Consider the following 64,046-nt stretch of genomic DNA (forward strand, 5'->3'; position numbering starts at 1 on the left):
GTTGCTTCAATTTGTTCGCTTTCCCAAACCATCTGCTCCTGACTCCACCCCAGCTCCTACATGTCCTTTTCCTTGTCTCCCTCCCAATCTCACTCACTGGCTCGGTCTCCAGCTGCATTCCCATTTCGTGCCAGCCACTGTCGGCTCTCTTAACCCAGAAAAATAAACCAGCTGAACCTCACCCTGTCCCCTCACATTCCCCACCCTTCCCCCTCTTTCCCGTCAGTCTGGAAGCCAAATCCGGCTTTAATCCGCTGGATTCCCGGTGTGTAAAACCCCTTCTCCCTTCCCCACCGGCACTGCGCCCTCACTCAGCCCTTCCAGTGGATCCGGTGCTCACTTTATTCACTTTCTGTATCCATCTCCCAATTCATTATTGATCATTGTGTTTAAAAACATCTCTCTGCCCGAAAGCGCTGCCCAGGTCAATCAATCACTTTCCACCATTCGATGCAGAAACAAAGCTGGAAATTTCACCCCAGATCCTCTCAATCTGCTGCTTTGGCTCCAGGTCTGATCAATAATTTCTCTGCTTCCTTTTCTCTCTCTTACAGTTAACTTGGTGGCGATTGTGATCCTGTCCAGAGGAAAGTGCGGTCTCTCCAAATGTATCAGTGCCTACCTGGTGGGAATGGCAGTGGCCGATCTCATGGTCGTTATCATTGGTGTGATATTGAATTGGATTGGTATGATTTATTTCAGAGATTCATTCCTGCTCATTACTCCCGTGTGTAGTTTTATTGCCTCCTTGAGTAATGCAGCCACGGGGGTTTCTGTCTGGTTCACAGTCGCTTTCACCTTTGATCGATTTGTGGCCATTTGTTGTGAGAAGCTGAAAACTAAATATTGCACCGAGAGAACGGCAGCTGTGGTTCTGGGAACAGTGAGTGTGCTGGGCTGTTTGGTGAGTTTCCCAGTTTACTTTACATTTGAACCTTACAATATAATCGATAATGTTCCCTGGTTTTGTGAGGTTAAACCGAGCTTCCGTACTTCCCCGGCATGGACCGCATTTGACATGTTTCACGTCATTTTAACCCCTTGCCTCCCGTTCTGTCTGATTTTGCTGCTCAATGTTCTGACAGTCAGGTGTATTTTAGTGTCCAGTCGAGTCCGCAGGGGACTCCGGGGCCGCAGCAATGGAGAGAATCAGAGTGATCCAGAGATGGAGAACCGAAAGAAATCCATTATTTTACTCTTCAGTATATCGGGCAGTTTTATACTGTTGTGGCTGACAAAGGTTGCATTGAACATTTATGTGCGAATTGCAGACATTCGGTTTTATTACTCCTTCACCGACCCTGTTTATCTCACAGATCAAACAGCAAAGATGCTGCAGCTCCTCAGTTCCTGCACAAATACGTGTATTTATGTCCTGACTCAGACTAAATTCAGAGAGGAACTGAAGAACGCGGTGAAATACCCACTCAATCTAATTGTTAAATTAGTGAAATCATAGAAAGAGCTGAAGGTTTTCAAGCACTAGAAATAAATCCCATTTCATACTCCATCCCCTACACTTCCCGGGGGACGGAAAATACATTTTATATTAGCAGCACAGAGCCATTAAATGATCTGAAATATGCTTCTAATATTATATTTTATTAAAATCTGACCATTTGAGGCAGGATTTATTCTGCAGACTACACATGCATTTTTGCTCGAACTGACGGCACTAATGAGATCAGCTGGACTTGAAATAAATTACAAAGCTTGGAATAAAAGTAGCTGCAGTGGGCCTGATCACAATGGGCGACACTCCACATAAATGGAGAGGGAGAGAGATCGGGAGCGAGAACGGGAGAGAGAGGGAGGAAGAGAGAGAGAGAGAGAGAGAAAGACATAGAGATAGATAAAGAGGGAGCGACAGGGAAAGGAAGTGAGAGGGAGGGATGGTGATTTAGAGAGGGAGAGAAGCACACACACACACACACAGACATACACAGAGATAGAGAGTGAGAGAGAGCCAGATAGTGATACAGAGAGCGAGAATGAGACAGAGGGCGAGAAGCAGAGACAAAGAAAAAGAGAGAGACAGAGAGAGGAAGAGAGAGACCGGGAGAGAAACAACGACAGAGAAACAGACAAAGAGAGTGAGAAAGAGAGAAAGAGAGCGGCAGGAAAAGAGAGAAACGGGGCGACAACGGGAGAGAGAGACAGGGTGACAAATGCAATATAATGAATCAAAAGCGCAGAAAATTAAGAGAGATTCACATGAAAGCGAGAGAGATAGAAACAAAGAGAGGTAGAGACAGAGTTACTAGGAGAAGGAGAGAAATAAAGAGAGTTTGTAAGGCAGGAGATAAAAATAAAGAGCGATAAAAAGCGTGAAAGAAAGCATAATGAGAGAGAGCAAGCAGACGTGGATGCAACGGGAGAGAAAGACATTGACACAGAATCACAAATTGATAGAAGTAGAAGTGGAAATAACAAGATAGAAAAACGCACAGAATGTCAACAGAGTTAAACGATAAAAACAGAGAACAGACATAATGAAAGACGGACAAACATATATAGTGACAGGAAGGCAGAGACAAGAATGAGAATAGAACGCAGAAATCATTAAACAAACTGTGTAATCAGCCTGGAGTGTGTGAGAGTGCTGACCAGCAGAAGAGCAGCAGATGAAGCAGGCCAGAGAGTTCATGTTTGTTCTGGGGTAACACTCTTGTGGATTTAATTTTGACATTTCGATGGGTGATGCCTGCAGGCTGCACAATAAAGTCACTCAGTCTTGTGTACCTGACCCTGACCATTACTGACTGCAGGAGTTTCCCAGCTGCTCTGTGTAGTAAAAATTGAACTGATAACCGAAGGCCTGAGAATAAATCTGCTTCAGCATGTCTGAAGGAAAAGGACGATTAAAGGTTTGTTAGTGACACATTGCAAAAGATCAGACAGCGGAGGATAGATCACCATGGCAACAAGAACGATTCCAGGAGGGCTAGAAGTGGTTTGAACTCCTGGCGACTTAACTAGGTTACGTTGTGGACACTGAGAGAAAACAAGTGAAGTGTCAATCAATCGTGGGCTGTATTTGTCGGAACCTATTGTTGATAAGCCACCGTCCCAGAGGTGTGATTCTGCTTCAAAATTTATTTAAAAGCTGGGCAGAAGTTGAGTGGGGAGAGACACAGATCCACCACGACTGGTCCAATCTCACCTTTCACTTCCTGGAATCTTCATGACTGCTCGCGACCTCCCAGCTTGATGCCTCGATGCTGGTTTACAGATTGCCTGTGAAGTAGATGACCTGGATGCCAGAGAAAGTCACGCTACACTACAACGGTCTCCATCAAAATACCCGGAATCTTCCCGGCAAGATTGAGCCAACCATCAGTATAAAACGTTCGTTATGGGCTTAGTCTAAGATAGACACTGGATTTCCAAACGGTTATGCATGTTGGGAATTCAGAATGTGTTGTTTCATTGGTGTTAAAGCAATTCTAATTCGGGCATAAACCCAATGTGTTGTTTAAATTATAATCTCAAATGTTCTAGTATATTAATAATGATAAATGATTGTTTTCTTCATAACGCCATGGTTTGTGCCTGAAGTTTCTTCAGGAAAAAGAGCGCATTGAATTAATTATAAAATTAAACCTTGTGGAGATAAAAATCATTGCTCCAAATTGAAGTGTAAAATTACTTTGCACCTTTTCGCTCCTCCATCTGTACCATGTGTAACGTTCCTAGTGAGCTGCTGGATTCTGTGATAAATCACAGTGTACTCTTACCCCCTTTGCTGTGTTACTTGTGACAGGGTCCCGCAGTAATCTTCTGCTCTGTTACAGTTACAAATACTGTTATTGTTTCAGTTTAAATAATATTGGAGAAATAAACACAATCCCAGATCAGAACCACATTCACATTGAGTCCAATTTTAATCTGATTGATTTAATAGAAGCTAGAATTGCATTCTCTACACAAAATGGCTCATTGGACCTTTCGTACGATTGTCTGGTCTCTCCTTCGCCGTGAACATTACTTCAAAAACAAAACAAATGTTAATCCTTTTTTTTCAGCAGAAGTTCACGTTTTGGTGTTTAATTCCCTCACTGCACTACTGTCTTTGTGTTAAACACCAACTAGTGCCAGTCTCACTCAGATTGTATCTTTAACTATAGTGCAACAGTGATTTAACAGGAACAGCAAATGAACCCTCTCCGTCTCTCTCATCATAACAAGCTCCACCTTGCCCCTCAGTAAGATGGCTGCCTTCCTGGTGGTCATTTTGTTTCAGGATCAGGGCGGCCATTTTGTTTAAGTTTCATGGCGGCCAATTTGTATGACATTGCCCCCTTGCCCGCCGGTAACTTGGTTACCTTGCCCCTCAGTAAGATGGCCGCCTTGCCTCTCAGTAAGATAGCCGCTTTGCACCTCAGTAAGATGTCCAGTTTGTCCCTCAGTAAGATTGCTGCCATACTGGCTGCCATTCTTTTTCAGGTTTATGACGTTGAAGTTGTTGAAGTTGTTTTGTTCATAGTTTCATATTTTCATAGTAGGTACGGCACAAGAGAACGCCATTCTGCACACTGTGCCTGTGCCAGCTCTTTGAGAGGGCTATCCAATCAGTCCCTTTATTAACTCACACTTGTCCAAGTGGCTATTCATTTTGTCCCTGATTATTTTTTCTAAAATCTTCCCCACCACCGAGGTTAAACTGACTGGCCTGTAGTTGACGGGTTTATCCTTGCCCCCTTTTTTGAACAATGGTGTAACATTTGCAATTCTCCAGTCCGATGGCACCACCTCCATATCTAAGGGTGATTGGAAGATTATGGCCAGTACCTCAGCAATTGCCATCCTTACTTCCTTCCGCAACCTCGGATGCATCGCATCTGGACCGGGTGACTTATCTATTTTAAGCATAGCCAGCCTTTCTGGTACCTCTTCTTTGTCAATTTTTAGCCCATCCAATAGATGAACCAGCTCCCCATTTTACTGCGAGTTTGGCAGCATCTTCTTCCTTGGTAATGACAGACTCATTTAGTACCTCAGCCATGCCCTCTGCCACCATGCGTAGATCTCCTTTTTGGTCCCAAACCGGTCTCATCCCACTTTTTACGACCCGTTTAAATGATATGCCTGTCGAAGACTTTGGGATTCCCTTTTTGTGAGCTGCGCGTCTAGTCTCATATTATGTCTTTGCCCTTCTTATTTCCTTTTTCACTTCTCCTCTGAGATTTCGATATTCAGCCTGGTTCTCACTTGTATTATCAACCTGACATCTGTCATACGCCCCCTTTCTCTGATTCATCTTACCCTCTATCTCTTTTGTCATCCAGGGAGATCTGGCTTTAGTTGAACTACCTTTCCCCCTCGTGGGAGTGTACCTCGAACGTACCCTAACCATCTCGTCTTTGAAGACCACCTATTGTTCGATTACAGTTTTGCCTGCCAATCTTTGATTCCAATTTACTCGGGCCAGATCCGATCTCAACCCACTGAAATTGTCACTCCTGCAATGAATATATTTAGATTGCTCCTGTCCTTGTCCAGAACTAATCGAAAACTCATGATACTATGATTGCCGTTCCCTAACTGTTCCCCCATTGAAACTTGCTCCACTTGACCCCCTCATTCCCCAGAACAGCAGAACGGGAAGCCTCAGTAATCAGGAATGATGCTGAGATGAGGCCGAGTCTGCGGAAAAATCACTGTGAGCGCAATTTCCACACTGGCCGAGCAGATGCAGGACGTCCCGTCCAGCTGGACCATCGCCCACCACCCGTCCCAGGTGGAGAAGTTCATGATGAGGAAACCCTTTGATCACAAAGCCCCCAGACAGTGGTCGGCAGGGAAGGTTCTGTGTGTCCTACAAGGAAAGGACAGGCTGGATCCGATCGGGCAGTTCATCGACGGGACGGCCGATGACATTTGGCAGAACGTCTCATCGCCGGAACTGACCAACAGGCACCGGGATGTGGCCTGGATGGTGGTGAGAAAGGCCTTCCAGTGCAGTCCTTCCAACATGCCCGGAATCTCACACCACTCTGAGCTGCCCTCGAGGCTGCAGCATGGCGAGACCATCATCCACCTCCTGATGGATTGTCCCTTCAAGCGGGAAGTGTGGAGAGAGATGCGTTGGTATCTGTCCCGGTTCATTCCCACACCTCGGTGACACAGGACGCTGTGCTCCACGAGCTCTTCCCCGGGACACACACCAAGATAGATATCAACTGCTGATGGAAGACCATCAACTCGGTGAAGGAGGCCATTTGGTCCGCCTGAAACCTGCTGACCTTCCATCTAAAGGAGTTGTCCACGACCGAGTGTTGCTGACCTGCACACTCCAAGGTCCAGGAGTACGTGCTGCGGGACGCGAGGTGCCGCCTACACAAAGGCTCTCTGGGGAAAGGGAAACGTGTAAGGCCATCCCACCTTGTATTGGTCACCATGTATTGTGAAATATGTACTGCGGTTGAATTGTAATATTGGGATCATATTGGGTACGATCTGTTTTGTATTAGTTTGAATCTTATTGCTTTGAAATTGTGATATTTAATTTGAAATCTGTGGATTCTTACATTTTATGAAATAAGGTATATTTTGTGAAAAAAAAGTGTGCAGAAACCGTCGAGCCAGTTAGAAATCAAACCTATAATCTTCTGACCTGTAGTTAGACACGTTACCCATTGCTGCACTGGCCCAGGTAGTGGAGAGTAAGGAGCAGCTCACACTCCCACATACCTGTGGTATGAGCAGGTACCGAGTCAGTCTCGGTCATGCCCACGTGACTCCACGAGTCCGGAAGTGTCAAAAGGCTCACAGTGAACAATCCCCAAAGAGAGCAATCTTTGCTGCTTCCCTTCGATCGTTCAGCTGGTAGTGCAGAGGACTGTGGTCGAAAACAATGCAAAATCATCCTTAGGTTGCTGGTTTAATTCTGGCTTGAAGAAGACCGTGTGCTTTTGGAGTAAGCAGCAATTAGCTCAAGGCCGCTTTCTTAAATTTACAGGCAGCCGACAGCTTAACATGTTGGTGCTGAGGCACAGGAGAGCTCTTTTCCTTTCTCAAACCTGAAAGCTTTCTGCATCTGCCCGAACACGACAGTTTTGCTCCAGCATTTGCCTCTGCTCACCAGCAGGGCGTGCCTTTGAGTAGCATCACGTCAAACCGCACTCACTTTCAGGCAAAAAAGACTTCTCTCAGTCAGTCAGTCAGACAGACAGACAGGGCTCTCGCTGCTCCTCCAAGCTCGTGGCGGGGGTTGGGGTGCAGATGCTTTCCGGTGACCACATCTGCCTTCCGCAGGCTCAGGGCTCTTCTCGGCATCTTTCTCGATTACTGTGCCTTCCCGTTCTGCTGCTACTCACTTGCAAAAACTCGATACCGCGGATTGGAGCAAAGTATTGAATATATTCAGGGAGGGGGCAATTCGTGGCGCTGCCTGGAGGCGAGTGTGAAGCGACCATTGTGAAGGGCAATTTTACCACCGCAACTGGGGAATTAGCTCAAATGGTAGATCGCTTGCTTAGCATGCAAGAAATAGCGGAATCGATGCCCGCATTCTCCACTCACATTTTTACCTTGGGGAAATGTCCCGAAACAAAAATGGTGTCAGTTTTCAGCAAATCCAGAAACCACGTGAATCCGAAGCTTCGACAAAGAGAGGTCAAGGGGCAGTAAATCTTTTGGTGTGCTGCAGTAAGCAAAAGTGTTTAATTTTGGTGTTCAGCAAAGATGGAAAGATGAAGTGAGATATGGAAAAAAAGCTTCACAGGTCCTGATATCTTTTCTGTGGATTGAACTCAGGATTTACAAAGTTAATAAAACTAATGCACTCTCTGCTGTGTTAAAAGCGCACGAACGGTGGAGACTGCCAGGCAGCACTGCCAATTAGGTCAGTTTGAAAGCTTTCTAAAGTCATAAAGTAATGGGCAGTTTGCAAAAACTATCCAGTCAGGTAGGAGTAGATCAGACAATCTTCTGATTTGTCATTAGACACAATATCCACTGCTCCACTGGTCTCGGGTGTGCAGAGAAAGTAACAGCTCACATTCCCACAGCGCTGCGGCATGAGCAGGAACCGAGTCAGTCTCGGTCATGCACATGTGACTCCACGAGTCCGGGAGTGTCAAAAGGCGCACAGTGAATATTGACCAAAGAGAGCAATCTTTGCTGCTTCCCTTCGATCGTTCAGCTGGTACAGCGGAGGACTGCAATACAATTAACAGAGAAAAGTCATCCTTAGGTTTCTGGTTGGAACGAGCGAACGTGCTTTTGGAGTGAGCAGAAATTAGCTCAAGGACGTTTTCTTTACTTTACAGACAGCCAAAAGCTTAACATGTTGGCGCTGAGGCACAGGAGACCTCCTTTCCTTTCTGAAACCTGAAAGCTTTTTGTGCCTCCCCGAAAACGGCCGTTTTGCTCGAGCACTTGCTTCTGCTCACCAGCAGGGAGTGCCTTTGAATAACAACACGTCAAACCGCACTCACTTTCAGGCAAATAAGCCTTCCATCAGTCAGTCAGACAGAGCTCTCACTGTTTCCTCAAACTCGGGCGGCTGTTCTTTTCCGATGACCTCGTATGCCTTCCGCAGGCTCGGGCTCTTCTCAGCATCATTCACGATGACTGTGCCTTCCCGTTCTGCTGTTGCTCAATTGCGAACACTCGATACCGCGGATTGGAGCAAAGTATTGAATGCATTCAGGGAGGGGGCAATTCGCGTCGCTGCCTGGAGACGAATGTTAAGCGATTATTGTGAAGGGCAAAGTCACGGCCGCAATTGGGGAATTAGCTCAAATGGTAGAGTGCTCGCTTCGCATGCGAGAAGTAGCGGGATCGATGCCCGTATTCTCCATTCACTTTTTGACCTTGGGGAATTGTCCCGAAACAAAAAGGGTGTCAGTTTTCAGCAAATCCATAACCCACGTGAATCCTAAGCTTCGATAAAGAGAGGTCAAGGGGTAATAAATCTTTTGGTGTGCTGCAGTAAGCTAAAGTTTTTGATTTTCCTGTTTCGCAAAGATGGAAAGATGAAGTGAGACATGGAAAAAAGCTTCATGGGTCCTGGTATCTTTTTTGTGGATTGAACTCAGGATTCACAAAGTGAATAAACCTAATGCATTTCCTGCTGTGTTAAAAGCGCACGAACGGTGGAGACTGCCAGGCAGCACTTCCAATTAAGTCAGTTTGCAAGCTATCAAAAGTCATAAGGTAATGGACAGTTCGCAAAAACAATGCAGTCAGGTTGGAGTTGACCAGACAATCTTCTGATTTTTCATTAGACACGGTATCCACTGCTGCATTCGCCTCGGGTGTGCAGAGAAAGTAGCAGCTCACACTGCCACAACGATGCGCTATGAGCGGGAACCGAGTCAGTCTCGGTCATGCACATGTGACTCCACGAGTCCTGGAGTGTCGAAAGGCGCACAGTGAACATTTACCAAAGAGAGCAATCTTTGCTGCTTCCCTTCGATCGTTCAGCTGGTACAGCGGAGGACTGTAATAGTATTAACAGATAAAAGTCATCCTTAGCTTTCTGGTTGGAACGAGCGAACGTGCTTTTGGAGTAAGCAGAAATTAGCTCAAGGCCGTTTTCTTTATTTTACAGACAGCCTACAGCTTAACATGTTGGCGCTGAGGCACAGGAGACCTCCTTTCCTTTCTGAAACCAAAAGCTTTTTGTGTCTGCCAGAAAACGGCTGTTTTGCTCGAGCACTTGCCTCTGCTCACCAGCAGGGCGTATCTTTGAGTAACAACACGCCAAACCGCACTCACTTTCAGGCAAATCAGCCTTCCATCAGTCAGTCAGACCGACAGACAGACAGAGCTCTCGCTGTTTCCTCAAGCTCGGGCTGCTGTTCTTTTCCGATGACCTCGTCTGCGTTCCGCAGGCTCGGGCTCTTCTCAGCATCATTCACGATTACTGTGCCTTCCCGTTCTGCTGTTGCTCACTTGCGAATACTCGATACCGCGGATTGGAGCAAAGGATTGAAAAAATTCAGGGAGGTGGCAATTCGTGGCGCTGCTTGCAGGCGAGTGTGAAGCGACTATTGCGAAGGGCAATTGGACGCGTCAAGCAGGGGAATTAGCTCAAATGGTAGAGCGCTCACTTAGCATGTGAGAAGTATCGGGACCGATGCCCGCATTCTCCACTCATTTTTTTACCTTGGGGAATTGTCCCGAAACGAAAATGGTGTCAGTTTTCAGCAAATCCAGAACCCACGTCAATCCTCAGCTTCGATGAATGGAGGTCAAGGAGCAGCAAAGCTTTTGGTGTGCTGCATTGAGCAAAAGTTTTTGATTTTGGTTTTTAGCAAAGATGGAAAGATGAAGTGAGGCATGGAAAAAAGGTTCACAGGTCCTGATATCTTTTCTGTGGATTGAACTCAGGATTTACAAAGTTAATAAAACTAATGCACTCCCTGCTCTGTGAAAAGCGCATGAACGGTGGAGACGGCCAGGCAGCACTGCCGATTAGGTTAGTTTGCAAGCTAACTAAAGTCATAAAGTAATGGACAGTTGGCAAAAACAATCCAGTCAGGTAGGAGTTGTCCAGACAATCTTCTGATTTGTCATTAGACACGATATCCACTGCTCCACTGGTCTCGGGTGTGCAGAGAAAGTAGCAGCTCACACTGCCACAGCGCTGCGGTCTGAGCAGGAAATGAGTCAGTCTCGGTCATGCACACGTGACTCCACGAGTCCGGGAGTGTCAAAAAGCGCACAGTGAATATTGACCAAAGAGAGCAATCTTGGCTGCTTCCCTTCGATCGTTCAGCTGGTACAGCGGAGGACTGGAATACAATTAACAGATAAAAGTCATCCTTAGGTTTCTGGTTGGAACGAGCGAACGTGCTTTTGGAGGAAGCAGAAATTAGCTCAAGGCCGTTTTCTTTACTTTACAGACAGCCCACAGCTTAACATGTTGGCGCTGAGGCACAGGAGACCTCCTTTCCTTTCTTAAACCTGAAAGCTTTTTGAGTCTGCCCGAAAACGGCTGTTTTGCTCGAGCACTTGCCTCTGCTCAGCAGCAGGGAGTGTCTTTGAATAACAACACGTCAAACCGCACTCACTTTCAGGCAAATCAGCCTTCCATCAGTCAGTCAGACCGACAGACAGAGCTCTCGCTGTTTCCTCAAGCTCGGGCTGCTGTTCTTTTCCGATGACCTCGTCTGCGTTCCGCAGGCTCGGGCTCTTCTCGGCATCATTCACGATTACTGTGCCTTCCCGTTCTGCGGTTGCTCAATTGCGAACACTCGATACCGCGGATTGGAGCAAAGTATTGAAAAAATTCAGGGAGGTGGCAATTCGTGGCGCTGCTTGGAGGCGAGTGTGAAGCGACTATTGTGAAGGGCAATTGGTCTCCCGCAACTGGGGAATTAGCTCAAATGTTAGAACGAGAAGTCGCGGGATCGATGCCCGCATTCTCCACTCATTTTTTTACCTTGGGGAATTGACCCGAAACGAAAATGGTGTCAGTTCTCAGCAAATCCAGAACCCACGTCAATCCTCAGCTTCGATGAATGGAGGTCAAGGAGCAGCAAAGCTTTTGGTGTGCTGCATTGAGCAAAAGTTTTTGATTTTGGTTTTTAGCAAAGATGGAAAGATGAAGTGAGGCATGGAAAAAAGGTTCACAGGTCCTGATATCTTTTCTGTGGATTGAACTCAGGATTTACAAAGTTAATAAAACTAATGCACTCCCTGCTCTGTGAAAAGCGCATGAACGGTGGAGACGGCCAGGCAGCACTGCCGATTAGGTTAGTTTGCAAGCTAACTAAAGTCATAAAGTAATGGACAGTTGGCAAAAACAATCCAGTCAGGTAGGAGTTGTCCAGACAATCTTCTGATTTGTCATTAGACACGATATCCACTGCTCCACTGGTCTCGGGTGTGCAGAGAAAGTAGCAGCTCATACTACCACAGCGCTGCGGTCTGAGCAGGAAATGAGTCAGTCTCGGTCATGCACACGTGACTCCACGAGTCCGGGAGTGTCAAAAAGCGCACAGTGAATATTGACCAAAGAGAGCAATCTTGGCTGCTTCCCTTCGATCGTTCAGCTGGTACAGCGGAGGACTGCAATACAATTAACAGATAAAAGTCATCCTTAGGTTTTTGGTTGGAACGAGCGAACGTGCTTTTGGAGGAAGCAGAAATTAGCTCAAGGCCGTTTTCTTTACTTTACAGACAGCCCACAGCTTAACATGTTGGCGCTGAGGCACAGGAGACCTCCTTTCCTTTCTTAAACCTGAAAGCTTTTTGAGTCTGCCCGAAAACGGCTGTTTTGCTCGAGCACTTGCCTCTGCTCAGCAGCAGGGAGTGTCTTTGAATAACAACACGTCAAACCGCACTCACTTTCAGGCAAATCAGCCTTCCATCAGTCAGTCAGACCGACAGACAGAGCTCTCGCTGTTTCCTCAAGCTCGGGCTGCTGTTCTTTTCCGATGACCTCGTCTGCGTTCCGCAGGCTCGGGCTCTTCTCGGCATCATTCACGATTACTGTGCCTTCCCGTTCTGCGGTTGCTCAATTGCGAACACTCGATACCGCGGATTGGAGCAAAGTATTGAAAAAATTCAGGGAGGTGGCAATTCGTGGCGCTGCTTGGAGGCGAGTGTAAAGCGACTATTGTGAAGGGCAATTGGTCTCCCGCAACTGGGGAATTAGCTCAAATGTTAGAACGAGAAGTCGCGGGATCGTTGCCCGCATTCTCCACTCACTTTTTTACCTTGGGGAATTATCCCGAAACAAAAATGGTGTCAGTTTTCAGCAAATCCATCACCCACGTGAATCCGAAGCTTCGATAAAGAGAGGTCAAGGGGTAATAAATCTTTTGATGTGCTGCAGTAAGCAAAAGTTTTTGATTTTCGTGTTTCGCAAAGATGGAAAGATGAAGTGAGACATGCAAAAAAGCTTCACGGGTCCTGATATCTTTTCTGTGGATTGAACTCAGGGTTTCAAGGTGAATAAAACTAATGCACTCCCTGCTGTATTAAGAGCGCACGAACGGTGGAGACTGCCAGGCAGCACTACCAATTAGGTCGGTTTGCAAGCTATCAAAAGTCATAAAGTAATGGACAGTTTGCAAAAAAAATCCAGTCAGGTTGGAGTTGACCAGACAATCTTCTGATTTGTCATTAGACACGGTATCCACTGCTGCATTCGCCTCGGGTGTGCAGAGAAAGTAGCAGCTCACACTCCCACAACGATGCGCTATCAGCAGGAACCGAGTCAGTCTCGGTCATGCACATGTGACTCCACGAGTCCTGGAGTGTCAAAAGGCGCACAGTGAACATTTACCAAAGAGAGCAATCTTTGCTGCTTCCCTTCGATCGTTCAGCTGGTGCAGCGGAGGACTGCAATACAATTAACAGATAAAAGTCATCCTTAGGATTCTGGTTGGAACTAGCGAACGTGTTTTTGGAGTGAGCAGAAATTAGCTCAAGGCCGTTTTCTTTACTTTACAGACAGCCAAAAGCTCAACATGTTGGCGCTGAGGCACAGGAGACCTCCTTTCCTTTCTTCAACAGGAAAATTTTGCGTGTCTGCCCGAAAACGTCTGTTTTGCTCGAGCACTTGGCTCTGCTCACCAGCAGGGCAAGTGCACCTTTGAGTAACAACACGTCAAATCGCACTGACTTTGTATCGAACAGATGATAAACACACGTCTTCGTTCAAAAACCACCCTGCAGGTGGACACATAGTGAGATAAAAACAGGGCAGAGATGCAGACAGTATCCGGAAACATCGGGACGTAGACAAGAGAAATAGATTGAGCGCTTTGTTATCAGAAAATTGTCTGAACCTCCACGGTCAATGAAAGGGCTTTTGTTGGTCGGTTTCTCATTGAACCGGATAATTCGGGAGAACTTGGTCAATGGTTGGTTCGTATTCCCTTGTCCCCCACCAGCGGAAAAGGTTTGTCGATCCCACCCGACAACTCCTTTCAAAAGCCACTCTGTCCAAAGCCAATGTATCCTTCCAGATTAAAAGGGAATAAAACTTGAAATGAGCGTCACTGTGGATCAGTTTTCTCTCACTCAAAGTTATCTGTTTAATGAAGTAAAAGATGCAGCTTCCAAAGAATCAGGGAACAGCCACTGTCTCTCTTTTTGGTCGGAGAATAAACTCGATCTGGATGTTGATAGAGACCAAATTCCAACATAATGTTCCCACCCGCTATCAAATCAGGGACCTTTTGCGTGTAAAGCGAACCTGATAACCGCTACACTACGGAAACCGATGCCATGTAACTAAACATAATGGGCAACTGAATGGTGTCCTCTCTCTGCTCGCACTAGGAATGTGTTGTTCTGAGCACAGCAAGAGATACAGACAGTGGCTGCTCCCCCTTTTCTTTAAAAACTCTCAGGGTAGTGGGTTTGAGCCTCACGTTGGGCGAGTACCGTTTTAAACTTTTAAGCTGCTTCCACCGGTGAGCCCCAGCTCTGACACTTCCCCCCGCCCTCTTCCGTCTCATCGCGCACGATGGGGCCGCGCCCGGGCTGAATCTCTCCAATTCGGTTTCCGCCCCTGTCGCAGCATGAAATGGTCCTTACCAAAGTCACAAATGATACCCGACGTGACTACCAACATGATAAACTATTCCTCCTCTTCCTTCTCAAATACAATATCTCACCGTGCTATTATGGTGTTAGACTGGTCTCCTCTCTCTGCTCTTATTTGGAATGTGTTGCTTTTCCGTCTGATAACACTTAGTATCATCGTATTATGTTGGTCCACAAGAGGAGATCAATCGGCCCATCCTGCCTGTGCCGGGTCAAACACACGTATTCGTTCAAAATTCGTTCAGAGATAGATTGAGTGCCTTGTTATCAGAAAATTGCCTGAACCCCCACAGTCTGCAACTTTCCTCCTCGCTATCAACCACACGGCCTATTTTTGTGTCACCCGCAAATTTCTCATTCATGCCCCCTACTTTTGAGTCCAAATCGTTTATGTATACCAGAAAATGCAAAGGACCATGTACCGAGCCCTGCGGCACCCCACTGGAAACAGCCTTCCAGCCACAAAAACATCCGTTGACTATTACCCTTTGCTTTCTGTCACTGAGCCAATTCTGGATCCAACAAGCCACATTCCCTTGGATCCCACGGGCCTTTACTTTTTTGACCAATCTGCCATGTGGGAACTTTTCAAAAGCCTTGCGAAATCCATGCAGACAACATCAATTGCGCGACCCTCATCGATCCTCCTTGTCACCTCCTCGAAAAATTCAATCAGGTCAGTCAGACACGAACTCCCCTCAACAAATCCATGCTGACTGTCCTTGATTCGTCCGTGTCTTTCCAAGTGACAGTTTATCCTGTCCCTCAGAATTGATTCCAATAATTTGAAATGGAGTCTTTCTCCTGCTTGCTGCAATAACAGATAAGGCGGTTGAAAGCACTCAGGCCCGGCTAGCTCAGTCGGCAGCGCATGAGATTCTTAATCTCAGGATCGTGGGTTCGAACCCCACGTTGGGCGTGCACCCTTTTAAACTTTGATGCTGTTTTCACTGGCCAACAGTGCAGAAATGATGCAGAATCAAAAATAAATTCAGTAGTCTTGATGGCCGAGTGGTGTGAAGCGCTCCGTTGAGGACACGGTCTTTTCTCGAGGCGTGGGTTCGAATTCTCCTTCTGACAGTGCTTATTTATGCGACTTCGTGGAAATATTTTATTTGTGGATTGGGCTGCAGCTGATTTTTCTGCCAAGTTGATTTGCTCCTCCCACAAAAGCAACTGTCTTTGTCATGGATATGTGACTTGAGAAGTTTCGAACGGTGAAATGTTTGACATATTAATGACCTGGACAAAGAAATAGAATAGCTGTGGGAAACATTTAAAACGGTGATCAATAAAGTCCAGGAGAAATATATCCCACTAAAAAGCAAGAACAAACCAGCCAGAAATGACACACCAGGGATGAATAAAGAAATAAGGACAACATTGAAACTGAAGAAAAAGGCCCACACGAGACAATAAAGGAGAGAGGGGAATGTGAAAAGACTGGGAAAGAAGTCTAAAGAACTATTAGAAAGGCAAAAAAGGAATATCAAAAAAAGCAAAGTATTCGAGACACATCAACAGCCAAAGAAAGTTTAGGATAGGAATAGGGCCACTCAGGGATACACACGACAAACTCACAGGCAATGACAGCGAAATTGCAGAAATATTAAATAATCACTTTGCTTCAGTATTTACCAGGGAGACTGGTATTGTGGGCGTGACAGTAGAAGAAGAGATCAAAAAGATATGTAAAGACATTTAAGATCGAAAGGGAGGAGATAATTGATAAACTAATCAATCTTCGAGAGGAAATTTCCAGTTAGGAGCCTAACCAGAGTTTCAAACCGCTCAGCCACGCTAATTTCCGTATTACTGTTCAGGAGCTTATTTCACAGGGACACGATTACTGCGCTCCATTTAGGGAGGCTCAGTGAAAGGCGGAAATTGATCTATTAATAGAATCATAGAATAAGATAGCGCCATTCGGCCCATCGTGCCAGTGCCAGCTCTCTGAAAGAGCTGTCCAGTTAGTCCCACTCGCAAGCTGTTTCCCCATAACCCTGAAAATGTTTCCATCCAAGCGTTCATCCAATTCCCTTTTGAAAACTGTGAGTTAAGAAAAACAATATTGAAAGGGGTGCTGGGGCCTCTGCAGCGTCGATGTAGAGTGTGTGATGATTGAAGTTATCAAGATGGTTGCTTTACACATGGTATGTTGTGCAATCATCCTGAAATATCTTCAATATCCAATACAAATTGAATTGCAAACCTGACGGACCAACACTGGAAAACAAGTCACGAGTGAACGCAAATCATCTGGGACCCGTTTCAGCCTCACGGCACTTTAAATAAAGTGAAATAACTTTGCATTGAAAAGATTTGGAACTTGCATCTGTGCCTTTATCTGTTCCATTTCTTAAAGTTGCTGGCGTCTGATGATATACACGCCTCTGCTCCCTCGATTGAACAAGAAAGGAGGTGTTTGACGTTGACGGGACCTGTTGGTTATGAGCTCATCCTTCACATTGAGTGGGCTCGCGTCCGTTAAACGGCGTCAACTTTAGCCCAGCGGTGAACTTCGCAGCAAACAGGTTCATCACCGTCTCACCGCGGGCACTGACTGACACGTTTATCGTTATTTCTTTCAGACCGAAATAAATAGGAACCGTGATTTTAAATTTGCACTAAGTGATTTTTAGGTAGTCGCCTTTAAATGTTTCAACGGCGACTCCGAATTTATGATAGTCCGGCCATTTCACCAGCCGTGTTGAAAACAAAACATGTCTCTAACTTTCGCGTCTTTTTTCGAAAGGCAAAAAACATATTTCCCATGACCTCTGAAGGATGGACAAGTACATTTCAGAAATCAGAAGCAAGTTAACCAGCCTTTTAATCCGGAGTCAGACCTTTGCGCCACGCACTCTGAAGACATGATCCTGGATGTTATTACATTTTTTGAATGTTTCTCAAACACCGTTTCAGATATTGGTTGAACAGATCGGGCTGATCAATTCTCCGCCAGATCCCACCGGTAATGAGACAGCATTGGAAGCAGCCTTCACCCCCAATATCACGCTGGCATTCATCGCCTGCTCTCAGCGGACTGCATGAACAGGGCTGGGGGGAAATGGACTTTGTTCAGCAATGTGAATCGTTCAGTGTTTCATCACTTTTCATGGGGACAAGGTTTCAAAATATTTTCGCTCGGTTTCGAACCAGGAACTTTTCGCGTGTTCGGCGAACGTGATAACCACTGCACTACGGACACCTGACAGCTCCAGCCTCGTGTTAGGGATATAACCCCTCACCCTAACTAATTTCCGTATTACTGTCCAGGAGCTCATTTCACAGGGATCCATTTCCTGCGCTGTATTTCGGAAGGCTGCAGAGAAGGATCGGTGGCGATGGTCAGGCAGGGAATCCCAGAGCATCGCGCCGAAACAAACATTTCACTGTTTTTTTCATGTGCCTGATATCCGACCGCAGTGTAAATTATGGCGAATCAGGCATGCTCAGATGACATTGTTCACAGAGTGTTTTCTTGCAGCCAAATCACACATTAGAAAACTTGAAATGAGATGAAGAGATCGGAGCCATTTAAAGTGCTCCCATTTACTGCAGATCAGGAATCAAAACTTGGCACCGGCTTCAGGGCGATCAGAATGAGGCAATGAATCCAAAAGTGGGAAGAAAAAGGTGCAATTTTCGTCTCCGGGTGGGCTTGAACCACCAACCTTTCGGTTAACAGCCGAACGCGCTAACCAATTGCGCCACGGAGACCGTCTGGTCTGTTTTCTTGCAAGATACACTAAAGCAGCGTGTCACCTTGCCAAAGTTACATGTTGCAGCCACAGAAATGCAATTGTCCACTATCAGTGTTACTTTTCCAGAAACAAAGGATGGGACATTGTTTGTGGAAACATAGAAACGGTCTGGTCTCACTCACAGCATCGATGTCACCGCCAACCAGCTCTCCTGCAACCGGCGCGCCCACCGGTGCTTTGTCTGTTACTCAGTCGCACTGTGGGAGAACCTTCACCACACGGACTGCAGCGGTTCAAGAAGGCGGCACACCACCACCTTCTCAAGGGCAATTCGGGATGGGCAATAAATGCCGGCCTCGCCAGAGACGCCCACATCCTATGAACAAATAAAGAAAAAGTATTCTAAGCGTCCTGACGCTGATGTCAGGTTTTGATCCCTGATCTGCAGTAACTGGGAGCGCTTTAAATGGCTCCGAACTCATAATTTCATCCACAACATCAGAGTAACTGTTCCAGGGGGACATGCCGACTCAGCTGCGTCTTGGCCGCCTGTCTGGTCAGTCTTTTATTCGACTCCAATTCCGTTTCCTAAAGCGTATCTATAGATTCACAAAGCTGTTTGTCATTTCGGTTCCTTTCGATTTGTCCAGCTCCCGACTGGCAATAATTTGCAAACCTGGTTGCAAACCTCCGCCTTCCATCGTGTCCAGTGATGGGATATGTGGAGAGACTGGAGAAGCTGGGATTTTTCTCCTTCGAGCAAAATAAGGTTAAGGGGAGATTTAATAGAGGTATTCAAAATTATGAGGGGATTTTGATAGAATGGATTGGGAGAAGCTGTTTCCATTGGCAGGAGGTTCGATAACCAGAGGACACAGCCTGCATTTGTCGAGCGCCTTTAACGTAGTAAAACGTCACAAGGTGCTTCACGGGAGCGTTATTAAACAAAATTTGACAATAAGCCACATAAGGAGATATTGGGACAGGTGACCAAAAGCTTAGTCGAAGAGGTAGGTTTTAAGGTATGTGTTAAAGGAGAGAGAGTCGGAGAGGTTTGAGGAGGCATTTCCAGAGTTTAGGTTGCTGAAGGCACAGCCGCCAATGGTGGAGCGATTTAAATCGGGGATGCGCAAGAGGCCAGAATTGGAGGAGCACAGAGATTTTGTTTTATTCGTTCATGGGATGTGGGTGTCGCTGGCAAGGCCAGAATTTATTGCCCAAACCTAATTGCCCTTGAGAAGGTGGTGGTGAGCCGTCTTCTTGAACCGCTGCAGTCCGTGTGGTGAAGGTTCTCCCTCAGTGTTGTTAGGTAGGGAGTTCCAGGATCCAACGGCGATGAAGGAACGGCCGATATATTTCCAAGTCGGGATGGTGTGTGACTTGGAGGGGAACGTGCAGGTGGTGTTATTCCCATGTACTTGCTGCCTTTGTCCTTCTAGGTGGTTGAGGTCACGGGTTTGTGAGGTGCTGTGCAAGAAGGCAATCGAGTAACAAGTCGAGCAATGTATTCCGCTCAATCATTGATCATTCCATTCAGATCTTCTGCTTTTCAGCTGCACTTCCCCCCAAACATTGCAAATAATTTTGCTCAGTATTTGTTTCGCTTGTTTAATATTTTGTTCTCCGGCTTAGCTAGATTAATATTTCATTTCAATTATCAATGACAGGGAGCAATGAAAAATGAACTAGTGAGCAAAGTTTCGTTTATTATTAAAAAGCAGTGATTCCGAAATTATCCAGGCTGATATGAATGGTATAAGAAGTAGTGATTTCGACATGATTTAAATACGCAGCCTTCAGAATCCAGAGTCAGACGCGCTACCGTTTCACCACGAGGTCTACTGATGGCATAGATTATATATATATATATATATTATATATACTTATTATATACTTAAATATATATGTTTGATGCAGTGTTCCCTTGTGGTTGGGAATAGTTCATTGCACAAAAATAATTCAAGTCTGTGAGACATTTAATGTTTTTTTAATCGCCATTAATACGTTCTGTTGCACACTGAAGGAAATGTTAACTTGTTTGCCAAGTGACAATTAAAACGTCAATAAATCTTTGTGTTTTGTATGTCATGAACTTTTATCCCTTCCCGTTTTACATACTGTATTTTAGGAGTCTGCTTAAAAGTGTTTAGTGCTTATTATACCAGGAATCTGGTGTAGCCGTTGTTAAATTTAAAAAGGTTTGTAGCCCCTTTCACGCTTGAAGAAACTCGACCCTGGAGGTTTATGGGGAGCAAGTCCCAACAACATGCTTCCCTCCGAGGTTAAATCGGGGACTTTCTGCGTGTAACTGGTGAACATGATAACCGCTGCACTATGGAAATGAGAAACTTTTCGTTCTTAGCTCTGAAGGAAGTGTCTCGGGGAAACATGAACTGTTGACTCTCTTTGCACTGACTCTTTTCACGAATATTTCATCGATCGAAACTCTCCAAGTCACAGGGAAAAAATGTCAAAGTCATTAAACTCCCGAATTAGCCCCAAAATCTATCAATCTCAGTTTTGAAATTTTCAATTGACCCCCAGCCTCAACTGCTTTTTGAGGGAGAGTGTTCCAGAATTCCACTCCCCTTTGTGTGAAGAAGTGCTTCCTGACATCAACCCTGAACGGCCCAGCTCTAATTTTAAGGTTATGCCCCCTTGTTCTGGACTCTCCCCACCAGAGGAAATAGTCTCTATCTGCCCTGTCAAATCCTTTAATAATCCAAACACCTCAATTAGATCACCCCTTAATATTCTGCACTCAAGGGAATGCAAGTCTGGTCTTTGCAACCTGTCCTCATAATTGCTTATCAAGGATAGCCAACAAAAAGGGTTTTACGACGGCTGGCTCTTTAATGCGTTGGGTTTTGTCAACGGGCTCGTTGGTCTTGGGGTATGATTCTCGCTTCGGGGTTGTCTGTCCAAATATGTGAGAGGTCCCGGGTTCAAATCCCGGACGAGCCCTTATTTTACTCTTCAACTTCCAAAGACAGAAAAGTACCCAAATCACCCCACATGAGTGAAACAATTCCAATGTTTCATACTATTCCCAAACACAACTGCCCAACGTGGTTCTGATGAAAGGTCATTGACCTGAAACATTAACTCTGTTACTCTCTCCACAGATTCTGCCTGACCTGCTGAGGGTTTCCAGAATTTTCGATGTCATCAGAGTATCACTTCCCTCATCACCTAACTACACTCCTCCACTAGATGCAGCCTTGTGGTGCAAGCAGGCTCCTTCGGCACAGCCAGGTGTTCTGCTTTAGGCATTAATTATAACTATAACTTTGGAACTTGTTAGTTAAAACATATGGGCTTGCCCATTGACCAGAGAGCAGAATGGTGTTTGTCTCTCACCAGTGCAGCCCTTTCCCGCTGCATCAGCTTGGAATGATACGTAGCTATCATACATATCTCACACCTCTCCTGCTTCCCTGTGAAGCTGGTAAGACGAATAGCACACAATGCTGTCTGACACACATACACACCAGCTCTGAATGATTTAAAGGCCTTGTTATGATTGTCAGAGAATTGTTTATATCAAAAGGATAATTAAACTTATGAGTATTATGATATCAGCTCCGATCCAAGAGTTTCTGGACTTCAGAATCTACTCGTCTCTATATTAAACATATGGATGCATATAAAATGAAGCAAATCTGTCTTACGATTGTAGTTTCATTCTCCCAACAGAGATTTATACTTCCTTACTTAAGAGGCAAATGGTAAAGGTTAACATTAATTCAATATAAAGACTAACTCTTTCCTTACAATACAGATACCCCAAACTAATATAACACCTCAAACTGATAGAGCTTCTCAAATTAAAACAGTACCTCAAACTAATACGGTACCTCAAGCTAATACAGTACCTCAAACCGATACAGAACCTGAAACATAAATTAATACCTCAAACTAATACAGCATCTCAATCTAATACAGTATCTCAAAGCAATAAAGTACCTCAAACAAATACAACAGCTTAATCCAATACAGCACCTCAAACTGATGCAGAATCTGAAATTAATATATTTTTTTATTCGTTAATGGGATGTGGGTGTCGCTGGTGAGGCCGGTATTTATTGCCCATCCCTAATTGCCCTTGAGAAGGTGGTGGTGAGCCGCCTTGTTGAACCGCTGCAATCCGTGTGACGAATGCTCTCCCGCAGTGCTAATAAGTAACAGACAAAGCAGCGATTAGCGCGCCGGTTGCAGGAGAGCTGGTTGGCGGTGATATCGATGCTGTGAGCGAGATCAGACCGTTTCCATGTTTCCACAAACAATGTTCCTTCCTTTATTTCTGGAAAAGTAACACTGATAATGGACAACGACATTTCTGTGGCTGCAACATGAAACTTTGGCCAGGTGACACGCTGCTTTCGTGTATCTTGCAAGAAACCACACCGGTTGGTCTCTGTGGCGCAATCGGTTAGCGCGTTCGGCTGTTAACCGTAAAGGCTGATGTTTCGAGCAAGAAAACACTCAATGAACAATATCATCTGAGCATGCCATTCGCAATAGTTTAAACTGCGGTCGGATAACAGGTACATGAAAAAAACAGTGAAATGTTTGTGTGGGCGCGATGCTCTGGGATTCCCTGCCTGACCATCTCCACCGATCCTTCTCTGCAGCCTTCCGAAATACAGCGCAGTAAATGTATCCCTGTGAAATGAGCTCCTGGACAGTAATACGGAAATTAGTTTGGTTGAGGGGTTATATCCATATCACAGCGGTTGCAGCATCAATTTTCCGCAGTGTAGTGGTTATCACGTTTGCTGAGAAAGCGAAAGGTCCCCGGTTCGAAACCGGGCGGGAGCATTTTGAAACCTTGTCCCCATTAAAAATGATTAAATATTTAACGATTCACATTGCTGAATGATGTGAACAAAGTCCATATCTCCCAGCCCTGTTAATGCAGTCCGCTGGGAGCAGGCGATGAATGCCAGCGTGATATTGGGGGTGAAGGCTGCTTCCAAGACTGTCTCACACCCGGTGGGATCTGGCGGAGATTTGATAAGCCCTCTCCATTTGACCAATAGATGAAACGGTGTTTGAGAAACATTCAAAAAATATCATAACATCCAGGATCCTGTCTTCAGAGTGCGTGGCGCAAAGGTCTGACTCCAGATCAAAAGGCTGCGTGTTCACATCACATCGGGGTCACTGTTTCTTTCACCGCTCACATGAGACTGGATAATTCCCAAATGAAGGTTTTAATTGCTTTTTCACACAAAACAAAACAGAAGTTTGGTCTGAACCCTGACTCAGTACCTACCCAGTGGCAGGGAGGGGAGCGCCTGATAACCTCATTTATTTCATGCAACAAACTGACACGAACACTGGTATTGATTCAAAATCGACCTGCAGATGGACACACACAGAAAAAAGACAACCACAGAAACAGACAGCAACTACTTGTGTATATATATATATATATATATATCTGTATATATCGCCTTTAACGTGGTCAGACGATTTAAGCTCGGTGAACTTGCTTCTGCTTTCTGAACTGTACTTGTCCATCCTTCAGAGGTCACGGGAAATATATTTTTTGCCTTTCGAAAAAAGACGCGAAAAGCAGAGACATGTTTTGTTTTCAACACGGCTGGTGAAATGGCCGGACTATCATAAATTAGGGGTCGCCTTTGAAACACTGAAAGGAGACTACCTAAAAATCACTGAGTGCAAATTTAAAATCACGGTCACTATTTATTTAGGTCTTAAAGAAATAACAATAAACATGGCATGATGTGGAGATGCCGGTGATGGACTGGGGTTGACAATTGTAAACAATTTTACAACACCAAGTTATAGTCCAGCAATTTTATTTTAAATTCACAAGCTTTCGGAGGCTTCCTCCTTCCTCAGGTGAACGTTTGTTGGAAACGTTTGTCATTTCCAACAAACGTTCACCTGAGGAAGGAGGAAGCCTCCGAAAGCTTGTGAATTTAAAATGAAATTGCTGGACTATAACTTGGTGTTGTAAAATTGTTTACAATAAACATGTCAGTCAGCGTCCGCGGTGAGACGGTGTCGAACTTGTTTGGTGCGAAGTTCACCGCTGGGCTAAAGTTGAAGGACGCGAACCCACTCAATGTAAAGAATGAGCTCAGAACCAACAGGTCCCGTCAACGTCAAACACCTCCTTTCTTGTTCAATGGAGGGAGCAGAGGCGTGTCCATCATCAGACGCCAGCAACTTTAAGAAATGGAACAGATAAAGGTACAGATGCAAGTTCCAAATCTTTTCAATGCAAAGTTATTTCACTTTATTTAAAGTGCGGTGAGGCTGAAAACGGGTCCCAGATGATTTGCGTTCACTCGTGACTTGTTTTCCAGTGTTTGTCCGTCAGATTTGCAATTCAATTTGTATTGGATATTGAAGATATTTCAGGATGATTGCACAACATACCATGTGTAAAGCAACCATCTTGATAACTTCAATCATCACACACTCTACATCGACGCTGCAGAGGCCCCAGCACCCCTTTCAATATTGTTTTTCTTAACTCACAGTTTTCAAAAGGGAATTAGATAAACGCTTGGATGGAAACTTTTTCTGGTCTATGGGGAAACAGCAGGCGAGTGGGACTAACTGGACAGCACTTTCAGAGAGCTGGCACAGGCACGATGGGCCGAATGGCATTGTCCTATTCTATGATTCTATTAATAGGTCAATTTCCACCTGTCACTAAGCCTCTCTAAATGGAGCCCAGTAATCGTGTCCCTGTGAAATGAGCTCCTGAACAGTAATACGGAAATTAGCGTGGCTGAGCGGTTTGAAACTGTGGTTCGGCTCCTAACAGGAAATTTCCTCTCCAGCTTTGATTAGTTTATGAATTATCTCCCCCCTTTCGATCTTAAATGTCTTTATATTTTTTTGATCTCTTCTTCTCCTGTCATGCCCACAATATTAGTCTCCCTGGTAAATACTGAAGCAAAGTGATTATTTAATATTTCTGCCATTTCGCTGTCATTGCCTGTGAGTTTGTCGTGTGTATCCCTTAGTGGCCCTATTCCAATCCTAAATTTTCTTTGGCTGTTGATGTGTCCAGAATACTTCGCTTTTTTGATATTGCTTTTTGCCTTTCCAATAGTTCTTTAGACTTCTTTCCCAGTCTTTTCACATTCCCCTCTCTCCTTTATTGTCTCGTGTGTGCCTTTTTCTTTAGTTTTAATTTTGTCCTTATTTCTTTATTCATCCCTGTTGTATCATTTCTGGCTCGTTTTTTCTTGCTTTGTCGTGGGATATATTTCTCCTGGACTCTATCGATCATCGTTTTAAATGTTTCCCACTGCTGTTCTATTTCGTTGTCCCGGTCATTAATATGTCATACATTTCACCATTCAAAACTTCTCAAGTCACATATGCATGACAAAGCCAGTTGCTTTTGTGGGAGGAGCAAATCAACTTGGCAGAAAAATCAGCTGCAGCCCAATCCACAAATAAAATATTTCCACGTCTTGGTACAAATCAGCAATGTCAGAAGTGGGATTCGAACCCACGCCTCCAGAAGAAACTGCGACCTGAACGCAGCGCCTTCGACCGCTCGGCCATTCTGACTACCGATACCATGCTTTATTCTCCATTATTTCTGCACTGTTGGCCAGTGATAGCAGCATGAAACTTAAAAATGGTCCTCGCCTAATGTGGGGCTCAAACCCACGATCCTGAGATTAATAGTCTCATGTTCTACCAACTGATCCAGCCAGGCCTGAGCACTAATAACCGCCTTATCTGTTATTGCAGCAAGCAGGAGAAAGAGTCCATTTCAAATGAGGGACAGGATCAACTGTCACTTCGAAAGGCACGGACCAATCAAGGAGGATCGATGAGGGTCGCGCAATTGATGTAGTCTGCATGGATTGTAGCAAGGATTTTGAAAAATTCCCACATGGCAGATTGGTCGAAAAAGTAAAGGCCCATGGGATCCAAGGGAATGTGGCTTATTGGATACAAAATTAGCTGAGTGGTAGAAAGCAAAGGGTAATGGTCAACGGGTGTTTTTACGGCTGGAAGGCTGTTTCCAGTGGGGTGTCGCAGGGCTCGGTACTTGGTCCTTTGCTTTTTGTGGTATACATTAACGATTTGGACTTAAGCGTAGGGGGCATGATTGAGAAATTTGCGGTTGACATAAAAGTAGGCCGTGTGGTTGATAGCGAGGAGGAAAGCTGTGGACTGTGGGGGTTCAGGCAATTTTCTGATAAAAAAAACACTCAATCTGTCTCTGAACTTATTTTGAACGAATACATGTGTTTGACCCGGCACAGGCACGATGGGCCGAATGATCTCCTCTTGTGGACTAACATAATACCATGATACTAAGTGTTGTCAGATGGAAAAGCAACACATTCCAAATAAGAGCAGAGAGAGGAAACTAGTCTAACAGGATAACAGCACGGTGAGATATTGTATTTGAGAAGGATGAGGAGGGATAGTTTATCATGGTTGTAGTCACATCGGGTATCATTTGTGACTTTGATAAGGACCATTTCATGCTGCGACAGGGGCGGAAACCTGATTGGAGCGATTCAGCCCGGGCGTGGCCCCATCGTGTGCGGTGAGACGGAGGGGGGCGGGTGGAAGCAGCATAAAAGTTTAAAACGGTACTCGCCCAACGTGGGGCTCAAACCCACTACCCTGAGAGTTTTTAAAGATAAGGGGGAGCAGCCACTGTCTGTGTCTCCAGCTGCAATGGAAAGAACACATTCCAAGTACGAGCAGAGAGAGCACACCATTCAGCTACCCATTGTGTTACCTACCATGCCATCGGTTTCCGTAGTGTAGCGGTTATCACGTTCGCTTTACACGCGAAAAGTCCCCAGTTCGATCCCGGGCGGAAACATTATGTTGGAACTTGGTCTCCACAAACAGACAGATCGATTTTCTTCTCCTGCCATAAAAGGGAGACAGTGGCTGTTGCCGTATTCTTTGTCACCTGCATATTTTACTTCATTAAACAGATGATTTTGAGTGAGAGAAAACTGATCCACAGTGACGCTCTTTTCAAGTTTTATTCCCTTCTCATCTGGAAGGATATATTGGCTTTGGACAGAGTGGCTTTTGAAAATAGTTAGTCGGGTGGGATCGACAAACCTTTTCCAATGGTGGGGGACAAGGGAACCGAACCAACCATCCACCAAGTTCTCCCGAATTCTCCGGTTCAATGGGAAACCAACCAACAAAAGCCCTTTCATTGACCGTGGAAGTTCAGTCAATTTTCTGATATGAAGCGCTCAATCTATTTCTCTTGTCTATTTCCCTATGTTTCCGGATACTGTCTGCATCTCTGCCCTGTGTTTATCTCACTGTGTGTCCACCTGCAGGGTGGTTTTTGAACGAAGATGTGTGTTTGTCTTCTGTTATTTGCATTAAATAAATGAGGTTATCAGGTGCTTCCCTCCCTGCACTGGAGAACCAGAGGCAGAATTTAGAGCAGGGTTCTGTTCATTGTGAAGACGCAAAGAAAACATGAATTGAAGAATTTTTTTGAACCAGCTCGAAGGGAAAAAAATCTGTTACCCCAATGTGATTTGAACACGTGACCTTCTGATCTGGAGTCAGACGCGCTACCGTTGCGCCACGAAGCCTGAATGCTACAATGGGTATTTGTTTCTATCAATGTTTGCCAAGCACCGCTTTATCGCTCCGATATTGGTGGAATGTGTTACGCTTTCAAATCCCCGCCCACTCCCACCGGATGTCAGGCAGCATCAGAAGCTTCATCTGTCAGCGGCAGCATGGCGCTCGCTTCCATCGCCTGCTGTCAGCGGACTGCAGCAAATCCAATCACATTCATCCTGCACCCAGAATTATCACATCACAGGAAAAGGATGTGGGGAACTGCTCAAAACACATAACAGGAGGGGAAACTTCTGAAAAACACGTGGACTTTCGCTGTTTGGACTTTGGTTAGAATTGCAAAAAAGAACGTGTGGAAATATAAACTATGGGTGTGATGTTTATATGTAAAGTGAATGTTTGTGAGCGGATTTCTCCCGTTACTGTGGCAACTATGGGTTGTTAATCCATCAACAATAACTTCCGCTTGATTTTAGTCCGAGTGGTTACAAAATATCAAGTTTAATAGATTGACTTACAACAGAGTTGCACGACAGCTGTCTTCAACATTACATTCACAGTATTATCATTATAATACAACTGTCCATAGATTACATTAATGACAAGCAATCAGCACAACCTGACCTGCCTGCGAATCCAGGTAGATCAGACCTGACCTTTGCGGACTGCCTATGGCAATGGACTTCTGACTGTCCCCTATTGAGAGCTCTAACATTTGAGAAGGGAGCATGCCCGATCTTTATACGATTCGGCTGCATTGTTCTGTACGTTAGCACCACTGATCTTAACTCATGGTCGTAAACCATCCCACTTTGCTGACTCTCCGAAACCACTAAGGATTGTTTCATGTCTCCGTGTTTATTTAGCCTTTCTCCATCATCAGAATTTGGATGCTTATGCCAGGTTCGCACAACCTGGAGTTCAGGTGTCCAGGACACCCAAGTTTCTCGGGACATCAACCTTTAATAGTTTCTCAACGTTTAAAAATATTCTGTTTTTCTGTTCTTCCAAACAAAGTGAATAACCTCACATTTCCCCACATTATACTCCATCTGCCACCTTCTTGCCCACACACTTAACCTGTCCATATCCCTTTGCAGACTCTTTGTGTCCTCCTCACATCTTACTTTCCCACCTAGCTTTGTATCATCAGCAAACTTGGATACATTACACTCGATCCCTCATCAAGTCGTTAAAAGGCTTCTTTCGGCATATAAATAGTAAACGGGTAGTAAGAGCAGCGGTAAGACCGATTAGGAACCAAAAAGGAGATCCATGCATGAAGGCATTGGGCATGGCTGAGGTACTATGAGTATTTTGCATCTGTCTTTACCGAGGAAGAAAATGATGCGTAAATCACAGTAAAAGGGGAGGTAGTTGAGATACCGGATGGGGTGAAAATTGATCAAGAGGAGGTACTAGAAAGGCTGGCTGTTCTTTAAGTAGATAAGTCACCAGGTCCGAATGAGATGTATCCTAGGTTGCTGAGGGAAGTAAGTGTGTAAATTGGAGAAATCCTGGCCATAATCTTTCAATCCTCCTTAGATACAGGGTTTGGTGCCAGAGAACTGGAGAATTGCAGATGTTACACCCTTGTTCAAAAAAGGGTGTAAGGATAAACCCAGCAACTACAGGCCAGTCAGTTTAACCACGGTGGTGGGAAGCTTTTAGAAACGATAATCTGGGACAAAATTAATCGTGATTTGGACAAGTGTGGATTGATAATAGAACGCCACTATGGATTTGTTAAAGGCAAATCTTGATTGAGTTTTGTGATGAGTTAACAGAGAGGGCTGATGAGGGCAATGTGGTTGATGTTGTGTACATGGACTTTCAAAAGGCGTTTGATAAAGTGCCACAAAACAGTCTTGTCAAAAGGGGCGATAGTGGCTGCTTCCTTATTCCTTAAAAGCGCTTTCTGTTATTTCACTCAACAGATAACTTTGCGTGAGCGAGAACTGATCCACAGTGACGCTTATTTCAAGTTTATACCCTTTTAATCTGAAAGCATATATTGTCCTTGGAAGGAGTGCAGCACAGATTCACCAGATTGTTACCAGGGTGCAATGCGTTAAATTATGAGAAGATGTTATATAAACTAGGATTAAAATCACACAAGTCACACAGCAAAATGTTTTCATTTTTCTTACATACATTAATGACCTGGACTTGGGTGTACAGGGTATAATTTCAAAGTTTACAGATGACACGAAAATCGGGAATGCAGTAAACAATGTGGTGGATCGTATCAGACTTCAGGAGGACATAGACAGCCTGGTGAAATGGACTTTATTAATAGAGGCATAAAGTACAAAAGCAACAAAGTTATGTTAAACGTTTATAAAACACTGGTTAGGCTGCAGCTGGAGTATTGTGTTCAATTCTGGGCACCGCACTTTAGGAAAGATGTCAAGGCCTTGGAGAGGGTGCAGAGACGATTTGCGAGAATGGTAACAGGGATGAGGGACTTCAGTTATGTGGCAAGAATGGAGAAGCTGGGATTATCCCCTTTCGAGCAGAGAAGGATAAGGGCAGATTAGATCGAAGTGTTCAAAATGATGAAAGGTTTTTACAGAGCAAATAAGGAGAAACTGTTTTCAGTGGCAGAAGGGTCGGTAACCAAAGGACACAGATTTAAGGTAATTGGCAAAAGAGCCAGAGGCGACATGAGGGAACATAATTTATGCAGCGAGTTGTTATGATCTGGAATGTGCTGCCTGAAAGGCCGGTGGAAGCAGATTCAATAGTGAATTTCAAAAGGGGATTGGATAAATACTTGAAAAGCAAAAAAATTGCAGTGCTTATGAGGAAAGAGCTAATGGGTGGTGAGACTACTTGGATAGCTCTTTCAAAGAGCTAGCACAGGCACGAGGGGCCGAATGATCTCCTTCTTTGTTGTAACATATTAAGTGTTGCTGGACGGAGAAGCAACACATTCCAAGTCAGAACAGAGACAGTAGACTAAATCAGTTCACCATTGTTTTTAATGAGATAGTAGCGGTTTCCGTAGTGTAGCGGTTATCGCGTTTGCTTTAGACGCGAAAGGTTCCCGAGTGTAAACATTATGTGGAAACTTGCTCTCCATAAACATCCAGGGAGGAGTTTTTTCTACTACCAAAAAGGGCGACAGTGGCTGCTCCCTTATTCTTGAAAAGCTGCATCTTTTACTTCACGAAACAGATAACTTTGAGTGAGAGAAAACTGATCCTCAGTGACGCTCATTTCAAGTTTTATTCCCTTTTACTCTAAAAGGGTATATTGGCCTTGGAAGGAGCGCAGCCCAGATTTACCAGAATGTTAGCAGGGCTCGAAGGGTTAAATTATGAGGAGCAGTTACATACTTGTATTCCCTGGACTATGGAAGGCTTTTTAGGATTTTGAACGGTGGATCGACAAACCCTTTCTGCTGGTGAGGGAGTCTAAGACAATATCACAATATCACAACAGCTGTTTTACGAGTGAAAACGGCCATCCATGTCACTGTGAATGTAAGAGACGAGTCTCTTAGTGCCGCGTCCTGTACAGTGAATGTCAAAACTTTTAAAAGATGCAGATTTTGTCAGAGATTGCAGCCTTCCCGACTTTTCTTGCCCTTTGCGAGGCACCTGTTCCGGTTTAAATTTACAAATAGGGTGTGTTGTTGATCACGGTGCAGCAAACTCAGCGGTCCCGGGTGAATCAGCGAGAAATCAGCCCGGGCGTGGCCATAATGTGCGCGGTGACACTGCACGGGAGGTCGGGGTGCGTCAGAGCTGGGGTTCGCTCCGAAAAGCAACATAAAAAGTTTAAAAGAGAACTCGCCCAACGTGGGGCTCGAACCCACGACCTTGAGATTAAAAGTCGCATGTTTTAACCGATGGAACTAGCCAGGCGTGAGCAGTCGCGCCACTCTTGTCTGTCATTGCAGTAAATTCGCCCCTGGGTGTCCATGTGCAGCAATCTCAACATGACATCATATCATTGGCTGTGTTGATCTGTGTGTGTGTGTCCACCTGCAGGTTGATTTTGAACGAATACGAGTGTTTGTCTTCTGTTTGTAACATTAAATAAAAGAGGGCATCAGACACTTCCCTCCCTGGCACTGGGGAACTAGTGAGACAGACTTGTTATTGTGAAAACGCAAATAAAGCATTAATTGCGGAATTATATGGACTCTTATCAGCACCAATGTAGCTTTACAATATATACACCCCAATAAATAAATAATACAGACACATGTAATATATTTGCAACTAACAGAGTCAATAAACCAGAAATATTATGTGTACCTAATACAAATACTCCCAGATATATTTAGAAACCTTGTATGCGTTCCCTGGTGGTCCAGTGGTTAGGATTTGGGGCTTTCACCGCCGTGGCCCCGATGCGATGCTCACTCAGGGAATTTGCTCACATAAAAAGCATTGTCAATTTCGTAGAATCACCGCAAATTTACAGCACAGAAGGAGGCTATTCGGCCCATCGCGTCCCCGCCGGCCAAAATTGAACCACCCAGCCTAATCCCACTTTCGAGCACTCGGTCTGTAGTATTGTAGGTTACGCCACTTCAGGTGCATAGCCAAGTACTTTTTAAATGTAACGAGAGATTCTGCATCTACCACCCTTTCAGGCAGTGAGTTCCAGACCCCCACCACCCTCTGGGTGAAAATAATTCTCCTCATCTCCCCTCTGATCCTTCTATCAATCACTTTCAATCTATGCCCCCTGGTTATTGACCTCCCTGCTAAGGTAAATATGTCCTTCCCATCCACTCTATCTCGGCCCTTCATAATTTTGTACACCTCAATTAAATCACCCCTCAGCCTCCTCTGTTCCAAAGAAAACATCCCCAGCCTATCCAATTTTCCTCACAGCCAAAATTCTCCAGCCCTGGCAACCTCCTCGTAAATCTCCTCTGTACCATCTCTGGTGCAATCACATCTTTTTTGACCAGTCTGCCAAATGGGACCTTGTCAAAAGCCTTGCTAAAATCCAAGTAGACTACATCAAACTACTCCAGGTGTGTTCTCACCAAAGCCCTATTTAATTGCAGCAAGACTTCCTTATTCTTATATTCCAACCTCCTTACAAAAAGGCCAACACACCAGGGGCTGAGTTTAGAATCGGAGAAGGAGACAGCTCAGAAGCAGGCCATTCGGGCCATCGCGCCCGTGCCTTGTCCTACAAACCATGTACCAGATTCTCCTGAATTCCAAGGTGTGGAACGAAACCGAACAACAAAAGCCCTTACATTCGACAGTGGAGGGACAGGCAATTCTCTGAAAAACCGGTTTGTCTATTTCCCGGTGTTTGCCTGTCTCTCTGGCTGTGTTTATCTCTGTGCGTGTCGAGATGCAGCTGATTTTGAATTAATATGTGCGTTTGTGTATGTTTCTTGCAAGAAATAAATGACGGAGTCAAACGCTTCTCTCCCTGACACTGGGGAACTAGTGAGGCAGAATTCAGATCAGGGTTCTGTTTATTGTGAAAAAGGGAAAGTTGCTGGCGTCTGATAATGTACACGCCTCTGCTCCCTCCATTGAACAGGAAAGGAGATTTGTGACGTTGACCGGACCTGTTGGTTATGAGCTCATCCTTTACATTGAGTGGGTTCGCTTCTTTTAAACGGCGTCAACTTCAACCCAGCGGTGAACTTCAGAGCAAACAAGTTCGACACCGTCTCACCGTAGGCGCTGACTGACATGTTTATTGTTATTTCTTTCAGACCTAAATAAATAGTAACCGTGATTTTAAATTTGCACCAAGTGATTTTTAGGTAGTCTCCTTTAAGTGTTTCAAAGGCGACCCCTAATTTATGATCGTCCGGCCATTTCACCAGCCGCGTTGAAAACAAAACATGTCACTACCTTTCGCGTCTTTTTTCGAAAGACAAAAAATATATTTCCCGTGACCTCTGAAGGATGGACAAGTACATTTCAGAAAGCTGAAGCAAGTTCACCGAGCTTGAATCGTCTGACCACGTGAAAGGCGCAAAAGTTGCTGTCTGTTCCTGTGGTTGTCTTTTTTCTGTGTGTGTCCCTCTGCAGGTCGATATTGAATCAATACCAGTGTTCGTGTCAGTTTGTTGCATGAAATAAATGAGGGTATCAAGCGCTCCCCGCACAGCCACTGGGTAGGTACTGAGTCAGGGTTTGGACCAAACTTCTGTTTTTTTTTGTGAAAAAGCAATTAAAACCTTCATTCGGGAATTATCCAGTCTCATGTGAGCGGTGAAAGAAACAGTGACCCCGATGTGATGTGAACACGCAGCCTTTTGATCTGGAGTCAGACCTTTGCGCCTCGCACTCTGAAGACAGGGTCCTGGATGTTATTATATATATGAATGTTTCTCAAACACCGTTTCATTGATTGGTTGAATTGATAGGGCTCATCCAATCTCCGCCAGATCCCATCGGGAATGAGACAGTATTGGAAGCAGCCTTCACACCCAATATCACTCTGGCATTCATCGCCTGCTCTCAGCGGACTGCAATAACAGGGCTGGGAGATATGGACTTTGTTCACATTTAATCAGCAGTGTGAATCGTTAAACATTTACTCATTTTTAATGGGAACAAGGTTTCAAAATGCTTCCAACCGTGGACCGAATGTGATAACCACTATACTACGGAAACCTGATTCCTGAAACCTCCGTGTTAGGGATAGAACCCCTCAGCCAAACTAATTTCCGTATTCCTGTCCAGGAGCTGATTTCACAGGGATACATTTACTGCGCTGTATTTCGGAAGGCTGCAGAGAAGGATCGGTGACGATGGTCAGGCAGGGAATCTCAGAGCATCGCGCCGAAACAAACATTTCACTGTTTTTTTTTCATGTGCCTGATATCCGACCGCAGTGTAAATTATGGCGAATCAGGCATGCTCAGATGACATTGTTCACAGAGTGTTTTCTTGCAGCCAAATCACATATTAGAAAACTTGAAATGAGATTAGGAGATCGGAGCCATTTAAAGTGCTCCCAGTTACTGCAGATCAGGAATTCAAACCTGGTACCGGCTTCAGGGTGATCAGAATGAGGCAATGAATCCGAAATTGGGAAAAAAGGCGCAACATTCGTCCTTGGGTGGGCACAAACCACCAACCTTTTAACTAATAACCTAACCCGCTAACCGATTGTACCACAGACACCTTCCACTTCCTTTTCTTGCAAGATACACTAAAGCAGCGTGTCACCGAGCAAAAGTTACATGTTGCAGCCACAGAAATGCAATTGACCACGATCAGTTTTACTTTTCCAGAAATAAAGGATGAGACATTCTTTGTGGAAACAAGGAAACGGTCTGGTTTCGCTCACAGCATCGATATCACCGACAACCAGCTCTCCTGCAAACGGCACGCCCACCGGTGCTTTGTCTGTTCGTTGGTGGCACTGAGGGAGAACCTTCGCCACACTGACTGCAGCGGTTCAAGAAGACGGCTCACCACCACCTTCTCAAGGGCAATTAAGGATGGGCAATAAATGCTGGCCTCGCCAGCGACATCCACATCCCATGAACGAATAAAAATATGTCTCTGTGCTCCTCCAATTCTGGCCTCTTGCATATTCCTGATTTTAATCGCTCCACCATTGGCGGCTGTGCCTTCAGCTGCCTAGGCCCAAAGCTCTGGAATTCCCTCCCTAAACCTCTCCGCCTCTCTCTCCCTTAAAACCTACCGCTTCGACTCAGTTTTTGGTCACCTGTCCCAATATCTCCTTATGTGGCTTCGTGTCAAGTTTTGTTTAATAACGCTCCTGTGAAGCACCTTGTGACGTTTTACTACGTTAAATGCGCAAGACAAATGCAGGTTGTGTCCTCTGGTTATCGACCCTCCTTCCAATAATAACAGCTTCTCCCCATCCATTCTATCAAAATCCCCTCATAATTTTGAACACCTCAATTAAATCTCACCTTAACATTTTTTTTGCTGTAAGTAGAACAATCCCAGCTTCTCCAGTCTCTCTACATAACCCATCCCTGGACACGATGCAATGTGACGGGTTGCGACCAGGTTTGCAAATTATTGCCATTCGGGAGCTGGACAAATCGAAAGGAACCGAAATGACAAACAGCTTTGTGAATCTGCAGATACGCTTTGGGAAACGGAATTGGAGGCGAATAAAGGACTGACCAGACAAGCGGCTAAGATGCAGCTGAGTCGGCATGTCCCCCTATAACAGTTACTCTGGTGTTGTGGGTGAAATTAAGAATTCGGAGCCATTTAAAGCGCTCCCAGTTACTGCAGATCAGGGATCAAAACCTGACATCAGCGTCAGGACGCTCCGGATATTTTCTTTTATTCGTTCATGGGATGTGGGCATCGCTGGCGAGGCCAGCATTTATTGCCCATCCCTAATTGCCCTTGAGAAGGTGGTGGTGAGCCGTCTTCTTGAACCGCTGCAGTCTGTGTGGCGAAGGTTCTCCCACAGTGCTACGAAGTGACAGACAAAGCACCGGTGGGCGCGCCGGTTGCAGGAGAGCTGGTTGGCGGTGATATCGATGCTGTGAGCGAGACCAGACCGTTTCCATGTTTCCACAAACAATGTCCCATCCTTTATTTCTGGAAAAGTAACACTGATAGTGGACAATTGCATTTCTGTGACTGCAACATGGAACTTTGGCTCGGTGACACACTGCTTTAGCGTATCTTGCAAGAAAAAATACCAGATGGTCTCTATGGTGCAATCGGTTAGCGCGTTTGGCTATTAATGGAAAAGTTTGTGCTTCGATCCCACCCAGGGGCGAAAGTTAAACCTTTTTCTTTCGAATTCCGGATTCATTGCCTCATTCTGATCGCCCTGAAGCCGGTGCCAGCTTTTAATTCCTGATCTGCAGTAACGGGGAGCACTTTAAATGGCTCCGATCTCTTAATCTCATTTCAAGTTTTCTAATGTGTAATTTGGCTGCAAGAAAACACTCTGTGAACAATGTCATCTGAGCATGCCTGATTCGCCATAATTTAAACTGTGGTCTGATATCAGGCACATGAGAAACAGTGAAATGTTTGTGTGGGCGCGATGCTCTGGGATTCCCTGCCTGACCATCGCCACCGATCCTTCTCTGCAGCCTTCCGAAATACAGCGCAGTAAATGTATCTCTGTGAAATGAGCTCCTGGACAATGATACGGAAATTAGTTTGGCTGAGGGGTTATATCCCTATCACGGTAATTAAACCATCAGGTTTTTGTATTATTGCGGTTATCACGTTCGCCTCACACGCGAAAAGTCCCAGGTTCGAAACCAGGCGGAAGCATTTTGAAACCTTGTTCCCATTAAAAATGTGTAAATATTTTACGATTCACACTGCTGATTCAATGTGAACAAAGTCCATATCTCCCAGTCCTGTTATTGCAGTCCGCTGGGCGCATAGTGGTTATGTTACTGGACTAGTTATCCAGAGGCCTGGACTAAAATCTAGAATTTAAATTCTAATTGATTAAATAAAAATCGGAATTAAAATACTACTATTAGTAATGATGGCCATAAAACCACCGGATTGTCGTAAAAACCCATCAGGTTCACTAATGCCCTTTCGGGAAGGAAACCTGCCATCCTTACCCGGTCTGGCCGAGATGTGGTTGATTCTTACTCGCCCTCTGAAATGATGGCCCAGCAAGCCACTCAGTTGTAAAACTCTCGCTACGAAATAGTCATAATAAGAATAAAACCGGACGGACCACCGGACACGACAACGGCAAAACACCAAGCCCAGTCGACCCTGCAAGGCCCTCCTCACTAACATCTGGGGAATTGTGCTAAAATTGGGAGAGCTGTCAAGCAACAGCCTGACACAGCCATACTCACAGAATCATACATTTGAGCCAACGTCCCAGACTCTTCCATCACCATCCCTGGGTATGTCCTGTCCCACTGGCAGGACAGACCCACCAGAGGTGGCGGTACAGTGATATACAGTCAGGAGGGAGTGGCCCAGGGAGACCTCAACATTGACTCTGGACCTCATGGCATCAGGTCAAAGATGGGCAAGGATACCTCGTGCTGATTACCACCTACGCGTCCTCCCTCAGCTGATGAATCAGTCTTCCTCTATGTTGAGCACCACTTGGATGGAAGCACTGAGGGCAGCAAGGGCACAAAATGTACTTTGGATGGGGGACTTTAATGTCCATCACCAAGAGTGGCTCGGTAGCACCACAGCTGGCCGAGTCCTGACGGACATAGCTGCTAGACTGGGCCTGCGGCAGGTGGTGAGCGAACCAACACGAGGGCAAAACTTACTTGACCTCGTCCTCACCAATCCACCTGTATTCCAGCACAATCTGTAACCTCATGGCCCGGCATATTCCTCACTCTACCATTACCAACAAGCCAGGGGATCAACCCTGGTTCAATGAGGAGTGTAGAAGAGCATGCCAGGAGCAGCACCAGGCGTACCTGAAAATGAGTTGCCAACCTGGTGAAGCTACAACTCAGGACTACATGCATGCTATACAGCGGAAGCAACATCCTATAGACAGAGCTAAGCGATTCCACAACCAACGGATCAGATCAAAGCTCTGCAGTCCTGCCACATCCAGTCGTGAATGGTGGTGGACAATTAAACAACTAACGGGAGGAGGAGGCTCTGCAAACATCCCCATCCTCAATGATGGCGGAGTCCAGCACGTGAGTGCAAAAGACAAGGCTGAAGCGTTTGCAACCATCTTCAGCCAGAAGTGCCGAGTGGATGATCCATCTCGGCCTCCTCCCGATATCCCCACCATCACAGAAGCCAGTCTTCGGCCAATTCGATTCACTCCACGTGATATGAAGAAACGGCTGAGTGCACTGGATCAAAAAAGGCTATGGGCCCCGACAACATCCCAGCTGTAGTGCTGAAGAATTGTGCTGCAGAAATAGCTGCGCCTCTAGCCAAGCTGTTCCAGTACAGCTACAACACTGGCATCTACCCGACAATGTAGAAAATTGCCCAGATATGTCCTGTCCACAAAAAGCAGGACAAATCCAATCCGGCCAATTACCGCCCCATCAGTCTACTCTCAATCATCAGCAAAATGATGGAAGGTGTCGTCGACAGTGCTATCAAGCGGCACTTACTTACCAATAACCTGCTCATCGATGCTCAGTTTGGGTTCCGCCAGGACCACTCGGCTCCAGACCTCATTACAGCCTTGGTCCAAACATGGACAAAAGAGCTGAATTCCAGAGGTGAGGTGAGAGTGACTGCCCTTGACATCAAGGTAGCATTTGACCGAGTGTGGCACAAAGGAGCCCTAGTAAAATTGAAGTCAATGGGAATCAAGGGGAAAACTCTCCAGTGGCTGGAGTCATACCGAGCACAAAGGAAGTTGGTAGTGGTTGTTGGAGGCTAATCATCTCAGACCAGGACATTGCTGCAGGAGTTCCTCAGGGCAGTGTCCGAGGCCCAACCATCTTCAGCTGCTTCATCAATGACATTCCCTCCATCATAAGGTCAGAAATGGGGATGTTCGCTGATGACTGCACAGTGTTCAGTTCCATTCGCAACTCCTCAGATAATGAAGCAATCCGAGCTCGCATGCAGCAAGACCTGGACAACATCCAGGCTTAGGTTCATAAGTGGCAAGTAACATTCGCGCCAGATAAGTGCCAGGCAATGACCATCTCCAACAAGAGAGAATCTAACCACCTCCCCTTGGCATTCAACGGCATTACCATCGCCGAATCCCCCACCATCAACATCCTGGGGGTCACCATTGACCAGAAACTTAACTGGACCATCCATATAAATACTGTGGCTACGAGAGCAGGTCAGAGGCTGGGTATTCTGCGGCGAGTGACTCACCTCCTGACTCCCCAAAGCCTTTCCACCATCTACAAGGCACAAGTCAGGAGTGTGATGGAATACTCTCCACTTGCTTGGATGAGTGCAGCTCCAACAACACTCAAGAAGCTCGACACCATCCAAGATAAAGCAGCCCGCTTGATTGGCACCCAATCCACCACCCTAAACATTCACTCCCTTCACCACCGGCGCACTGTGGCTGCAGTGTGTACCATCCACAGGATGCACTGCAGCAACTCGCCAAGGCTTCTTCGACAGCACCTCCCAAACCCACGACCTCTACCACCTAGAAGGAAAAGAGCAGCAGGCACATGGGAACACCACCACCTGCACGTTCCCCTCCAAGTCACACACCATCCCGACTTGGAAATATATCGCCGTTCCTTCATCGTCGCTGGGTCAAAATCCTGGAACTCCCTTCCTAACAGCACTGTGGGAGAACCGTCACCACACGGACTGCAGCGGTTCAAGATGGCGGCTCACCACCACCTTCTCAAGGGCAATTAGGGATGGGCAATGAATGCCGGCCTCGCCAGCGGCGCCCACATCCCGTGAACGAATAAAAAAAAAGAGATTAAAGGAAGCTTTGTCACAAGCACCCGCATTGGGGAGACCCCTGAATGACAGACCATTTCAGTTGTACTGTACTATCGTCACTGATTGCTCAACTGCTCTTTTAACTCAAAAACATGGAGACAAGCATAGACCGGTAGCGTACTACTCTTCGAAGCTGGATCTGGTAGCACTAGGACATCCAGTTTGTACTCAGATTTTAACGGCCATTTACAATAGCCTGCAGTCGGCTGCTAATCTGACTTTACAACAGGACATTACAGTATACAGTTCTCACTCGCTAACTGCATTATTGGGCCAGCTGCAGACTCAACATCTTACCATGGCTCGTCAAATAAGCATGAGATATATCTGTTGAATAATCCTAAGTTGCGATTTAAACATTGTACTACCATCAACCCAGCATGTTTTCTCACAGAGCCACCCCTTGAACAGACTGATCCAGGACACGATTGTTTATCTTTAATTAAGGAAGACACTTCTGTCAGAGACGATCTATCTGATGGCCCAATAAAGGATCCAGACATAACTATGTATGTAGATGGGAGTGCCTCTATCGGTTCATTTGGAGAGAAACTTTCTGGATATGCAATCGTGGACCAGGACGGTAAAACTGTCCCTAAAGAAACCCCGACGGGTAACCTATTCGAGCAGAGAAAAGGACCTCGCCTAAACCAAAGGGAGGTAGACTCTGGACATCCTCTGCCACGATATAAACCCACCCTGACTAGTAAGCAATTTGTACGAACTCATGAGACATTGTATGACCATAACTCTGTTGTATGGTACCCTCCACTCTCATCAGTTGAAAGCATGTTTACGCCCTCCCCGGTTGTCAGACCCACGGACTTTCTTCTACCCTCTCATCTTCCGCCCCCTCTTACGAATATGACCCTCCCATATACAATTGCCCCATCGGCAAATTGTATGAATCTTGAACCCAGTGGCAGCGGGGATTCTTATGAGAATTGTTGGAATGGTACAGGATATGGATGTCGGACAGTATGGGTGATAAGCAATCACTCCTGCCTAACCACCCAGTGCATACGAAGGAAGTGTGACGTTTCTCCCACAGGTTAGGAAGGACGTTGCACGTGTATAGAAAGTAGATATATCCCTATCTCAGTCGGTGTGGAAGTCCTGTGTGGAGAGGGATTGGGGAAGACCACATACACGAACGGCCAAACGTCTGACACATATTGGTTAAGAGTGGGAGGTCAAAAATTTCCGTTTTCGTCTCGGTTGCAGCCGGAATGGACAACGCACTCCGTTACATCACGTGCATTAAATTATCCGGTTCCCCCTGATTTTGGAGACCCCACCCTGAAGATACTTCCTATAATCTATACCCGACCTGGTTACTTTTTTCTTACTGAAGGCAAGGCTACTAACTTTTTGATTACAGCCTTGGCTCCTAGGAGTGTGGCTATCGGAACCCTTCTCCCGACCACGGTTCCCTGCCCCAGTCAGTGGACCTCGCAAAAACGAATCGTTGCTCGTGCCGTCTCTGAGGAGTTCTGTTCAAAATGGAAAGATCCCACTTCTTTGGGAGGTCACGGGAACTCTATTGGTTATGGATTTGCAGGCTTATTTTCTCTCGCCTACCAGGGAGACTATTTGGCAGCTAACAATCGCAATTATATCATTTGCGGGCTGACGATTCTAGGTAATGCGACTATGGAGGCCCTCAGGGTGGTAACTAAAGAGTTGTCAGAACTTCGCTTGTTTTCAATGCAAAACCGATATGCATTGGATTATCTGTTAGCGCGAAAAGGAGGTGTCTGTGCGAGAGTAAAAGAACATTGTTTAATGGGAATACAGGATCAGACCTACAACATTACTAAGTTTATCAACCAAATACAAGATCAGGTCGACCGCATGAGTGCAGCTAAGGGCTGGGGAGAGTGAGGATTCGGATCATGGTATGACTGGATGATAAATATGGCAATGTGCCTAGTCATTGCGATTATGGGCATTTTTATTGGACTGGCCGTTCTGAAATGTGTGTTAGGAAGAATGCAGACTGCATTGGAGAACATAGGTTCCCCGAAGATGCTAGTTGTAAGACAAGCTGAAGTATGTGACAAGAATGAGACAGAGGATGAAGTAAAATATGATGTGGATGAAGAATTTAATAGATTGAATAAAATGAATGTGACCAGGTATGAGACTCTTCCCAGACAGAATTGCTGAGTGAGCAAGGATTTGTTATCATAAAATGACAAAAGGGGGGATGAGAATACCTACTGCCTATGTGGTGCCCTTTAATGAAAATACTTACATAGTAAGTATTTAAGTTTTCAGTAGATAGTAAAATGCCTAAGTGGCAAAGTAGGAGACTAGTAAGGTGATTAAGCAAGGGTTAATTAGAAACCTGCCTGCTAAGGTTTGGAACAATGGGCCCCTTCAAGGCTAATAGTGGTGTGAGTAGCTTGTTAGATGTAGAGGTCTGCTTATACTCAGCATGGAGGAGACATGACAGATTAAGGAGTCCCTGGTGTGGGATGTCTTTGTACAGCTGGTTGATCAATAGAAGTAATGAGGAGCGAGCCATAAACATCCCAGGTTAGAAGATAAGGGGATGCGGGATGTATAGAAGAAACATTCCAAGCTGGAAGATGAGGAGACATCCATCTATGTCTGTCACTGCGGCGTGATCAGCCAGGTCTAATATCTGTGATTGGCTTTTCATTATGTAACCTGGCATGGCCAACCTGTGCCTGGCTTATGATTGGTGTTGAACCTTGTGTTAACGATGTTCCAACCCCTATTGATCTGTATAAACGTGTGAAGTCCTGTATGTCTTTTGTCTTGCTCTGTCAGAATCGACAAAGCTCTGTCCGGAGTCAAAATCGATGCTATAGTCCAAGCCCCGCGGTAAATAAAATAGTGTTGAACTTTAAAGGTGTATTCGACTCAGTGTTTACTGAACCAGACTGAGGAAAAAAAGAATCCAGATCGTCATCCCCGCATGATACTCCATCTGCCACCTTCTTGCCCACTCTATATCCCTTTACAGACTCTTTATCCTCCGATAAATTTACGTTCCACCTTGTTTTGTACCATCAGCAAACTTGGATAAATTACACTCGGTTGAGTATATTCAAAACTGAGATCTATTGATTTTTTGAAACGATGGGAATCCAAGTACATGGGGCTAGGCAGGGAAAGCGGAGTTGAGGTTGATGATTAGCTCTCGTATTATCGAATGGCAGAGCAGGACCGGGGGGCCGTATTACCTGCTCCTGCTCTTATCATATTATTATCAGTGAGTGATTCTGAGCGTGTGTTTTTATGTGAGAGAGAGGCTGCCTTTGTATATCAGTGAGTGACTCTGAGTGAGTGTGTGAGAGAGAGAATGCCTCTGCATATCAGTGAGTGACTCTAAGTGAGTGTGTGTGTGAGAGAGAGGATGACTCTGTATATCAGTAAGTGACTCTGAGTGAGTGTGTGCGAAAGAGAGGATGTCTGTATATATCAGTGAGTGACTCTGAGTGAGTGAGTGTAAGAGGATGCCTCTGTATATAAGTGAGTGTCTCTGAGTGAGTGTGTGTGAGAGAGAGAGAGAGGATGCCTCTGTATATTGGTGAGTGACTCCGAGTGAGTGTGTGATAGAGAGGATGCTTCTTTATATCAGTGTATCAGTGAGTGAATCTGAGTGAGTGTGTGAGAGAGAGAGGATGCCTCTGCAAAGCAGTGAGTGACTGAGTGTGTGTGAAAGAGAGGATACCTCTGTACATCAGTGAGTGGCTCTGAGCGAGTAAGTGTGATAGAGAGGATGCCTCTGTATATGAGAGAGTGACTCTGAGTGAGTGAGTGTGAGAGAGAAGGTGCCTCTGTATATCAGTGAGTGACTCCGAGTGAGTGTGTGAGAGAGAGGATGCCTCTTTATAACAGTGAGTGTATCAGAGTGAGTGAGTGTGAGAGAGAGCGTGTCTGTGTATATAAGTGGGTGAATCTGAGTGTGTGAGTGTGCGCCGATGCCTCTGTATATGAGTGAGTGACTCTGAGTGAGTGTGTTTGAGAGAGAGAGGATTCATCTTACATTGGTGAGTGAGTCCGAGTGAGTGTATGATAGAGAGGATGCATCTTCATATCATTGAGTGACTCTGAGTGAGTGAGTGTGAGAGAAAGGATACCTCTTTATATTAGTGAGTGACTCTTAGTGAGTGTGTGTGAGAGAGAGAGTGCCTCTGTATATCAGTGAGTGATTCTGAGTGAGTGTGTGAGAGAGAGGATGTCTGTGTATATCAGTGAGAGACTCTGAGTGAGTGAGTGTGTGAGAGAGGATGCCTCTGTGTATCCGTGAGTGACTTTGCGTGAGAGTGTGAGAGAGGATGTCTCTGTATATCCGTGAGTGACTTTGAGTGAGTGTGTGAGAGGGAGGATCCTCTGTATATCAGTGAGTGACTGAGTATCTCTGTGTATTTTTTTGTGGGTGAGAAGCGGCAGGATGATGAAACCCGACCTTTGACCATCAACAACTTCTGAAGTCCTACAACAGACTGGGATTGAACAAGTTAATTTTCCAGAAGACACGTGTCCATATCAGACGTTGAATCAGACTCAGCAAGTGGTGTCCACGTGCAAAGCGCAGAAAGCTCTTCCTCATATCGATAAAAAGTTTGAGGAAGTGACGTTCCCACAAACGGATGAACGGATGGTTAGAAAAAGGCTTTTAAGATGAATGTGTCGATAACCAGGGGACACAGATTTAAGATAATTGACAAAAGAACCAGGGCGCGGGGGGGGGGGAGATGAAGAGATTTTCATTTTGATGTGCCAAGATATTATGATCTGGAATGCACTACCTGAACGGGTGGTGGAAGCAGATTCAATAGTAACTTTCAAAAGGGAATTGGATAGAATAATGGAATGATTACAGCATGGAAGGAGGCCATTCAGGCCATCGAGCCTGTGGCAGCTCTTTGTGAGAACAATCCAGTTCGTCCCATTCCCCCGCTCTTTCCACGTAGACCTGTAAATATTTTCCCTTACACAATTTATCCAATTCGCTTTTGAAATTTATTATTGAATCTGCTTCCACCACCCTGTCAGGCAGTGCATTCCAGATCATTAAACTCACTGAATGTGGTTCTTTCGCCAATCACCTGAAATGTGTGTCCTCTGGTTCGTGACCCTTCCGCCAATGGGAACCGTTTCCCTTTACTTACTTTATCTAAATCGCCATGATTTTGAACACTTCTATCGAATCAAAGAGAACGGAAATGAATCTGGATTGTATCGGGACAAACATCGCTCTCAGTTTATTAAAAAGAATCCTCGGCCGAGGCTGGGAGCTGGATCATGTACTCACCCAGAACCTTTATACTGACAATACCAAAAAATTAATTGGAAGAATTTTTACAATCCATTAAATACGATTTACGTATCATTTCATCACCCGTTTATATTGAAATGATAATCATTTAATTCAACTGCAGTTTGTGAAATCCAGAAATAGATTTACTGATGCAATCACATACCCCATCATCCACCCTAACTCACATCCCCTTCTTCTACATACTTCCCCATCCCACATCCGTCAATCACATATTCACCTCCCTCCAACCTCACTCACGACATCCTCCCTCCAACCTCACTCATATATCCCCTCCCTCCACACTCACTCACATCCCTTCACTTCACACTCACTCACATTCCACTCCCTCCACACTCGCTCACACATCCCTCTCCTTCCACCCTCACTAACACACCCCCCTCGCTCCACGCTCACATATCAAGCTTCCTCCACCCTAATTCACACATCCCACATCGTCCACCCTCATTATATTTTCCGCCCTCCTCCCTAACTAACACACCCCACCCTCAGTCACAGATCACATCATGCACCCTCACTCAAATCCCCTCCGTCCGCCCACTCACATACTTCCCCCTCCTTCCACCCTCACTCACATCCCCGCCCTCCAACCTCCCTCATACATCCCACTCCCTGCACCTTCACTCACACATCCTCCTTCCCCTGCCATCATTCATTCATACCCCTCCCTCCATCCTCACTCACAAATCCCCCTCCCACCACCCATCCATCCTCCGTCAATCACACATCCACCTCCCTCCAACCTGACTCACACATCCTCTGCCTCCACCCGTACTCACATCCCCTCACTTCACCTTTACTCACATTCCCCTCCCTCAGCCCACACTCACACATCACATACCCTGCACCATCACTCAAACAGTCCTTTGCTCCTAACTCACGCAAACATCCCAGTCCCTCCACTCTCACTCACCGATACTCAGTTTGGGTTCCGCCAGGACCACTCGGCTCCAGACCGCATTACAGCCTTGGTCCAAACATGGACAAAAGAGCTGAATTCCAGAGGTGAGGTGAGAGTGACTGCCCTTGACATCAAGGCAGCATTTGACCGAGTGTGGCACCAAGGAACCCGAGTAAAATTGAAGTCAATGGGAATCAGGGGGAAAACTCTCCAGTGGCTGGAGTCATACCTAGCGCAAAGGAAGATGGTAGTGGTTGTTGGAGGCCAATCATCTCAGCCCCAGGACATTGCTGCAGGAGTTCTTCAGGGCAGTGTCCTAGGCCCAACCATCTTCAGCTGCTTGATCAATGACCTTCCCTCCATCATAAGGTCAGAAATGGGGATGTTCGCTGATGATTGCACAATGTTAAATTCCATTCGCAACGCCTCAGATAATGAAGCAGTCCAAACCCGCATGCAGCAAGACCTGGACAACATCCAGGCTTGGGCTCATAAGTGGCAAGTAACATTCGCGCCAGATAAGTGCCAGGCAATGACCATCTCCAACAAGAGAGAGTCTAACCACCTCCCCTTGAGATTAAACGGCATTACCATCGCCGAATCCCCCACCATCAACATCCTGGGGGTCACCATTGACCAGAAACTTAACTGGACCACGAGAGCAGGTCAGAGGCTGGGTATTCTGCGGCGAGTGACTCACCTCCTGACTCCCCAAAGCCTTTCCACCATATACAAGGCACAAGTCAGGAGTGTGATGGAATACTCTCCACTTGCTTGGATGAGTGCAGCTCCAACAACACTCAAGAAACTCGACACCATCCAAGATGAAGCAGCCCACTTGATTGGCACCCCTTCCACCACCTGAAACATTCACTCCCTTCACCACCGGCGCACTGTGTCTGCAGTGTGCACCATCCACAGGATGTACTGCAGCAACTCGCCAAGGCTTCTTCGACAGCACCTCCCAAACCCGTGACCTCTACCACCTAGAAGGAGAAGGGCAGAAGGTACATGGGAACAACACCACCTGTACGTTCCCCTCCAAGTCACACACCATCCCAACTTGGAAAGATATCGCCGTTCCTTCATCGTCGCTGGGTCAAAATCCTGTGGGAGAACCGTCACCACACGGACTGCAGTGGTTGAAGAAGGCGGCTCACCACCACCTTCTCAAGGACAATTAGGGATGGGCAATAAATGCTGGCCTCGCCAGCGACGCCCACATCCCATGAACAAATAAAAAAAAACATACCCAACCCTCCACCATTAATCACACATCCACCTCCTTCCATTCTAACTCATACATCCCACTCCCTCCACCCTCACTCACATCTCCCTCCCTCCACCCTCGGTCACATCGTCCAACGTCCTACATCACTGACATCACCCTCCCTCCACCCTCAATCACACATACCCCTCACTCCAAAGTCATTCACACATTCACCTCCCTCTACCCTCACTCACATCCTGTACCTCCTACCTCACTCACACATCCCACTCTCTCCACCCTCACTCACACATATGAAGCTTCATCCACCATAACTCACATGCCCCCCTCCAGCCTCACTCACATATCCCCCTCCGTCCTCCATCACTCACACTGCCTCCTCCCTTCTCCCTCACTCACGTCAGCCACCCTCAAACGTCATTCAAACATCCGCCTCCCAAAAATCACACTCGCACATCCTACTCCCTCCCCTTCAAGCACAACCCCTTCACTCCACGCTAACTCACATCCCCCTCCCTCCACCCTCATTCACATCCATCTCCCTCCACCTTCACTCAAACACTATCCTTCCAAATTCACTCACACATCCAACGTCCTGAACCCGCACTCACATCTCCCGTTCCCTCCACCTACAATTACACATGCCCCTCCCTCCATCCTCACTCACACATCACCCTCCCTCCATCCCCACTCACATCCCCATCCCTCCACCCTCACTCACACGTCCCACTCCAACAACCATCATTCACATCAACATCCCACCACCGTCACTCACCTCCCCCTCCATCCAACATCACTCACATCTCTCTCCCTCCAAACTCATTCACATCCCCCTCCCTCCACCTTCACTCACACATCCACATCACTCCACCCTCACTCACAGAACCCTCTCTCTCCACTTTCACTCATACATCACACTTCCTCCACTCGAATTCACATCCTCTTCCCTCCACCCACAATAACACATCCACCTCCCTGCACCCTCACTCACACGAGCCACCCTCCACCCTCACTCACATGGTCCTTCCTCCACCCTTATTCACATCCCTCTACCTCCACCGTCACTCAAACACCCCACTCCGTCCACCCTCATTCATGTTCCCCTTCCTCCACCCTCACTCAAACATCCTCCTCCCTCCACCCTGACTCAAATTCCACACCCTCCAACCTCACTTACATCGCCCTTGCTCTACCCTCACTCACATCACCCTCCCTCTACCTTCACTCACACCACCCTCACTCATACATCCATCTCGCTCCACAGTCACTCACACATCACCCTGCCACTGTCACTCACATACCCCTCCCTCCACACTCTAACACTCATACCTCACACTCCACCCTCACTTACACATCCCCCACTCTCCACCATCAGTCATACATCCTCCTCGCACCACCGTCACTCACATCCCCTCCATCCAAACTCACTCACAACCCTTCCTTCCAGCCTCACTCACATCCACCCTTTTTCCCTCACTCACATTCCCCTCCCACCACCCTCATTCACATCCCTCTCCCTCCACCTTCACTCACACACCATCCCTCCAACCTCACTCACACATCCCACGCCCTCCACCATCACTCACACCTCCCACTCCCTCCACCTACAATATGACATCATCTTCCCCGCACCCCCACTCACATCCCACACCCCCCACCCTTCACACATCCCCATCCCCCACCTTCACTGACAGATACCCCTCCCTCCGCCCTCACTGACACACCATCCCTCCAACCTCACTCACATATATCCCGACCTCCATGCTGACTCACAGCTCCCATTCCCTCCACCCTCACTCACATCCCCCTCCCTCCACCATCATTCACATCCCCCAAACTCCACCCGCACTCACATCATCCCTCCCTTCACCTTCACTCACTCATCACCTTGAAGCCACTTTCACTCACACATCTCCCTCACTCCACCGCCACTCACCCATCCTCCTCGCTCCACCCTCACTCACATCCCCCTCGATCTACACTCACTCAGATCACCACACCCTCACTCACTCTTCCCCCTCCCTCCGTCCACACTCACACAACCCACTCCTTCCACCCTCACTCACACATATCCCCCTTCCTCCACCCTCAATCAACAATCCTCTCGCTCCACCCACAGTCCCATCGTCCTACCTCCACCCTCACTCACATCCCCAACCCTCACCCTCAATCACTCATCCCACTCCCTACATCCTCATTCACACGTCCCCCCCCCCACCCTCTCCAACACATCCCCCCTCCTTCCAACGCCACTCACACATTCCCCTCTCTCCACACCCACTCACGCACCCCGCTCGCTCAACCCTCAGTGACACATCCCCCTCCCTCCACAGTCACTCACACATCCCTCTCTCTCCACTCTCACTCACACATCCCCCTCTCTCCAAACTCACTCACACATCCCTCTCCCTTCAACGTCACTCACACAATCTCTCCCTTCACCGTCACTCACACATCCACCTCCCTCCACCGTCACTCACATATCCCACTCCCTCCACCATCATTCACATCATCCTCCCACCACAGTCACTTACACTCCCCTCCCTTCACCATCACGCACATCTTCCGTCGTCCAATCACACTCACACATCCCCCTCTCTCCACACTCACTCACACATACACCTACCTTCAACGTCACTCACACATACCCCTCCCTCCACCCTCACTCACACATCCCATTCCCTCTACCATCATTCACTTCATCCTCCCACCACAGTCATTGACACACCCTCCCTTCATCATCACTCATATCCCCCGCCATCCACTCTCACTCACTCTTCTCTCTGGGCCCGCCCAGGTTCAATCATGGCCTTCAAAGTGGAATTGGATAAATACTTGAAGGGAAAAAAGTTGCAGGGCTCAAGGGATAGGGGAATGGAGTGGGACTAGCTGGATTGCTCTTGCAGAGAGTCGGCGTGGATTCGACGGGCCGAATGGCCTCACTCTGTGTTGTAATCATTCTATGATTTATATGACTTAGATGAAGGGACCGAGTGTAATGTCTCCAAGTTTGCTAACGATAAAAGGTGGTGCGAAAGTAAGCTGTGAGGAGGAAACAAAGAGTCTGCAAAGTGATATGGACAAGTTCAGTGAGTGGGCAAGAAGGTGGCAGATGGAGTATAATGTGGGGAAATGTGAGGTTATTCACTTTGGCAGGAAGAAAAGAACAACAGAATATTTTTAAATGGTGAGAAACTATTGAATGTTGGTGTTCAGAGAAATTTGGGTGTCCTCCTTTCATGGTCTGAATATATAGACAGGTGTTTACATTGAATGTTCCATGGTCTGAATATGTAGATAGCAGTTTGCACTGAATGTTTCATGGTATGAAGATATAGATAGGAGTTTACACTGAATGTTTCATGGTCTGAATATATCGATAGGAGTTTACACTGAATGTTTCATGGCCTGAATATATCGATAGGAGTTTACACTGAATGTTTCATGGTCTGAATATGTTGATAGCAGTTTGCACTGAATGTTTCCTGGTCTGAATATATCGAAAGGAGCTTACACTGAATGTTTCATGGCCTGAATATATGGACAGGAGTTTACACTGAATGTTTCATGGTCTGAATATCTCGACAGGAGTTTACACTAAATGTTTCATGGTCTGAACATATAGATAGGAGTTTGCAATGAATGTTTCATGGTCTGAATATATCAAAAGGAGTTTCCACTGAATGTTTCATGTTCTGAATATATCGATAGGAGTTTACACTGAATGTTTCATGGTCTGAGTATATCGATAGAAGTTTACACTGAATGTTTCATGGTCTGAATATATAGATAGGAGTTTACACTGAATGTTTCATGGTCTGAATATATCGATAGGAATTTACACTGAATGTTTCATGGTCTGAATATATCGATCGGAGTTTACACTGAATGTTTCATGGTCTGAATATATAGATAGGAGTTTACACTGAATGTTTCATGGTCTGAATATATCGATAGGAGTTTACACTGAATGTTTCATGGTCTGAATATATCGATAGGAGTTTACACTGAATGTTTCATGGTCTGAATATATAGATAGGAGTTTACACTGAATGTTTCATGGTCTGAATATATCGATAGGAATTTACACTGAATGTTTCATGGTCTGAATATATCGATCGGAGTTTACACTGAATGTTTCATGGTCTGAATATATAGATAGGAGTTTACACTGAATGTTTCATGTTCTGAATATATAGATAGGAGTTTACACTGAATGTTTCATGGTCTGAATATATCGATAGGAGTTTACACTGAATGTTTCATGGTCTGAATATATCGATAGGAGTTTACACTGAATGTTTCATGGTCTGAATATATCGATAGGAGTTTACACTGAATGTTTCATGGTCTGAATATATGGATAGAAGTTTACACTGAATGTTTCGTGGTCTTAATATCTCGACAGGAGTTTGCACTGAATGTTTCATGGTCTGAATATATCGATAGGAGTTTACACTGAATGTTTCATGGTCTGAATATATCGATCGGAGTTTACACTGAATGTTTCAAGGTCATTCGGATAAAAATTGGAACCAACGCCTCTTGTACTGAGATCTGACAGATTGTTACCCTGGCAACAGAGGAAATCACTCAACGAAAATAACTCAAAAGGAAATTTTGAAAACCACCATCACGTGTTTGGTGTTTAGTTCAGGTGAAGATTAACCCTGAACATTCAGACACTTTTTCCAACCATGAAGCTGCGATTCCAGTAACGGATTTTTTACACCACAAGACCTGATACTGGGGATTTATTGAATTCACCATAAGTTCGAGCTCCACAGAACATTAAGCAGCACCGCATCTACAGAAGGGCATCGATAAAATAGTCACATTGTTAAAAACAGACCCCTTCTGCTCTGTAAATCTGATTGTCTTAAGCCATCTAAACCTGTAACTATTAACAGTGACCATATAAATCACTGCCACAATACTGAATTCGATGGCGAAACATCTGATCGTCACATTCTTTGTACATCTGGAATGTTACAAAATTTGGACCAACCACATTTCTGGAACCTCCAGTTAGTGTTTAAAGTGCTGAAAGTCGGTGTTTATATTTTCTGCTAAAAGCAGGTCCCCATAATAATCAAGTCATTGTGTTTAAAGCGCACGGAAATTAATGTAGATTGTCTCGGGAGAAACATCGCTATCAGTTTAATAAAAAGAACCCTCGGCCGAGGCAGGGAGCTGGATCAGGTGATCACCCGGAACATTTATTCTGACAACACACAAAATAATCAAATGGAAGAAATTTTACAAATCAATATTAGAATACAATTTATGGATTATTTTATCACCAGTTTATATTTAAATGATAATCATTTAATTCAACTGCAATTGTGAAATCCAGAAATAGATTTACTGATGGGAAATAACATTAAGTAAAACCCACCATCCGGTTCAAAATTGTAAGAGGACTGATTTTGATAGTTGGATAAGAAATATATTTGAATTCGGTAACATTGTCTGGTACTGCATTAACATACAGTGTAATATCGATATTATCGGGGCTATAAAGGTGGGTTATTTCCGAGTTGGTGCTGGGGGCGGGAGACACTGCATATATGCTGGGCTCTGCCTCAGACTGGAGTCACCTCTTAGATCAAACCCCTTAACTCTAAAATACACACAAGATTCATTTGTGACTGTGTGTTTTGAGACAGAAACTGATCTCACTTCACATTTCATTGCACGGCATCATGCTGGATAATTGTACTCGGTGATCAGACTCTCCCAGTCTCATTCTCACCATTTCCCCCATTACCTTGTAACCTTTGTGGACTGTCCACAGGACCAGTGTTTATCTGAGGAAATGGGACTTTCTCTTACCTTTCTCCCCAGTCGATCTATGGAAGCTATTTGAATCGGAAGGGTTCTCTATGGTTGCTACTCTCAGAGTCCTGTGCTGGTTCACATCCGGTTGTTCCTCAGTCTTCACTCACTGTTTATTTCCATCTGTGGGCTTTTCTCAATCACTCCGTCATTCACCAGGCGATCTAATTATGGCAGGACAGAAAATGAGAACAATTTTGAGGGTGTGAAAGAGAATGTAATCTACACTTTTCCACTAATGATTAATTACAACAAAAGTAATTGAAACTTATACAATTGAACAACAAATATTTGATTGAATAAACACACTGTTTGAGGAGCTCTGTTTCCACATTCCATGTCCCTTTACCACCCCGACCACAATATGTGATCGTTTCATTCTCCAGCCCCAGTTAGAGGCAATTCCTTCTCCATGTCCTGCCCCTTTTTTTGGATAATATTTGCTGTTTGTGAATCAGTGGCCATTCCATTATATTTTCTGGCTGAACTCCGTCGAGGGGCCAGACTCCCAGTTTCCAAGTGCATTTTAGAGACATCATCGACAAACAGGGAGAGTTGGTGGGACAATAGCCTCAGCGACATGGTGCTACCCACAGAAGGCAGCTGTTCTGTCCCAGCACCGTGACTGGGAAGTGTGACTATTGCAGTGAGTTCACTTCACTGAATATTTACATAACATAACATAACATAACATGGGACTGATTTATCACAGAAAGAAGAGATTTCCCCTGCTGTGAGTGTTACTGTTTCGTGTGGACACTCCGATTAGTTAAAGTCCTGTTAACAGCTGTGGACTTGGTTTCTTACTGTCTTGAATTGACAGTTCCTAACTCAGAGGCTGGATGTATCTCCAGTTAGTTGCAAATTCCAAAGTTCTGGCATATGGGGGCTGGGAACGTTTGTAACTACAAGTGAGGCATTTTATGAAGAATATTTAAACGTCAAATTGGTATTAACTGTAATAACTGCACCTCAGTGTGGGAATGTGGAGGGAACTTTGACCATATTTAAGAGAACAAGAGAAAATAGAAGCTCTCAGCAATTAACTTGTTTCTATTTAGCTAAAAATGGCCATTGATGTACACAACTGAACTATAGATTACAACTCATTCTCATGCCTATAATAAAATATCTCTGATTAGAGAAAATCAGGATAAGTAATTAAATGATTTAAAGTAGGATGTGTAATGAAATATGGCCCACTCTTAGTTTCAGGATAAATCAAATCACTAAAAATATCAATAGTTGCTGGCGAATTGGAGATGAATGATTTACCAGGGCCACACTCCAGACACAATGGATATGACCGAGGGACACACACTTTTGCTTGAAAAGAAAATCCCACTGAACGGCCGCAGCGTTTCTTCCCAATAAACTGCACGTTTTACAAACTCTATATTTCAGGCTTCAGATCTATATTGTTTCTACAAGATGTAAGCAACTTCTAACGGAAAAATATAACGATTTTAAAAGCACCCCATGAAAGGACACGGTACCTTTCCTCTCTGCGTGTTGTCAGAAGATATGTTCTATAAATGGGGAAGTTTAGTTCAATAAGTTACTCAGAGTTCAACGACAGAAACCTTCTTTACTGATCAGTGCAAAACTGTTCTGCAGGTTTCCAAAATTTCCTTTAAGATAATAAACAGTAAAAACAGAACATTAGTTTTGAGTCTCGTTTAACTTAAATTGGAAGTTTAGAAATGCAATATCTAGAGAACAGTAACAAATCAGGCCATACATTTCAGTTTGAAATACTTGGTGAAATGTCTATGTGTTAATAAGTAATCCTTACTGCGTAATATTTAACTAAATTAAAGTTATGAGGAATTATGAATTTAAATCTACTGATATAAGATTTCTGAAATATTTACCGCAACACTTAAAAAGTTTATTGAATATTTTAAGCAGCTATCGATAGGAGTTTTCATTGATTGTTTCATGGTCTGAATATATAGACAGGAGTTTACACTGAATGTTTCATGATCTGAATATGTAGATATTAGTGTACACTGAAAGTTTCATGATCTTAAAATATCGATCCGAATTTACACTGAATGTTTCAAGGTCTGAATATTTAGATAGGAGTTTATAATGAATGTTTCATGGTCTGAATACATTGATAGGAGTTTACACTGAATGTTTCATGGTCTGAATACATTGATAGGAGTTTACACTGAATGTTTCATGGTCTGAATATATCGATAGGAGTTTACACTGAATGTTTCATGGTCTGAATACACTGATAGGAGTTTACATTGATTGTTTCATGGTCTGAATATATCGATAGGAGTTTACATTGAATGTTTCATGGTCTGAATATATCGATAGGAGATTACGCTGAATGTTTCATGGTCTTTCGGATATAAAATGGAACCAACGCCTCTTGTACTGTGATCTGACAGAATGTTTCCCTGGCAATACAGGAAATCACTCAACGAAAATAACCGAAACGGAAATAACAAGAACCACCATCACGTGTTTGGAGTTTAGTTAAGACAAAGATTAACCCTGAACATTCAGACACTTTTTCTAACCATGAGGCTGCGATTCCAGGAACGGATTTTTGACACCACAAGACCTGATACTGGGAATTTACTGAATTCACCATCAGTTCGACATCGACAGAACATTAAGCAGCAACGCATCAACAGAAGGACATTGATTAAAACAGTCACATTGTTAAAAACAGACCCCGTCTGCTCTGAAAATCTCATTGTCTTAAACCATCTAAACCTGTAACTGTTAACAGTGACCATTTAAATTACTGCCACAATGCTGAATTTGATGGCGAAACATCTGATCGTCACATTCTTTGTACATCTGGAAAGTTACAAAATTTGGATAATCGACATTTCTGCAAACTCCAGCTAGTGTTTAAAGGGCTGAAAGATGGTGTTTATATTTTCTGCTAGTAGCAGATCCCCATAATAATCAGGTGATTGTGTTGAAAGAGAACGGAAATGAATGTAGATTGTACCGGGACAAACATCACTCTAAATTTAACAAAAAGAACCCTCGTCCGAGGCCGGGAGCCGGATCATGTGATCACCCAGAACATTATTCTGTTGCAAAACACAAAATAATCAATTGGAATAAATTTTACAAATCAATATTAGAATACGATTTACATATCATTTTATCACCAGCTCATATTTATATTATAATTTAATTCCACTGCAAATGTGAAATCCAGAAACAGATTTGCTGATGGGAAATAACATTAAGTGAAACCCAGTATCCACTTCAGAATTGTAAGATGATTGATTTTGATGGATATGAAATATATTTGAATTCCATAATACTGTCTGGTACTACATGAACACACAGTATAATATCGATATTATGGGGGCCATAAAGGTGGGTTATTTCCGAGTTGGTGGGGGGGGAGGGCAGACACTGTATATCTGCTAGGCTCTGCCTCAGACTGGAGTCACCTCTTAGATCAAACCCCTTTCCTCTAAAACACACACAAGATTCATTTGTGACTGTGTGTTTTGAGACAGACACTGATCGCACTTCACATTTCATTGCATGGCCTCATGCTGGATAATTGTACGTGGCGATCAGACTCTCCCAGTCTCATTCTCACCATTTCCCCCCTTACCTTGTAACCTTTGTGGACTGTCTACAGGACCAGTGTTTATCTGAGGAAATGGGACTTTCTCTTACCTTTCTCCCCAGTCGATCTATGGAAGCTCTTTGAATCGGAAGGGTTCTCTCTGGTTGCTGATTCACTTTCTGTTGTTTTTCAGTCTACAATCCCTGTTTATTTCGAGCTGTGGACTTTTCTCAATCACTCGGCCATTCACCGGGAGATCTAATGATGGCAGGGCAGAAAATGAGACCAATATTGACGGTGTGAAGGAGAATCTAATCTACACTTTCCGACCTAATGTTAAATGTAATACACTGTTTGATGAACTCTGTTCCCACATTCCATGTCTCTTCACCGCCCCGACCACAATATGTGATCGTTTCATTCTCCAGCACCAATTTGAGGCAATTCCTTCTCCATATCCTGCCACTGGTTTTAGGATCACATTTGCCTCTGGATCCTGATCCCGCACCCACACTTCGAGCGGCCCCCAGTCCCGCTCATTCCCCGCATGGTCTGATCCTGATCCACCTCCCTCCCTCCCCTAGTCCCGCTCACTCCTCGCATGGTCTGATCTTGATCCCCCTCCCTCCCTCCCCCAGTCCCGCTCACTCCTCGCACGGTCTGATCCTGATCCCCCTCCCTCCGTCCCCCAGTCCCAAACACTTCCCACACGGTCTGGATGAGAGAGAATGCCTCTGTATATCAGTGAGTGACGCTAAATGAGTGTGTTCGAGAGAGGATACCTCTGTATTTCAGTGAGTGACTCTGAGTGAGTGTGTGAGAGGGAGAGGCTGCCACTGTATATCAGTGAGTGACTCTGAGTGAATGTGAGAGAGAGAGAGAGGATGCCTCTGTACATCAGTGAGTGACTCTGAATGTGTGTTTGAGAGAGGATGCCTCTGATTATCAGTGAGTGATTCTGAATGTGTGTGCGCGAGAGGATGCCTCTGTATATCAGTGAGTGACTCTGTATGTGTGTGTGAGAGAGGATGCCTCTGTGTATCACTGAGTGACTCGGAGTAGGTGTGTGAGACAGCATATGCCCCTGTATATCAGTGAGTTACTCTGAGTGAGTGTGAGAGAGAGAGGATGCCTCTATATATTAGTGAGTGACTCTCAATGAGTGTGTGAGAGAAAGATGCCTCTGTATATCAGTATATCAGTGAGTGACTCTGAGTGACGGTTTGAGAGTGAGAGGATGCCTCTGTATACAGGTGAGTGACTCTGAATGAGTTTATGTTTGTGTGTGTGTGTGTGTGTGTGTGTGTGTGCGTGTGTGTCTGAGAGAGGATGAATCTGTGTATCAGTGAGTGAGTATGTGAGAGAGGGTGCCTCTGTATATGAGTGTGACTTTGAATGTGTGTGTGAGAGAGAAAGGATGGCTCTGTTTATCAGTGAGTGACTCTCAATGAGTGTGTGAGAGATAGGATGCCTCTATATATCAGTGAGTGACTCTCTCTGAGTGAGTGTGATAGAGAGAGCGAGGTTGCCACTGTATATCAGTGAGTGAGTGTGTGAGCGAGGATGCCCCTGTATATCAGTGAGTGAATGTGAGCGAGGATGCCTGTGTATATCAGTGAGTGAGTGTGAGCGAGGATGCATCTGTCTATCAGTGAGTATGTGAGCGAGGATGCCTGTGTATATCAGTGGGTGAGTGTGAGCGAGGATGCCTGTGTACATCAGTGAGTGCGTGATCGAGGATGCCTGTGTATATCAGTGAGTGAGTGTGAGCGAGGATGCATCTGTATATCAGTGAGTGTGTGAGCGAGGATACCTGTGTATATCAGTGAGTGATTGCGTGAGCGAGTAGCCCCTGTATATTAGTGAGTGAGCGTGTGAGCGAGGATGCCCCTGTATATCAGTGAGTGTGTGAGCGAGGATGCCTGTGTATATCAGTGAATGAGTATGAGCGAGGCTGCATCTGTATATCAGTGAGTGTGTGAGCGAGGATGCCTCTGTATATCAGTGAGTGAGTGTGAGCGAGGATGCCCCTGTATATCGATGAGTGTGAGCGAGGATGCCCCTGTATATCGGTGAGTGTGATTGAGGATGCCCCTGTATATCAGTGAGTGTGAGCGAGGATGCCCCTGTATATCGATGAGTGTGAGCGAGGATGCTCCTGTATATCAGTGAGTGTGAGCGAGGATGCCCCTTTACACCAATACACCATCGGTTTGCTCTGGGATCGAACATTTCTCAGTGTGATGATCAACGCTCCACATCTGATGGGATACAGGCAGCTGCCCAGTGAAACCCAGTCAGTCCTTGTTCTCCATTAGAAATTCTCCCCTTTCTCACCCTCACCGACCCACACTTGTCTTCACTAATCTTTTTCTTTTTACATACTTGTCGAAGCTTTTCCAGTCCGCTTTTATCTTCCTTCCACCTTTACTCTCGTCCTCTGGTTTTCCTCTCAATCAATCTCTTGGTCTTTTTTTGCTGATCTCATAAACTTCAGGTCACCACCAGTGCTCCTATTTTTCCGATGAGCAGGTGCTGATTGTGGTTCTGTTATTGCCATTTACAGCTCCTCCAGATGCAACTTTTGTTTCTTTACTTGTCCCGTTACCACCCTCCTTACCTTGCACCATCATCGTTCTTGTCATTTAATCACTTCTGCCCTCCACTCTATCACAGTCCTTCCCTTTCGTTCTTTCCTCCCCTCCCCCACCCCACCCCCGACCCCCGCCTTTCCCTGTTCAAAATCTGTTTCATCTTCAATTTCTTCCAGTTCTGACGAAGGGTCATCGACGTGAAAAGTTAACAATCTTTCTTTCTCGACAAATGCTGCCTGACTTACTGAGTATTTCCAGCATATTCTGCTTTTATACAAATGCAAGCCTTTCTTTCTTTCAAAGAGCTGGCACAGGTACGATGGGCCGAATGGTCTACGCATGTGCTGTAAGATTCTATCTTTCTATGATATGTGACCGTATGGTATGTGGTTCTATGATACATGATTCTATAATTTATGATTCTATGATCTGTGATTTTGTGATAAATTATTCTATGATATGTGATTCTATGATTTAGGATTCCACGATCTATCATTCCCTGACATATGATTCTATGATATATGGATTTGTTGAGTGAAGGTCGTGTCTGACTAACTTGATTGAATTTTTTGAGGAGGTATCATGGAGGGTCGATTAGGGTAGCGCGTTTGATTGTAATCTACATGGATTTTGGCAGACTGGTCAGAAAAGTAAAAGGCCAGGGGAACCAAGGGAAAGAGGCAAGTTGGATCCAAAACTGCTCATTGGCAGGAAGAAAAGGGTAATGGCCGACGGATGTATTTGTGACTAGAAGGCTGTTTCCAGTGGGGTTCCGCAGGGCTCAGTACTGGGTCCCTTGCTTTTTGCGGTATATAGTAATGATTTAGACTGAAATGTAGGGGGCATGATTAAGAAGTTATACATAAATTGGCCGTGTGGTTGATAGTGAGGAGGAAAACTGTAGACTGCAGGAAGATATCAATGGACTGGTCAGGTGGGCAGAAAAGTGGCAAATGGAATTCAATCCCAGATAATTGTGAGGAAATGCATTTGGGGAGAGCAAACAAGGCAAGGGAATACACAATAAATGGGAGGATACTGAGAGGTATAGAGGAACAGAGGGACCTTGGAGTGCATGTGCACAGATCCCTGAAGGAAGCAGGACAGGTGGAGAATGTCGTTAAGAAGGCATATGGGATATAGCCGATGCATAGAATATAAGAGCAGGGAGGTTATGCTTGAACTTTATGAAACACTAGTTAGGCCACAGCTTGAGTACTGCGTACAGTTCTGGTCACCACATTACAGGAAAGATGTGAATGCACTAGAGAGAGTACAGAGGTGATTTACGAGGATGTTGCCAGGACTGGGGAATTTTTGCATTGAGGAAAGATTGGATAGGCTGGGGATGTTCATTGGAACAGAGGAGGCTGAGGGGAGATTAATTGAGAGATATAAAATTATGAGGGGACGAGATAGAGCGGATAGGGAGGACCTATTTCTCTTCGTGGAGGGGTCAATACCCAGGGGGAATAGATTTAAAGTAATTGATAGATGGATTAGAAGGGAGCTGAGTAGAATTTTTTTTCACCCAGTGGGTGGTAGGGGTTTGGGATTCACTGCCTGTAAGTGTGGTAGAGGCAGAAACTCTCATCGCATTTATAAAGTGCTTGGATATGCACTTGAAGTTCCGTAAGCCACAAGGCTATGGACCAAGTGCTGGATAGTGGGATTAGTCTGGATGGCTCATTTTCAGACGGCGCAGGCACGATGGGCCAAATGGTATCCTTCTGTGTCATAAATTTCTATGATTCTAAGATTCTATATGATTCCATGATATGTGATTCTGTGATATGTGATTCTATGATTTTAAGATCTATGATATTTGATTCTCTGATATGTGGTTCTATTAATACATACAGTGATGGAGAGGGAGAGTATTAATGCTCTCAGTAATAGAGCGGGGTAGTATTATAACTCTCAGGAATGGAGCGGGTGCAATTAATACTGTCAGAAATCGAGTGAGGGAGTATTAATACTGTCAGGAATGGAGCGTTGGAATAATAATACTGTCAGTGATGGAACAGCATGTATTGATACTGTCAGAAATCGAGTGAGGGAGTATTAATACTGTCAGGAATGGATTGGGAAGTATTATACTGTCAGGAATCGAGAGGTGAAGTATTAATACCATCAGAATTAGAGCGGTGGAGTATTAATACCCTCGGTAATGGAGCATGAGATTATTAATACCGTCAGTACTGGAGTGGGGGAGTATTAATACCGTCAGTAATGGAGGTTTGGAGTATTCAAACTGTCAGTGATGGAACGGGGAGTATTGATACTGTTAGGAATCGAGCGAGGGAGTATTGATACTGTCAGCAATGGATTGGGGAGTATTATACTGTCAGGAATCGAGCGGTGAAGTATTAATACCATCAGAATTAGAGCGGTGGAGTATTAATACCCTCGGTAATGGAGCATGAGATTATTAATACCGTCAGTAATAGAGTGGGATAGTATTAATACCGTCAGGAATGGAGCGTTGGAGTATTAATACTGTCAGTGATGGAACCCGGAGTATTGATACTGTCAGGAATGGAGCGAGGGAGCATTAATATTGTCAGAAATTGAGCGGAGGCGTATTAATTCTGTCGGGAATGGGACGGGGGTGTATTAATTCTGTCAGGAATTGGACGGGGGTGTATTAATTCTGTCAGGAGTGAACCGGGGCAGTATTGATACTGTCAGTAATGGAGCGGGGAGTATTGACAGTCTCGGTGATGGAGTGGCAGAAAATTAACTCTCTCAGTGATGGAGTGGATCAGGCTGCATAGCTGGATAGCTCATTTTCTAAGATTCTATGATATGTGATTCTATGATATGTCATCCTATGATATATGATTCTGATATGTCATCCTATGATATATGATTCTATGATATGTCATCCTATGATATGTGATTCTATGATATATGATTCTATATGTCATCCTATGATATATGATTCTGATAGGTCATCCTATGATATATGATTCTATGTTAGGTCATCCTATGATATGTCATCCTATGATATATGATTCTATGATATGTCATCCTATGATATATATGATTCTATGATATGTCATCCTATGATATATGATTCTATGTTATGTGTTTCTATGATATGTGATTCTATCACCTATCATCCTATGATATATGATCCTATGATATATGATCCTATGATCTGTGATCCTATGATCTATGATCCTATGATATGTGAAACTATCACCTATGATCCTATGATATATGATCCTATGATATATTATCCTATGATCTGTGATCCTTTGATCTATGATCCTATGATATGTGATTCTATCACCTATCATCCTATGATATATGATTCTGATATGTGACTCTGTTATCCATCATTCTGTGATATGTGATTCTATGATTTATAAGAACATAATAAATAGGAGCACGAGTCGGCCTCACGGCCCCTCAAGCCTGCACAGCCATTCAATCAGATCATGGCTGATCTTCGACCTCAACTCCACTTTCCCGCCCGATCCCCATATCCCTCAATTCCCCTAGAGTCCAAAAATCTACCGATCTCAGTCTTGAATATACTCAATCACTGAGCATCCACAACCCTCTGGGATAGAGATTTCCAAAGATTCACAACCCTCTGAGTGAAGAAATTCCTCCTCATCTCAGTCCTAAATGTCCGACCCCGTATCCTGAGACTACGCCCCCTTGTTCTAGACTCTCCAGCCAGGGGAAACAGCCTCTCGGCATCGACCCTGTCAAACCCCCTCATAATCTTCGATGATTGAATGAGATCACCTCTCATTCTTCTGAACTCCAGAGAGTATTGGTCATTCTACTCAACCTCTCCTCGTAGGAGAACCCTCTCATCCCAGGAATTAATCCAGTGAACCTGTGTTGCACTGCCTGTAAGGCGAGTATATCCTTCCTTAGATAAGGAGACCAGATCTGCCTGTCCAATTACAGTCAGACTTCCTCACCCCTGTACTCGACCCCCCTTACAATAAAATGATTGGATGAGACAGGATTTCCACTCCCTGGAAGCGCCCTCTCCGTCAATCACTCTGATTGTCAGGGTAACAGGGGACGGGCCTGGGCCTCGCTGTCACTCACCGAGCAGCTGCCGGGGAGACGAGGGTGGGGTCACCGCCTGCCTGTCCGTCAGTCAGTCAACCAACCAATCAGCTGCCGTGGTGAAGGAGTGGGCGGGGCGGGGCTGTCACTCACCGTCCGGTTGTCAGGGGCGACGGGCGGGGCGGGGCTGCGTTTGACGCAGGCGCACTGACGCATTTGCAGAGTGGGGTGCACTTGTTGGCAGAGCGCGGCCCCGCGGGGATGGTGGAGCGTCCGCCCGACAGTCGGCAATGCGGCGGTGGAGGAGGACCGGCAGCGCGGGTGGTGAAGAGGAGGAAGAGGAGGAGGAGGAGCTGCAGCTGCAGGCGGCGGCGGCGGCCTCGATGAGGCGAAGTTTTGGCTG

The 64,046-nt window shown here is 45.3% G+C and overlaps 1 long non-coding RNA gene and 7 other non-coding genes across 8 annotated transcripts; 2 read left to right on the forward strand and 6 right to left on the reverse strand.

The window, feature by feature from the left end:
* The first annotated feature begins 15,360 nt into the window (after positions 1-15,360).
* trnak-cuu (transfer RNA lysine (anticodon CUU)) lies at positions 15,361-15,433 on the forward strand. Its single transcript has one exon. It is a non-coding gene; the product is annotated as a tRNA-Lys (tRNA).
* A 2,730-nt stretch (positions 15,434-18,163) lies between these two features.
* trnan-guu (transfer RNA asparagine (anticodon GUU)) lies at positions 18,164-18,237 on the reverse strand. Its single transcript has one exon. It is a non-coding gene; the product is annotated as a tRNA-Asn (tRNA).
* Positions 18,238-25,704: 7,467 nt separating this feature from the next.
* On the reverse strand, positions 25,705-25,787 carry trnal-cag (transfer RNA leucine (anticodon CAG)). Its single transcript has one exon. It is a non-coding gene; the product is annotated as a tRNA-Leu (tRNA).
* Positions 25,788-25,865: 78 nt separating this feature from the next.
* On the reverse strand, positions 25,866-25,938 carry trnan-auu (transfer RNA asparagine (anticodon AUU)). The gene has a single exon. It is a non-coding gene; the product is annotated as a tRNA-Asn (tRNA).
* Positions 25,939-26,996: 1,058 nt separating this feature from the next.
* Positions 26,997-27,069, forward strand: trnav-uac (transfer RNA valine (anticodon UAC)). Its single transcript has one exon. It is a non-coding gene; the product is annotated as a tRNA-Val (tRNA).
* A 671-nt stretch (positions 27,070-27,740) lies between these two features.
* Positions 27,741-27,814, reverse strand: trnaw-cca (transfer RNA tryptophan (anticodon CCA)). The gene has a single exon. It is a non-coding gene; the product is annotated as a tRNA-Trp (tRNA).
* Positions 27,815-31,604: 3,790 nt separating this feature from the next.
* On the reverse strand, positions 31,605-31,678 carry trnak-uuu (transfer RNA lysine (anticodon UUU)). The gene has a single exon. It is a non-coding gene; the product is annotated as a tRNA-Lys (tRNA).
* Positions 31,679-52,360: 20,682 nt separating this feature from the next.
* LOC137317664 (uncharacterized) lies at positions 52,361-55,078 on the reverse strand. The gene is made up of 3 exons (XR_010961738.1): positions 54,946-55,078; positions 53,447-53,613; positions 52,361-52,418 (listed from the first exon to the last, which is right to left on the reverse strand). It is a non-coding gene; the product is annotated as an uncharacterized lncRNA (long non-coding RNA).
* Between the last annotated feature and the right edge of the window lie 8,968 nt (positions 55,079-64,046).

The sequence above is a fragment of the Heptranchias perlo genome, unplaced genomic scaffold (assembly GCF_035084215.1).
Source record: "Heptranchias perlo isolate sHepPer1 unplaced genomic scaffold, sHepPer1.hap1 HAP1_SCAFFOLD_63, whole genome shotgun sequence".
Taxonomy (NCBI): Eukaryota; Metazoa; Chordata; class Chondrichthyes; order Hexanchiformes; family Hexanchidae; genus Heptranchias; species Heptranchias perlo.